Source organism: Cenococcum geophilum (genome assembly GCF_001692895.1).
Source record: "Cenococcum geophilum 1.58 unplaced genomic scaffold K441scaffold_4, whole genome shotgun sequence".
Lineage (NCBI taxonomy): Eukaryota > Fungi > Ascomycota > Dothideomycetes > Gloniales > Gloniaceae > Cenococcum > Cenococcum geophilum.
The window spans coordinates 3,172,155-3,242,542 of NW_027137562.1; the positions used below are offsets into that span (position 1 = coordinate 3,172,155).

At 42.5% G+C, this 70,388-nt stretch overlaps 10 protein-coding genes across 10 annotated transcripts; 5 read left to right on the forward strand and 5 right to left on the reverse strand.

Annotated features, from left to right (window-relative positions):
* Positions 1-20,514: 20,514 nt before the first annotated feature.
* On the reverse strand, positions 20,515-23,363 carry K441DRAFT_652868 (putative triacylglycerol lipase). The gene is made up of 4 exons (XM_067647434.1): positions 22,798-23,363; positions 22,397-22,744; positions 21,613-22,016; positions 20,515-21,307 (listed from the first exon to the last, which is right to left on the reverse strand). Exons 1-4 carry the CDS (start codon positions 23,017-23,019, stop codon positions 20,683-20,685), a joined length of 1,599 nt encoding a protein of 532 aa, XP_067508884.1. The 5' UTR covers positions 23,020-23,363; the 3' UTR covers positions 20,515-20,682.
* Positions 23,364-25,153: 1,790 nt separating this feature from the next.
* On the forward strand, positions 25,154-28,116 carry K441DRAFT_538451 (uncharacterized protein; the record flags this gene model as incomplete). The annotated part of the gene is made up of 4 exons (XM_067642525.1): positions 25,154-25,548; positions 25,591-26,087; positions 26,291-27,424; positions 27,605-28,116. 4 exons carry the CDS (start codon positions 25,154-25,156, stop codon positions 28,114-28,116), a joined length of 2,538 nt encoding a protein of 845 aa, XP_067508885.1.
* A 768-nt stretch (positions 28,117-28,884) lies between these two features.
* K441DRAFT_652872 (putative chaperone/heat shock protein Hsp12) lies at positions 28,885-29,680 on the forward strand. Its single transcript, XM_067647435.1, has 3 exons — positions 28,885-28,973; positions 29,026-29,116; positions 29,171-29,680. The coding sequence occupies exons 1-3, from the start codon at positions 28,940-28,942 to the stop codon at positions 29,316-29,318; spliced, it is 273 nt and encodes a 90-aa protein (XP_067508886.1). The 5' UTR covers positions 28,885-28,939; the 3' UTR covers positions 29,319-29,680.
* An 835-nt stretch (positions 29,681-30,515) lies between these two features.
* On the forward strand, positions 30,516-31,834 carry K441DRAFT_214021 (membrane fusion mating protein FIG1). Its single transcript, XM_067640553.1, has 4 exons — positions 30,516-30,692; positions 30,756-30,824; positions 30,880-31,207; positions 31,290-31,834. Exons 1-4 carry the CDS (start codon positions 30,659-30,661, stop codon positions 31,666-31,668), a joined length of 810 nt encoding a protein of 269 aa, XP_067508887.1. The 5' UTR covers positions 30,516-30,658; the 3' UTR covers positions 31,669-31,834.
* A 630-nt stretch (positions 31,835-32,464) lies between these two features.
* On the reverse strand, positions 32,465-34,231 carry K441DRAFT_673705 (RCC1/BLIP-II protein; the record flags this gene model as incomplete). Its single annotated transcript, XM_067650671.1, has 1 exon — positions 32,465-34,231. One exon carries the CDS (start codon positions 34,229-34,231, stop codon positions 32,465-32,467), a length of 1,767 nt encoding a protein of 588 aa, XP_067508888.1.
* A 316-nt stretch (positions 34,232-34,547) lies between these two features.
* Positions 34,548-37,445, forward strand: K441DRAFT_602612 (Sec34-domain-containing protein; the record flags this gene model as incomplete). The annotated part of the gene is made up of 5 exons (XM_067645272.1): positions 34,548-34,696; positions 34,757-35,040; positions 35,128-35,467; positions 35,519-36,547; positions 36,603-37,445. Exons 1-5 carry the CDS (start codon positions 34,595-34,597, stop codon positions 37,443-37,445), a joined length of 2,598 nt encoding a protein of 865 aa, XP_067508889.1. The 5' UTR covers positions 34,548-34,594.
* A 543-nt stretch (positions 37,446-37,988) lies between these two features.
* Positions 37,989-39,574, reverse strand: K441DRAFT_684326 (serine hydroxymethyltransferase; the record flags this gene model as incomplete). Its single annotated transcript, XM_067651767.1, has 4 exons — positions 37,989-38,952; positions 39,010-39,374; positions 39,432-39,482; positions 39,539-39,574. 4 exons carry the CDS (start codon positions 39,572-39,574, stop codon positions 37,989-37,991), a joined length of 1,416 nt encoding a protein of 471 aa, XP_067508890.1.
* Positions 39,575-40,022: 448 nt separating this feature from the next.
* Positions 40,023-40,855, reverse strand: K441DRAFT_652876 (uncharacterized protein). Its single transcript, XM_067647436.1, has 2 exons — positions 40,387-40,855; positions 40,023-40,322 (listed from the first exon to the last, which is right to left on the reverse strand). The coding sequence occupies exons 1-2, from the start codon at positions 40,769-40,771 to the stop codon at positions 40,150-40,152; spliced, it is 558 nt and encodes a 185-aa protein (XP_067508891.1). The 5' UTR covers positions 40,772-40,855; the 3' UTR covers positions 40,023-40,149.
* Positions 40,856-41,922: 1,067 nt separating this feature from the next.
* On the forward strand, positions 41,923-44,580 carry K441DRAFT_627694 (uncharacterized protein). The gene is made up of 2 exons (XM_067646174.1): positions 41,923-43,285; positions 43,354-44,580. The coding sequence occupies exons 1-2, from the start codon at positions 42,345-42,347 to the stop codon at positions 44,381-44,383; spliced, it is 1,971 nt and encodes a 656-aa protein (XP_067508892.1). The 5' UTR covers positions 41,923-42,344; the 3' UTR covers positions 44,384-44,580.
* Positions 44,581-46,099: 1,519 nt separating this feature from the next.
* Positions 46,100-47,355, reverse strand: K441DRAFT_538785 (AAA-domain-containing protein; the record flags this gene model as incomplete). Its single annotated transcript, XM_067642537.1, has 3 exons — positions 46,100-46,321; positions 46,407-46,863; positions 46,982-47,355. 3 exons carry the CDS (start codon positions 47,353-47,355, stop codon positions 46,100-46,102), a joined length of 1,053 nt encoding a protein of 350 aa, XP_067508893.1.
* Between the last annotated feature and the right edge of the window lie 23,033 nt (positions 47,356-70,388).

The following is a 70,388-nucleotide window of genomic DNA, read 5'->3' on the forward strand; positions in this document are numbered from 1 at the left end:
TATTATATATGGGGATTATATATAAAGTCAATTCCTAATAATAGGGCATCCTAGAGGCATCTAAGAGGCACTATATAAAGCTATTCTATAAGAAGGAAAGAGCCAGGTAATAACTTAAATACTAGTAGTAGTAATAGGAGCCTCCTCTTCCATCTTAACGTCATTATTAACGGTATTATTGGCTCCTCTATCCCTAAAAGCATTAGCACTTCTACTAATATTCTTCTTAGAACAACGGGTACTGGAAGGACTAGCATGGGCGGGAGACTGGTGAGGAGAACGTTTATCTTAACCTTTATCGCTATCCTTAGTATCCCTAGGTTCTAAATTGGCGTCTAAGTAGGGATTAGAGAGATGTTAGCTAAAGGAGTTAGTATAGTTCCTAAGTAAGTTACTAGAGAAACTTACCTAGCTAGAATAGCCCGCGTAAGAGTACGAATGTTATTATTAATAAGGACGAGCTGTTCGTATATGCGCTCCTAGACACTATATGTCCGAGAATATTACGTCTCTATAGTAGTGGAAACCCTTATAGAATTAAAGAGTCTACGAGCGAGGGAAGATACCTTCTGTCCCCGCCTATTACTATTAGGATATTAGCGGAAATTTTAGATAGCGTATTAGAGCCTATAAGTCTTATATATATAGATAGCAGGGATTTAGTATAATTAGCAAAATCTAGAATAGGACGGAATAGGAAATACTAGGACGCAGGTCTTTCTCCTACTATAATAATAGGAGTACTTAGATTTGTTTTCGCTAGAGTAAGGCATCTTATAGATATAGGAAGGATCCTGCGTAAGAGCATAAACGTAGTAATAATAGCATTTTAGGGAAACTGCCGTAGGAGTAATAGACGCTGTCTAGGGCGTTACCGGGAGATTAATAATACTGCCGCCGGTCTAGGGACCACGAGCCATTATAAGAGAATACTTTAAGAAGTTAGTATTATTATAAGAAGATAAGGTAGGGATTTTATTACTTATAGACGTGTTACGAGAAGAGAATAAAGCAGCTATAAAAGAATAGCTAGAGATATGGAAGCTGAAAGCGGAGATATAGAGGAAATAGTCTGCTAAAAGATAAGACGAATAGTGTTGTTAATAAAAAGACGCGTAAGAGGCGACAGCTTATAAACTGGAAGAAAATTAAAATAAAGACGTTATTATTAGANTCNATTTNAGGTNAATNGGGATAGTAGCTTATANANGNGTTNTATAGGATAACCTCTAGATTAACTTATAATAAACTCTTATAATAAGAAAGGTGAATCCTATCTAATTTTTTTTATTATTATTTTAGTTCCATTATAAAGGCATTATAGGAAACTATAGTGGGAAAAGAGTAGAGGAACTAAGGATAAAGTAAGGTTCCACGCTAGTAAAGAACTAGCTATAAGCCGCATTATAGAGTACCTTTCTACTAAGAATTTCCCTAGTGGTTTTAGCCGGAACTTTATAAAAGCTTAGTAGAGGCAAAGTCTTGGAGGACTAAGACCCTTAAAGGGGAGGCAATTATAACGGAATTCCCTAGAAGGTACATATTAGATGAGATAGAAGGAGGTCTTATCTATATTCCAGAAGGAGGTCTTACCTATATTCCATTTATGTCCTAGAAGACACGGTTAGACAGATAAGGGGTAAAGGGTTTTACTGGCGTCTTAGAAAGATTATATAGGGAGCTGGTTCTCCTCTAAAGAAGAACCAGCAATTAGTCTTTAAATAGAAGTAGTTAGAAGCATTTGTCCTTTAATACGTGAAACTTATTCTACCTTTAACTTACCTTCTATTTACCTTCGACTTACCTTCTACTTACCGGTGACACTGTTGATTAGATAATCATACGTTCCGGTCAGGCTGGCCTCTTATATAATAGGGGTAGCTACTTTAGCTAATCTAATTAATAAGGTTAATTTAATACCAAATTATACGTTAACTATGCCTTATATAGTTATATCGAGTTATATATTGGTATTAAGTCTTTAAAATGCTAAAAACTAATTATATTCTGCCGTAAAGCGTTTAGAGGCTCCTATATTAATTATAATACCTAGAAAGTGGTCTATAGTATAGCGGGACGTAGTTATATTATAAGTAAATAGGTCTTTATTAGTTACGAGAGGTGTTTATATAAAAGGAGTTACGCTATCTATAGTTGTGACTAAATAACTAAAGGCCTTATTTGCTAGGTTAGTAGCTATAAGGGTTGCTTTCTATTACTTAACTTAACTAAAGGATGTGTAGAAGTGATTAATATGCAACTAATTGTTCTGGTTAACTGTCTTAGTACTTACATTAATAGTTAGTATATAAAAGACTTCTTTAAGCTCTTCTTCTAAGTTAATACTATTATTGTCCTTATAGTCGGCGATGTATTAATTAAGGCGTTAAGTAAAGTAATTATTAAACTTATTAAACTTGTTCTTATTAATACTTCTAAACTAAGCCTTTACCTCTTCTTATTTTTTCTTACTATACTTTTATAAGTAATAGTCCTCCTTATTATATAATAATAATAATAATTTATTGCTTAACGTCCGATTCGGATCCCTACTAGGCCTACGCGGACTACTCCTTATTTACATGTGGGGAGAAAACTCTATTTAAGAAAAATGAGAAAACCCCGTGATCCATCTCCCCGCCTTTTGGGACTCGCCTGCTTAGCGCCTGCGAGTCGCCTGTGGTGCTTTACTACCTTACTGTTTGACCTCCTTGGGAACCACTGCTGCCGTAACAAGCCTACGGACGCGCTCCTCCTTATTATATATAAAGTAATATAGTTTATATTAAGGAGGGAATCAAGGTTAATTATAATTGCGATTTTAGTTATAGTTGTCTCTCCTTCTAAGGTATTAGCGGTCTGTATAATAGGCTTAAACTTATTTTAAGTTCTGCTTTTTATAAGCCGTAATTAAGGATTATAGTTTATTAATGAGGGGGCTTAGTTTATCTAGTAGATCTAATATAGCAATTTAATATGCGGGAATCCCCTAATAAGATATAATAAGCTTGTTATAAAGGAATAGGACTCCTTATAGTTCTAAATTTAGTCTATGCTGTAGTTAAGAGAGTTTAGTAACTAGTATCTGAAGATATTAACTGGTTAATTTGTTCGCATTCTTTTATATAACTATCTATAGTAATATTAAATTCTATTTATTAAGGCTTTTGCGTTTAGAACTAGGTCCTCTAAAGAAGCTATAAAGTAACTTATAAGCGTCCTTAAATATAAATGTGGTAAGTCTAGCATTATAGTAGTAATCTAGAGCTAGGCCTTGTAGTATAAGTGGGAGAGCCTTAAGGTAGGTATTAGGTGGAACGTCTGCTCTATTATAGATATCGTAGAAGATTATTAACTTAAAGTTAAAGTTTTTGCTAGTACTACTGTATTTCTAGTCGTCCGTATATAACTTAGCTATATTTACTAGTTCCTTTCTATACCCTAGTATAGAAGTAGGTGCTGTGGTAACGGGTATAGTAGTAGTAGGTGTTATGGCCTACGGAGGTAGGAGTAGTGGACTTAGAGGCGGAGTTGTTTAAGATATTAGTAGAGTTGTTATAGGTATGCTTTTGGGTATTAATTAAGGTATAAGGGTTTATACAGTCTTATATTTTAAGCCGCATATAAATACGTTAGTGAGTATATTAGACTTAAAGGTGCTATTAGATTGCTCCTTATAGGCTTTATTAAATTCTTCTTAGCTCTATTTATATTAAGTTTCTTTAAGTAGTATATTAGCCAAAACTTNTNNAAGCTTAGTACGTTTATNNTTCTTATATANNTATACTCCTCCTTTATAAANAAGGANGAAAAGATTCTTAAGGGTTTTGGTGCTAGCTTAAGAGAATATATCTATAATAAACTCTTTAAAGTCTTCTTAAAAGTAGTCCTATAAAGCGCTNTTAANAGAGTTATNNTTATTNTATTCCTATNTCTTAAACTAAANATAGTNTATAATATNATTATTANTCGNAGTTTATATATTAATTCTATTCTTCTATTACTCTACCTCTGCCTTCTAGTTTATAGGTATAGCCATCTTATTTAGTTATAAAGAGGTTATTAATAGAGGGTGTTAGTGTTTATAGAGAGAGAGTATTTATAGTATTCGTAAGGAGGGAGAAAGGGTAGTTAATATAAGTTATTAAAAACTTAACTTTTAATAAGGTAGGAAGTAATATTCTTCTAAATCTAGAGTATATTGTTTGATTTTTAGCAGTAATAAGGGTCTATAGGTAATAGCAAGCTATTAAGCTTCTAGATTATCCTTAGTACTCTCTTTAACTAAAATAAGGCCGTTATAAGGTGGAGTATTAGACGTCTTTTAAACCAATGCGTATTTCCTAATCTATACGCGCTCACTAATTAGTATTAGTATACTTTAACAACGTGCAGAATATATATATTACAATAAGAATTAGGGAGCCTAAAAACTACTAAAGAACTGGAGCTCTTGCTGCACCCGGCCTAAAAAGACCAAAACCAACCAAAAGAACCCTGAAAAACACCCAGAGAATCCCCCTAAGATGCATGCATTGCAGGGGAGGCACACGTCAAACAACGGTGGCTCGCACTCGCGCGCGACCGCTAGAACTACGCCTAGCAATGGCCCTCCACAATAAAGACGGGCGAATACTACACCATAAAGCGGAAATACCTCTATTAAGAAGGCATCGGATAAAATATAAAGCCTATTAGATGTGTTTAGTATCTAGAATTATAGGGGAGTAACCGTTAGCTATAACGAACTAATATAGCTAGTAGAATAGCTCCGCTAGTTTAGTAAACCTTAGGCGCCCCTCTAGCAAACCCTTAATTAAATTCTCTAACGGCTAAGTAAAATTAAAAATAAGTATAATCCCTTCTTACCGGCGAACCGCACCTAGGCCGCTATAGCTATGCTTTTATAGCACAGGGAACCTACCCCCCTTAAGTTAATAACTAGGTATATAATTATAATATAACCAAATATAGAATAAGTAGAGGGGCTTAGGGGATAATTAGAAATAAAAGTCCTTATAGAGATATATAAAGAGGTTTATAACGCTATTATAGTCCGACACCTTAAGAGCGGAGATATTAGAGTTACCCTAAAGGACTAATAGGCAAAGGAACGAGCTATAAGGGTAGGGGATAGGCTAGGAAAACGTATTAGTATAAAAGTACTCCGTAAGGATTACCTAGTTAAAGTCCTAGCGGTTCCTATAAGCCTTAGGGTAGAAAAGGGACGCTAGGCGGATAATATAGCAATTATATAGGAGATAGTAAGATAAACGGAACGCCTTATACTAGGACTCGAAATTACCTAAATCTAATGGCTTTAATAGGAAAATGTAAACTAAGTATATAATAAGAATAATAAGAGGACATAAGGGTTGTTAAAGACTCGCTAAGGAGACGCCGGATAAACGCATGGCTCCCTTATTATCAGTATATATATACTAGAAATGTAAAAACTCCTTATCTAAAAAGGAATAATTATAAATAGCCTTATATACAATATAAGGCTCTATAACCACAGACTATGCCTAGAATAATGCTATTGCTATATATAATGGGGACACACCTAATCTATATGTGCAGTATAGGTGTGCTACGGCTACTGTGCAGGCCCCTATAATATAAGATATTACTTAAATTAAAACTAAATAAAATATGCGAACTGCCACTGAAGCACATATAAGGCGTAGGAGAGAAAAGACTGCATTAAATATAGGAGACGGAAGGTAAGGGCTTAATAGCTGCGGGAATAACTGTACGCTAGGTTATATAAATGGAAATAATAGGTAATAAGCTAGGGGGACGCAGGTGCCTTCCTAGCGTTTCCTACCTTTAATACTAGAGGGCTAGGCTAGCTATCCTAAGCCTTAACGGGCCAGAAGCGACGCCGTGCGATATCACTAGACTAATTAGGGACATAAGGGTCACAGGGGATATAAGGGAGAGGACGCCCCGTAGGAAGACCCCTATAGATAGTAATAGTAGGCTTAAGACCAGGATAATTAAGAATTAGACTTAATGCGGCAAATATAATATTCGCAGCCGACCTATAAAGGGTATATAGCTAACTAGTAAGAACAGGGGAAAAACCGGTAATAATAATAGATTTAGATATAGAAGCGCTAATAGGAATATAAGACACAGGAATGGAAAGCTCTATATAAAATAAGTAGTAACTAGGGTATAGATATAAGAGATAAAAGCTCTAAATATCCTAGAGAAAGTGGAAATAGAAGAAGCGAGGAATAAAGGAAAGTTAAAGGACCCTCACTAGGGGTCCGCCACCTATCTATTATATAGTATAACTGCGGCAATATAAACCACCGCCTTACAAGGCCCCTACTAGATAGTCTAGACCTAGAGAAATACTATATTCTTGCTATATAAGAGCCGTATTATAATACCTTTATATAATTAATATACTGCCCCTAAGGATTCTAGCTCCTATATAAACCAAAAGTAGCCATATATATGTGCTTTATAATTAGCAAGGCTATTAGCCTGTTCTTATAGTTATAATAGGCAGTTAACCTAAATATTATAGTTATAATAATCCAAATATATAGGGGACCGGTATAAATTATTAATGTATATAACCCTAGGGTTAAAGGGGTCCTATAAATAGAGAATATTATATTGGTAATAAGCTTACTGGAAACCGAAGGTATAGAGTCTATCCTATTAGGAGATATAAACCTCTACTACCCGTAGTAGGGGGGTATCTATATTGCTGCAGACTAACAGTTAGAGTGCCTACTAAGAGCTATGGATATCTAGGGCCTTAAGCTAGCTACCCCCCTAAGAGCAATTATATAGCAATAAGGCACCGCCAGAAGTATAATTAACCTTATATTTATAGACGAAGGCCTATACCAGAGACTTAAAAGGTATAACCCCAAAGAAGAATGGGCACTTACCTTAGACTATATCCCTATTTAGATACAGCTAGACCTAGATACTAAAGCGCAACTAAATAGAAAAAGATACGCAATAAGGAAGCTTAAGATAGATAGTTTCCTTAATGTAGTTAAATAATAACTCCAAGACCTAGAAGAAATCTACCTAATACTAAACGAGCGAGGCCTATTAACTACCCCTAAGGAAATTAACCAAAGACTAGAAAGGATCCAGGCAGCAATTAAAAATAGGCTAAAAGAGCACTGCCCGATCTTAAAACCGGGCCCCTACGCGCGACATATATAGTCTATATAATACGCAGTTCTAGTTACTAGCTAACAATAAGCAAAAAGGAAATATATAAGCAGCCACGACCCTAAAGACAAGAGACGATATAAAGATATAAGAAACTAGCTAAAGAATACCCTAAAAAAAGAAGCAAGGAATAACTGGAGACGGTTTATAAACGAGCATACTTCTAACCCGAGCCTCCCCTATAATAAGGGCCTTTAGGATATAGCGAAATGGGCAAAGAAAAAGGCAGGGCGCCTAGTAGAAGACCTATACCTACTACCCCTACAAAGAGCAGGAGAATTATAGGCTATAAATAACAACAATAAGAAGGCAAAGATCCTTATAGAAAGGTTCTTCCCCTAACCGGCTCTAGTAGACCTTAGTAATATCACAGGCGAAATACCGGTGACTTGCCTGCGGGTTAACAGCGACATAATAATAGAGGAAATGGCTAGAACTATTAGCCGCCTTTTAAATAATATAGTATTAGGACCAGATAGGATTCTAAATAAGGCCCTAAAAACCTGTGGGCCACTTATAGCACCTTAGCTTATAGATGTAGCTAGAGCATGCTTTACTATAGGCTACTATCCGTGACTTAGAAGATTTATAACGACGGTTGTCCTATAAAAAGAAGGTAAAGTAGATTACTTAATCCCAGGAAGCTACCGCCCTATTGCCTTAGAAAACACCTTTAGTAAGATCTTAGAAAGGGTAATAGCGGAACGCATAGCAGATACGGTAGAGGAATACGCCCTACTACTATAAAGCTAAATAGGGGCAAGAAAGAACCGCTTAACACTATTAGTACTTACGCTACTTACTGCCACCATTAAATCTGTATAGGCGATGCGAAAGGACTTTATAGTATTAATGCTTAGCCTAGACATTAGTAGTGCCTACGATAATATACCCCACGAGCGTCTCCTGTATATCCTTAGGGTAAAGGGCTTCCTAGAATAGATTATATAATTTGTCTAAGGGTTTATAGGCTAGAAAGAAATATTACTGGTTTTTAGCGGATACTAAAGCCCCCCTATCGCAGTTATAACAGGAATACTATAAGGATCACCCCTCTCGCCTATACTCTTTCTTTTCTTTATAAGCAACCTACTTGACTTCTTTAAGGAAGGGGCGACCTAGGGGATAGGCTTTGTTAACGATATAAACCTAATTATATACGGGCCAATAGCCGTAGAGAACTGTAGAACACTAGAGAAAGCCTATAATACTTATATAGAGTAGGCAAAACGTTATAGAGTCTAATTCTTACTAGAGAAATACCAGCTAATCTATTTTATAAGAAAACGTAACTAATCTNNAGATCTNTAGNATATAATTCGCATNTAAGGCTTTAGGGGTTAACTAGTTTAGGGCCTAAGGGTATTANGAGTATNGGTAGANAGTAAGCTNNNGTNGAGCGTATATNCGGNNNAAGNGGCCNNTAAAGGCNAAGNATAGTTTATNNCTTTATCTAGGATTGTTAATTCTATATGGGGTCTATGCTTCTAGAGGTCACGCCTACTATATATAGTAGTCGTCTAGCTAACTATAATATATAGATCTAGTATCTGGGCCATTAGAGAAACTAAGAAGGGCCCCCTAAAATTACTCCTTAAACCACTTTAAAAGGTCTAAATAGCCTACCTCTGGAGTATTATAGGCGGGTACAAGCAAACGGCCACAGTACTGCTTAAGAAGGAATCCAATATTCCCCCCCTATAGTTATATATTAAAGCCGCTATAATATAAAGAACGCAAAATAAACGTAACTCTAATGTTATAAAGTATATTAAGACACGCCTAAGTAAACTATAGAGGGACCCTAGGGTGCCCTATAGGAGAACAAACCAATAACCCTAAAGTAGGGAAGAGATATTAGAGAAATAGGTAAAGAAAGTAGAAGAAGAATAGTGCTGCTTTAGGGCCTAGGCCTATATAGAGGAGGAAGGAAGACGCGTAAGAGGTTAGTAAAGATAATAGCAAGATAAAGAAAGGAGCCAGAGTAGAATATATAAGAACGCTGGGAAACCATCTACCGCAATGTAATACTGGTTGGACTAATATTAGAGAGGTAAATAGGAGTTAAAGGTATAGAGGCTGACTTAGGCAAGATAAACCTAAGCTATAGCATAGTTAACGCCATAGGGGGTAAATACTTAAGGGCTCTAAGAAGGCCTAATAAAGGCAGAAAACACAATAGTAACACTCTTAAGAATAGGAATAATAGGACTAAAAAATTGGCTTTACTGGGTGGGTGTCCTAGTAGGTAGCCTAAGATGCGAATATGGCTAGCTAAGACAGACACCAAAACACGTAATACTGCTATGCCCCCTATACACCAATTAAGAAATAATACTTTTAGTAGCTAGTATAGAGAACTATAATACACTGCTCTTAATATAAAAAGGCCTTAAGGCGGTTACCTAGTGGCTTATTAGTTAAAATGTGCTAAATTAGTTCCGGGTTGTAAGGGAAATAGTAATAAAAGGTAAGGGGGCGAGCAGTAGGTGCCCCCTAGTAACTCTACAGTAGTAGAGTAAAAGTTTGTAATACTAGCGCGTCTATAGGCTTATTACGGCAGTAGTGGTTCCTAAAGAGGTTAAATAGTAAGGTAGTAGAGCACCATAGGCGACTTACAGGCGCTAAATAGGCGAGTCCTAAAAGGCGGGGAGATGGATCACGGGGTTTTCTTATTTTTCTTAAATAGAGTTTTCTCCCTATATATAAATAAGGAGTAGTCCGCGTGGGCCTAGTAGGGATCCAAATCGGACGTTAAGTAATGAATTATTATTATTATTATATATTACAATAATATATACTATGCGGTGTTGTTAGTGGATTATTGTTTTTCTACTTATAACGCGCGTTACACATATATATTAGGCGCGTTCTACTATATTCTGCCATATTCTACCACCTCGCCATTGGCTCGCTTACCACTAGCGTATTAGCCGTGTCCTGCCATATTCTGCCATATTCTGCCATCGCACTATTAGTTCGCTTACCACTAGCGCGTTAGCCGTCCTCGCGATATATCCAACGCTTCTAGCTACACTTAACATAGCCATTACGTCTCAATGTATATTCTAATTGATTATTCAAACCGCGGCATCGACCTCCGTCGCACCCCCTTCCTCCTGTACGGCATACCTTTATACTACACGGCACTTATACACGGTATAGTAACTAGACCGAACCGTATACGCCCCGGGAGATCTATAATAAGCCTCTTATTCCCTATCCTACCCAATAGCCTAGACTTACCCACACGGTTTTTTGTCTTCCTCTATATCTTTGGCTGGGGATATATATAGGGGACCTAGGTTAGGGCCCTAGGACAAGACACCTAGTTCTATAATAGTTTAAATTCGTCCCGCTGTTCCTTTAGGGTGGAAATTATACTATAAGTATAAGGACCGCAGGCGTATATATATACACATATAGGGCATTTAAATGGGAGCAATGGCAGGTGCATAAGACCTTACGGCAATCTTACGGCAATCTACAATCGAGTGGAAGTATGGTATAAATGGTAGATAGGGCAAGATAGGCAATCAGGACACTCCCTTATAAGAGTCTCGGAACAGCGACCTAACGGTATTTTTCCTCCCGTTAATGTAGTATAGGTGTTACCTAGGGGGGTATATGCTGTATTATCCCTTACGTCTCCCTTAGAGGTTTTTTATACCTAACTTAACGGTATTTATTTGCATGGACCTAGATAGGGACCGTATTAGACATTAATTAAAAATGAATAATAGTTATAATACATTTTATTAAATAAATTATAAAAATTATAAAGATTATTAAAATATATAAAATAATTCTATATATATTAGTTGTATAAGTATAGAAGCTATAAGTTATATAATACTATAACTCTTATAGCTTTTACAGCTCCTTAAATTATACGTCTAAAAAAACCTAATATAAATATAATACGGAGGTGCGTTTCAAAAGTCTTCGCCGCCCCTTATTGGGCGGTCTTATGGGCGGTGTATAAGAGTACATATATTAGATCCCGCCGCGCTTGCGAACAAGTTCGCAAGCACTCCGTGTCTTTTTGGCCGAATGGCGACGTTGGGGCGGGAAACGTTACACGGTGACTCCCTGAGGTTGGTAGGGCAACGGGCTAGAAGCCGCCCAATGGCGCCTTTAAGGTCCCCCAGAACCGGCTTAAAATGCGCCCAATTTTCGGCTACATGCGGGCTCTTTAGGCTCAACCTAGGCAGGGCCGGCAAAGACTTTTGAAACGCACCTCCGTAAGTTAATTTAAAATATATCTTTATAATTGACTACTTGCATTTGACTTTTTATATAATATAAATATTTAAAAAGCAGATGGAAAAGCTAAAAGGCTTTTATTTTATAATATTTTAAAGAGTATTAAACCTAAAGTATATAAGATTTAGTAGCAATTTGGGATTTTAAAACTTTTAATTACTACTAAAGCTAGGACTATAAGCTCTTAGACCCTTTGTAGAAGATTCGTTAGTTAATAAGGAGCAGTACGCCCGCGCATCAACGATCTATAAAGGGTTTGATTTATAAGATAAGGTGCAAATTCAATGTCACGTGTAGGTGGGATATGGAGCGGCTTGGCATGTCAAGGTTTTGGCCAAACTACAGAGAACCTAAAGCTATTACCATCCGGCTCACTAGAGTATCTAGATTCTACTCTAAGCGAGGAATATCTCTTCTATAAGTTTACTAATAAATTTAATAGTTACTCTAGTGGTAAACCTTCGACCACTGAGTTGCGTCTAACGTTGTCAATAAGGATCTAGCCAATTATATGTACTTCTATGTAGCTGCCATCACGGTATAGCTGTCCATGCGGCCTTGGCGTTAGACGCGGTCGAAGGGATACACCTCCCCCTAACACTTTCTACCTACCTCCCTCTCTCCCTACCTCTCTGTCTGCCTCCTTATCTACCTCCCACCCTACCTCTATATCTCTCTTTTAGGTTAATTATCTTTTACTTTTATTGACCCGAGGTACGAGTGGTCTATTATATTCGGGTCCTAGAATTCAAACTCTCGCCAAGCCGGCTTCTAATTAGTTAGATGAAAAAGCGCGCGCGGTAAGTTATGGCAGAATCCACGTGACGAACATCAAAATATTATAAACATCAAAATATCCTAGTATTGCGCCTTCCTTTTTGTTAACACCTCTATTAATACTGCTATATACATTGTAAATATAGCAGATCCTACTGTAATTTAGTGTAGCAAGTGCCATATTCATAAGCCCCGCCTTAGCTTTGTCAAAGACGGCCCTTTAAAAAAGCTTTTAAAGCTATACCAGTTATATCGGTTAAAGGCGCGTCTTCCCTATATATTACTTCTACCTCTGCTTACTTTTCTAGATCTCTAAATATAATTCAAATAAGCGGAGAGCTCTTGTAAAGTTAGGTTCTACTACTAAGACTCGTCCTACAAGGCGCCAGTAAACTGCTCTACCTAAAAACGATACCAAGAACGCCTTCCTGCCTCACGGCCAGAATAGCCAAGATACCCCTAAGATAGCTCAACGGCGGAAGACAATTAGGGCAATACAACGGGAGCACCGCATTCTTAATCGGCGGGGTAAAGCTTACTCGCCTACCCCTCCGCTATATACTATAGATAAAGCTCCGTGCAGCAGAGGCACTCCAAATGGCCCAAATACGTCCTTGCCGGAACTAGCTCCTATGCCTACTCTACCGCTAATACCTACCCTTCCGCCAATACCTACCCTTCCGCTAATACCTACCCTACCGCCAATACCACCTTTCTCGCGGCAAGCTCCGACTACGGCCATACTACTACCCATTTCGGCTGTCGATTGGGAGCGAATTAAGAAGTTTAGGAGTATACTATAGGCTAAATATATAGAGACGTGCAGTCGTTATAAGGAGTAGTAGTTCCAAATGGGCCTAGCTACGGAGGGTAATAATATAGGTGTATGTAAAGCCTGCATTAAGGACGCCAATAGCCTTAAAAATCCAACCCTTTTACCCCTGTTTGGTGAAAGCAACGGGCTCGATCCGGGGCCTATTCCTGGCTTCCTACCTATACTTACCGCGGTGGAGGAGCTTCTGATTGCGCGCGTATACGTTCATCTGTAAGTCGTGCGTGTACGCGGCCAGCAATATCGCTATACTGGCTACGTCTGCTGCTTTGGCCAGAACACACTAAAGACTTAGAGGCAGCTACCACGGCTACCTACTAAACTCGATATACTGGTCGTAAGGCCTACGGCAGTAGAGGGTGGCAAATACCTAAGTCGGCGGTTCACTAAGCGGTATGCTATAAGGCGCTCTGCTATAGCACAGTGGCTTTACTTTCTAAAGGTTAATCATCCTAATTATCGCGACGTTGAAATATGTAGCACCCGGCTTATAAGCTTACCCAAAAATAGCTCTATATTAGATTAGCTACCTTATATTAACAAGTTAGAGTCTAATTCTAGTAGCCCGACGGCTTACCCTACTACTCCTATATAACATCCTCATGCTATTAATCCTCTGCCTGCCGAGCTTGGCAGTAATATACTAGACGGCGAATTTAATGACGACGTACTAGATACTTTGGTTCCTAATCTAGTGCCTAACCTTAATGAATTAGAGCTTTTAGGTCGCGAGGTTTAACACTAATAAGACCTACAAGCGGGCCTAGAGGTTCCTACTATGCGACAAACACCTCTCTCTAAGCGATTAGCTAGTTTTATTATGCGCGGCGCCTTTCCTACTCTATTTCCTTATAGTAAAGCCGATTTTAACATACTACAAAGCCGTACAGTTACCCTAGCTGCATACGCTAAGCATATGCTCAAGTATTAGGACGGTCGGTTTAGCCGCCACCCCTTATTTCGCTATTACGTGTTTAATCGGATTATAAGAGAGCAAGCCCTTAGCACCACCCGCTTCCTTTACGGCCGATTAGATAAAAATGGTCTATCTTTAGATAAGCTCAGTAATCTTATAAATGGCAATAGGGGTGGCTAGTTACTAAATAAGATTATACGGCATGCATAAAACCTTAAGGGCACTAGACCTTACTAGAGGCAGAAGAGAAATAAGCTTATAGCTTATACTAAGAATATTAAGAGCGGGTCTCTATTCTTTACACTTAGCGCTACTAATCTATATTNGNATAATCTACACTCTTATATNCCTCTATTTAACNAATATAAGGCTGCTAATAAGGCTNAGCGCTACCGGATTGCTTCTTAAAATCTTAACAATAATCCGCATATTNCTGCTTACTAGCTNNATTGCCGCTTTAATCTATTTAGGAAGCACGTGCTTATGGGCCTATTTAATAGCATAGACTTTTAGTCCCAATATAAGTGGCAGGTATAAGGTAGTGGCCATATATATAGCTTCTTATGGAGTTTAACAGCCCTAAGGCCAGATCCGTTAGCTAGTAAGTTAAGGGCGGCTTTTGCTAAGTACTGGACTACTTTTATATCCGTAGTTAATCCTAATCAATCTAGGCCTCCCGATCTCCGATATCCTTCTACTCTTAGCTATAAAGAATAGCTTAATACTAGTGAGCTTCTTACTGCCTGCCTTAATCGATTTCAACAGCACCATAATTACACCGAATCTTACTGCTTAAAATTAAAGAAAGGCTCCACTAAAGCAAAGGAGTGCCGCTTTTATTTTCCACGCTCTCTCTGTAATAAGGCCGCTGTATTAAAGGATTAAAATCTATATCACTAGACGTTCTGTCCGCAGCATAATGATAAGCTTCTTAATGGTTATAATGCAGCTATAATATTAGCGTGGATAGCGAATATTAATATATCACCCGCTATAAGTATATTAGTAATAGTTAACTATATAGGTAAATATTGCAGCAAGGAAAAGAAGAAGTCGACTTCCTACCAGGAGTTACTCTAATTAGTATAGCCGCACGCCAATAGCCTTCATGCCTTTAGTTCGGTCGTGGCTAGGTTTATAAATAAGCTTATTACTAAACGCGATTAGTTAGCGCAGGAGGTATACTATCTACTTCTTAACATTTCCCTTTGTAAAGGCTCTAGGAATATAGTAACTTTAAACTACCGCTAGGAGGACAATTAAAGCGCTACGTATAAGCTTAATAATGGGTAACTAAGAGGGTGCGGACTGTCTAACTATAAGAAATATAAGCGCCGCCCAGATAGGGTAGAGGACGTTACTTTCCTCAATTTTCTACTCTATTTTAATTACTCTACTTATAAGTGTTGGCCAAGAGCAAGGCCTTAAGTTATATCGTACTTTCCGTAATATAACGGTAATCGTTCCTATCCATAGTATCCTAAGTTCTACCGTGTAAAGCTTATTCTTTATCACCCGTAGAGGGAGTATAAGAAAATAGCTACTTATACTAATGGATTTGGGGCCCCTAATTATATGGCTTCCTATTAGGCTTATATTAACTCTTATTAGCACCCACCTAACTACTTCTACAATCAGAAACTAGAGAAAGGTCGCGAAACTGCTAATAATATTAATAAGTTTAAGGACGATTTCGCAGACGACTTAGAGCTATACCAGTCCTTTAAGGCCCTATATACCCGCGTTTAAAATACCAATAGAGTTAAAATTAAGGATCCTAATAGGCTTAGTAATAGGGAGCTTAATTATAACTACGACTGGAGTACGCATTAGGGTATATACCCGCAGCTTAATAAGAGGACTTATTAGTAGGAAGCATAGCTACAGCCTCTACCATAGAGCCGCCTATCCCAAACAGCAACTCCGTCCTCCTTACAACCAGGTCAGCATTATATCTATAATGTTATAGTTAATCACTATAGGCAGATCTAAGTGGGCCTTGGCCCCCCCCCACTACGGATTAATATTAATGGAGAGGCAGGAACCGGCAAATCATATCTTATTGCTGTCCTCTCTACTATACTCTATAATATAGCAAGGGCTAATAGCAAGCCGTCGCCATTAGCTTAAGCGGCCCCTACTAAGGTAGCTACCTTTAATATTAACGGTAGAACTATATACGATCTATTAAGGTTGCCGGTGAACCGTCCATTTAACAAATTGCCTACTACCAGTCTTATGCCTCTACAATAAGCTTTTAAGAATATTCACTATCTTATCCTTAACGAGAAATCTATAATTAGGCAAGTATATCTGGCCTAAATTAATTACCGCCTCCGTTAGATCTACCCTACGCGTAACAACGACTACTTTAGAGGCTTAAACATCTTGCTAGTAGGCGATTTCCATCAGCTTCCCCCTATAGGTCAGGCGGCCTTATATAGCAATTTACCCGCTAGGCCATCAGAGCTCGCCAGCCATGGAAAGGGAGCCTATAAGGCGATTAACCAAACAGCTGTCTTAGATCAAGTTATGCGGCAGGGCGGTAATAACGCTAAGAGCTCTACATTTAGGACCGCCCTTATAGAGCTACGTAGTGATTCTGTAAGTAATTCAACCTAGAAGCTTCTTTTAACTAGGTATAAGCAGGACCTATCCATCAATAAGGTTGCGGGCTTCAACAACGCAATTCGGCTATATAGCACACGCGCTGCTATAGGTAAGTATAACACTATTCAGCTTCGCGACCTTTTACAGCCAGTGGTGGCTATTAAGTTAATTAACACTAGTGTAGGTGCGCGGAAAGTTACTCCTAATTAGTGCGATACTATAGAGAATCTAGCCCTATATATTAGCGCGAAAGTAATACTAATATAGAATATCTGGGTTAAACTAGGCTTAGTAAACGGTACTACTAGTACAGTTAAAGATGTCGTATAGAAGGGACACGCGGATATTAAAAAGGATCAGCCTCAGTTACTACTAATTACAGTAGATGGGTACAACAGACCTACCCTATTTACTCGGCAGGATGGTAAAAAAGTCATCCCTATATTTTCCGTGCTTTATAAGTAGGAGGGTACAAGAGGCTCTTACTTACGGCGTCAATTTCCAATTACTTTAGCTTTTGCTCTTACTATATATAAAAGCTAGGGCCTAACACTTAACCAGGTAGTTCTAAATGTTAAGAAAAAGGATAAGACAGCCGGGCTAACCTATATAGCAATCTCACAAGTTAAGAAGCTTTCAGGGCTTATATTTAAACGTAAATTCAATATAGAACAATTTTAGTCATCTACAAGTAAGACCAAAGAGGCACAATAAGAAGATTTTATACGGAGGTAGTAGCAACTACTTATAAACGACTTTTCCTAAATAGGAAATCATATACTGGCTTAGAGGTAAGCGGAGAATACAGCATTTGTCTCGGTTTCCTAATTTTTAAACAGCTTAACCATAAAATCTAATTTTCTAAATTTCAACCCCCCTATCCGTCCTACCTTCTTACCGCTTCTAAAGCTATTAGATATACATATAATAGTATATAGGGAGAATTGGCAGTATTGCCGGATCAATATTACTGCTGTCTGTAGCGTTAATCGATTTTTAGAATTTTTCAATTTTTTTTTAAAGGGCGGAAATGTTGCTTACATAAGGAGTCACATAACCTCCGAGAATACATGCCACTTAGGACCGCATATTAGCAGCCACGACTTCTCTATACTACAGTTAAGATTTTATATATACCGTACCTAGAGCTACTTGAAATAACTATTACCTATAGATCTGTTGATTTATAAATTAAAAATTAGACGTAGTTAGAGCTATTAGTAGGGGTCATTAATCGCGCTCCCCATGACAAAATCCAACTAACGAACGAACTGACGAATTAAATCAAAAGTTCGGAACGTCCAAATAAGGTTCTGCTAAGACGCTAGCTAGACCCTGACCTGGACCCTTCCTAACCTATCAAATTCTAAAAATAACGACCTCTACCAAATCAAAAATCAACCTCATCCTTAACAAGCCATCCGATTGGATTTAATGGTTCTTTATCATCTAAGACACAGCCAAAACTAACAAGGTATGGCAGTATATCAACCCATCTAAGAAGAAAGACGATCTTCCAAAGCTAGAACTACCAAGTCGGCCCACACCAAGGGACATACTACCCACAGCTACATCAATAGCAAAGCTAGACCCAAATCAGCTCACTACCTACAACCAGCTCTACGCCAAATACAAGGACGATCTACGCGTACACTAGAAGCAAAAACAGGCTATAAACAATATCAACAACTACATCATTCGCACCACATCGGTAGCCTACCTTTCACTCATCAACAGCCTCAGTAGTCGGTTACATCAAATATTTAAGGCGTCTCTACCACTGCAGTAGCCACTACAGTAACAGAGACACCCCGTATTTTAGTAAGCAATCAAGCCCATCTTATACGAGAATCTCGTACTTATTAGTACTTACCAAATCACGTACTCACAGGGCCTCCTCCCGTCTATAAATACTCCCTTCTCTACACCTTCCTCTCTTCTTCTTTCTTCTTCCTCACAAGAGGTGCTCCAATACCCCTCCCTAGTCCCCACTAAGGGATCTATTGGTCGACGTGGCAATATAGACAGCATCTGACGAGGAGACGGGTAAGAGAGGAGACAGGAAGGACGGAGGGGCGTCCGGTAGGTATCAGCCGAGCAACGTCAATATCTATATTATAGCTGCCTAATCTCCCGTTCGCAGGCCTCCTCCCGTCTATAAATACTCCCTTCTCTACACCTTCCTCTCTTCTTCTTTCTTCTTCCTCACAAGAGGTGCTCCAATACCCCTCCCCAGTCCCCCACTAAGGGATCTATTAGTTGACGTGGCGATATAAAACAGCATCTAACAAGGAGACAGGTAAGAGAGGAGACAGGAAGGACAGAGGGCGTCCGGTAGGTGTCAGCCAAGCAACATCAATGTCTATATTATAGCTGCCTAATCTTCCCATTCGGCAGGCCTCCTCCCGTCTATAAATACTCCCTTCTCTACACCTTTCCTCTCTTCTTCTTTCTTCTTCCTTAACAAGAGGTGCTCCAATACCCCTCCCCAGTCCCCACTAAGGGATCTATTGGTCGACGTGGCGATATAACAGCATCTGACAAGGAGACGGGTGAGAGAGGAGACAGGAAGGACGAGGGGCGTCCGGTAGGTGTCAGCCGAGCAACATCAATGTCTATATTATAGCTGCCTAAGTCTCCCATTCACAGGCCTCCTCCCGTCTATAAATACTCCCTTCTCTACACCCTTCCTCTCTTCTTCTTTCTTCTTCCTCACAAGAGGTGCTTCCTCTCTTCTTCTTTCTTCTTCCTCACAAGAGGTGCTCCAATACCCCTCCCCAGTCCCCACTAAGGGATCTATTGGTCGACGTGGCGATATAAACAGCATCTAACAAGGAGACGGGTAAGAGAGGAGACAGAAAGGACGGAGGAACCTCCGGTAGGTGTCAGTCGAGTAACGTTAACGGCGGTTTTCGTTACCCAAAAATTGCGTTACGTGACGATATTTAGGAACGTAAATATATACCCCCGTCCCATACTCATACCACTACTAAATATTCTAGATTTCGCACTCGGAGCTGCTTATAATAGGCATTCCTAGGAGATCTGCCGGTTTAAAGCTCTACAATTAAACGTTGTTGACGTTTTATATAGGGGTCGTCAATCAAGCTCCCGGGATACAATTTTTAAAGTTTAACACCACACCAATATCACAACCTTCTTGCAGTGGCCAAGCCACCCCTAATCTCCTCCCCCTCCTCCCCCCTCCCATTACTCGGCGCTGAGCTATTACGTTATCGCCGAGCCATTGCGTCGTCGTACGTCCGAACTGGGTAGGCAATAACGTAGTTAATAGTTATTAGGCATTAAAAATATTTAGTATATAAAGCTTTAAATTGGAATCACAATCTACTATATCATATCCTACGTAGAGGGCTCTGCATTAAAGCTCTGCAGTCCAAATATGTGCTATATTCGTGACCAATATAATCTTTAAGCCCAGCTTAAGTAGGGTGCCTCGGTTACTGCAGTAGATCCTTACCTAGCGGTAACCAAGGCGCCTTAATCTTACTACTACTTCTAAATTAAGCAAAAGCTCTATATAGGGGGGTCCCAGGGGGTCTCCCCCTAGAAAACCTCATCTCTATATATATTAATTAAAGTCTATATAATAAAGCTCTAAGTTAAAGCTTTGGGTTATAAACTCAGGTCAAAATTTGCGTTGGGGGACCAACGTTCCGCATGTTATACAATTACTAATATAAAGCTTAAGGAAACAAAATATCAAACGGGGAACGAGGAGAGAAAGGTGTAAAGGCACAATGCTAGAGTCAAGCCAGAGCCAGAGACACGGCCAGAGACACAGCCAGAGCCAAAAGAAATGGTGGAGAAGGAACAACGGTAGAAGCAAGAGGATGCGCATAAGGTAGAGTAAGTAGAGCGGGTAGAGCTTATATAGTACGGTAACTTTTATAGTAGAAAGTATATATACATATATAAATATGCATGTAAATGTACATATATATAGATTTAAAATATAACCCAAATTAACACTAAAAATAAACTCAAATTCATTAAATCTACCCACAAAATGCGACTCTTAGATACCGTATGGCAAAACATAGAAGAATTACTGCTTAATAGCAACGCCAATGGATGTCAAATATGCACACCTCTCCTTCTGATCCTCCAGCACCGTCTCCATAGCTGTCGCGTTTGTCTGGAACATAAGCCTCTGATATCCATCTGGCGTCCATGCTCCCCACTCAGGCGTTCCTGGCAGTCTGTAGGTATTTGGGTCAAAGCTGCGGATGAAGCTCGTCCAGTACGCTTGCACCACGGGCACAATCGCCGCGTTCGTGGTGGAATAGCTAGCCGGCGCGTAGCCGTTGGTGTTCTCGGGTCCCCAGATGGCGCCGACTTCAACTGTGTGGGTGACACCGTAGCCGGCTGCTGCGTAGGCCTGATCGATAGCGTTCCAGCGGTAGTTCCAGTTGCGGGAGACGCCGCCGTGCGCGTAGACGTTTGAGATGAAGATACCTGGGCAGATGTACCTTTGCTCCCCATAAGCGTTACTCACTTGACGCCAATATTTGCCCGAATCGGGGTACTGTTCTGCAACGGGGTAAAGCGAGTTGATGGTGCGCAGTTGCTCAAAGGTCAAGGCGGGAAATTGACTCTGGAGGAAGGTGTCAGATTGACCGATTGTGCTGGTGTTTTTCGGGGTGAAAATGGTGCCTTCATTGGTATCGTCGCTAAATCAGTATATTAGCTTTGATCTTATGCAATGTTGATGATGACGGACACGTGAGGGGCCACTCATTTAGTCCTTGCCTCACCGATTGTATTTTAGACAAAAGTTTGGAGGCATCTAAACTGGATATATAGAAGAGTTTATACCCGTCTTGTATCTCAGAGCCCCCTTGCAAGCACACTATTCAGGGAAGCCCTCCTACTTCTCCTGGGGGGGCGGCCCAAAAAGAGAGAAAAAGAGGAACAAAAGCACGCCTTAACGGCGCATGGGATAGTGGGTAGTAGATTATGAGACAGTTTTACATACCCGAAAATTGCAGGAAGATGCACAAACCGTCCTTGTTCAAAGGCTCCATATGTGTAGTTTTGGACGAAGTCGTTATCAATCACAGGGCCGTACATAAATAGAGGGGCTACCTGAGCGCCCGGAGATGGAGTGTTGTAGTTATTTTCCTGGAGAAACGTTGCACTTAAACTTCTTAAGCAGGCAAGAGTATCTTCTTCGTCGACGCAACCTGTCCGGATAACCAAATTGTCGTACTGGTACTGGCTCTCTTCAACGTTCAGTATGGCTCCAAATGACTGTGATTCTGCGGCTGTGGCGTGGAAAAGGCCGTCGTCTCGTCCTCCGTAAGCTGTTAGGTGGAGCGTAACGGATGCAGCACCTGCACTATCGCCGCCTATGGTGACATGATGCGGGTCTCCTCCGAACTATAGACGGTGTTAGCTCGATTTGCATTTATGATGCTATTAGATTCTGATGAAGATACAAACTCGAGTACAGAACCAAGATTAAATATAGAGATTATGGCATTTGCGAGTTGAATGTAGCGCCGGGAAGTGCTCTGAGGCTTCTTGGTAAATACCAATTGGCTTCTGAGTGCATGTTAAGGGGTTCCTCAAAGGTACTTATCAACTCCAGTGCGGTTCCCTCGCCAAAGAGCAGAATTTAGATAGGAACGGATCTTTCTTCAAACCTACCCTGCTCCTGATCCCCCTCTTTACAAAAAACAAGTGTAAAATTCCTATTTTGCAAACCAAAGCATAACGTAATACACTAATGGAACGACAGATCTGCTTTTATGACTTACTCTACTAATGTACTTCTGCAACCACTCCAACGCTTTTCTCTGGTCTTTCAATCCGTTGTTTACACTGCCGCCAGCCAACACTTCCCGGCTTGCCAAAAATCCATATGGACCAACTCGGTAATTGAAATTGACCACAACAATATTCATCCCACTGGCCTTTATCAACCCACTCCCATTATAGTTGGCATTCCCGTTGGCGTTAAATCCGCCACCTTGAATGAAGAAGTATACCGGGAGCTTTGACTTGGAGGTCGCGTTAGTTGGCGCATAGACATCTAGGAATAAGCAATCTTCTGAAGTGGTATTATCCGTGGGGCTTGCACCAGTACCCAAGCATAGCAGGCCATGCTAGAGAGCAGTTTGGTTAGCTATGGAGAATATGGGTGAACTTTACTTAGTACCTCATTGGCTAGCTGAATAAAGCTATCTGAAGGTGGGTCCTGAGGAGCTGCGAACCGCAGACTCCCAATTGGCGGCGCAGCATATCGTATTCCTAGCCACTGGGAGATGCCATTTGGCAATGAAGTCCCTTGATATCGGGTATAAGAGACATCGACGAGAGGATTAACCGCCTGGACCCACCGTAAGGAGATTGCAACGGCGAAGAAAATTCCGCAGAGCATCGGTTGTTGAATAGCAATGTTGATAGATATGTATAGGAATGTGCGAGTCCATTGCACGAAGGCCGGATTTTAAGGTTATTCCTAGATTTACATTTACTGGCTCGGATCATGCGTGAGGGGTTTCCGTTGTTGATTGCCTTTCCCTGCATTCCGTGCGCGATATAATGCGGATAAGACCCATATTCTGAGCTATACTAAAAACAGAATGCAACGAGGGATAGCTAGCGGGGTCATGAGAGCAAGAAAAGGGACCAATGGAAAACAGCCGATACATACTATAAGCTTGGAGGATATTTTGGTACATCGCGGCGAAAGTTTGCCAGAAGGGACGGTGATAGATAGAGAACAAGAACTGGTGGAGGATAGACCAAGAAGACGAGCCAAGCCAGCCACCAGATTTACTAACCGCCCTCTTGAGATGATGTCGTGTAATGCTTTGCTGTCTCTTGTCATACCTTTTTCGCTAAAGACAGAAATCTGGACTAAGCCTGGACTTTATCGAATAATTTCGTGGAAGTCCGTTGGACGCAGTGCGTCTACGAGTGTGTGTTCGTCCAGGAGCCATGCGCTCTCTCCCAGCCACCCACGCCACTCTAGTGCCCTGTATTCTGCCATCTTCAACACGGACCCATGATCTTCCTTTCGCTGCTGCATAAGCCCTGAGAGCTGGGACTACTAATCCCATAAACAGTGACGCCCCACATCCCCATGCTTCGCATCTGCAATCCCTCCATCACACTACCTTCCGCGCTACTGCGGCAGCGAAATTCGCACCGCTGGATATCCCACCTACGATATACCCTTTACTGTGGTGTACACTAGCGGGAAGGGAATGCTTGAGGGCGAAGAGGTACGAGGGACAGACGATCTAACAGTGCGTAGGTGGCGATGAATCCCTGAGGTCAGCCTTGAGATCCAATGTCGTGAAACAGCTCAGTCAACGGTGCCATGCAACCTCTAATTCCATTGACGAATCATCTGCGAAATTTCGCATGCTATGCTGACAATTAGATGACAGGAACCTGAAGAAGCAGCTGAAAGAGATGGAGACTGTCAGATGCTGTCAGATTTGAAAGGGGTATATGGCCCCCAAAATTCGGAGACAGGTCCCGCCGTCATTATCTTCCCAATTTCCTCGTTGTCCACTGTCCACACACCAGAGTGGTTTGCGCAAAGGAGAGCATGCGAGGGGCGAGGGCTCGAGATTAGCGCAGGACATTTCCCAAAATAGGGCTGGTAAGGAGCGGACCATTGGCCGGATTTGGGGCCAAGACGGCAAAATAACGCTTGGTTGCGGGGTTTCCGCAGCAAAACACAATATAATTTGACACCCATGAACCCTTCAAGGTGCGGCTCCTGCCCATCAACGTTGCACAGTAAGCCCGGGAGGGAAGTAGGAAACCAGGAACCAGATCCCTCCGAGAGGCCTAATACTGCTAGCCTGGCCAGCATCTATTGTTTTAATACCCACCATGCCGGCCACTCTTACTCGTGATACCCTGGGGGACTGTCCACCCTCGAGTTCAGTCAACGGATTTCTCAGGATTCTGCCTCGCTATGGAGGATTGAGTTGGATTATAATTCCACAGTACTTTCACTTAAGGTCGCTGTCTTCTTGGGATGGTTAGCACGTTTAGAGAACATGAAGTTTGCTATTTTCTTTGGATGGATCGCGCTCGCGCATGCGGCAGTAGGTGAGTGTTTTCCCCGAATTACCTACATGTAGATAAAATATTGATAATTATTCCAGAGTCGTTTAATTCAACTAGTAATTCTACCAGTCGTTCCTATTCCTCATCTCTATCCTCGTCTACTTCGTCCACTACGTCGACAACAAGTGATATTGGCCATTTCATTCTAAATGGCTTAGGACAAACTGTCACTACTTTGTCTTCATCCTCGAGTCAGCCTGTTGCGTCCTCGAGTGAACCTGCCGCAAGCTCTGACAAATCTCCTTCCACAACCGTAAAAGCAGCCGCATCGTCTACATATACCTCTGCCAGTACGATCATTACCTCTACGAATTATTCCAGTACTCCAGGAGCATTCTCAAATCAATCGACAATTACAAGCCAAGTGCCCTACACCAATCCTTGGGCAGGCAACTTTTCTGGAACTCTGCCTCCAAATGGAAATGGTAAGACCTTTTCTATCTTACTCAATTTCTGCGTGTGCGGTTGATCTAGGTCTATGCATCGTATTAGGAGACTTCTCATTTTCATGTTTCACGCTGGGCTCAAATTCTGATAAGAGAACAGGCAGCCTGTATGCGTGGCAATGCCAAAACCTATGGTATTCATACACGTCTATAAATACGGATTATATTACGGCTACCAATTCATTATACTACATAACGTCGACTATCCGAAGCGTAACAGTGACTATCATTTCAACCTACTACTCCACATCATTTTACACTTTATGCGACGGCCATCCACGAGTCATCGCATCAGAACCAACTGCGACTTCAACCACGATCCTTCTCCCATCAACCACGACCATCCTAGCCGAAGGACTTTCAGTGGCATCGTTTCTAGACCCTTCATGCACCGTCAACTATATGGATTGCAGTGGCCTTTGGACTACATACTGGTCGGCCTCCAGCGTATACGCGGCTTATTCTTTTGAAGCTGCCAACACAGTGGTATCGTTGGGACCAGGTGCCTCGTATCTGGTTGTCAATGGGATTACGACGACATATCCGGCACCCGTGACGGCAATGCCTACGATCTCTATTGGAACTGAGGAAGTACTGCCATACTACGGCGGTGGTTGGACCTGGATCATCGTCACCACTCCGCCTCCAGGAGGTCTATTCCTTGAGGATGGATATACACTCACTCCGGGAGGCGTTGTGACAATTGAGCATAGCGTCTCGACCACGGCCACGCCATATACGCCCCACTGTAACACTGATGCGCCAACCTGCACACCCGGGGCGCGATGTATGATCGACGGTGATAGGGTCCAGCTCTTCTTCTTCCCTCCACAGACGAACGTATCTCGAGATATGTGTGCGACAGCCCCAGTTGGTGGTGGGATTACGAGCCGCCCCCCAACGAACCTAAGTAAGTACACTCAACTTTCTTTCATTATTGCCAACGCATGGGGCATGAAAGGCGTCGAGCCGCGGGCCGTTTAGTGGTGATGCGATTGGTGCATAATTTCTTGGTGAAGATCACCGGGAAACTTTTTCTCGATGACATAAGAGATATTCTACATATTCGCTGTAATATTCATCTAGAGAAATGCTAATCGCTATATCAAATAGCTTGGACTCCAATTACAACAGGGCCATACACGGTTCTACCGGGGGATACAACATGGTACTCCGGAAACGTCTACATCTCTCTGGAACACATTCACGCCTATTGCAACTGGTCAAGCAGAGCAGTAGATGTTGGCGGCGACCATTCTGGCGAGTTTCTGACGCTTGCTCCATCAGAAGTCTACAGCCAGCGAGCCTATCCGATCACGACTGGGCAATACTCAGGAATGATCGGCTTCGACGATTATGCATACTCTTTCAACTGGGCGGACCTGGCGTCTCCTTACCCATGGAGCGCTTGGGATGCTTCATTTGACTGTGTAGAGGAGCATTGCTCCATAGTCAATGGCAGCTACAACCCTTGGCTTGCAGTGCCCGACGCAATACGTAGGTTAGATCCGAGATGGGCAACTTGCGATCTTAGTCTGTATGGATTGTATGATCCGCCAGTAGCGGTATCCTCGGTGGGAGATATATTTGCTACATCGACATTTGTTCCTCAGTCAACACCAGCAACCCCTCCTCAGGGACCGCAGTCGATAGCGTCGCCGACTAACACGCCACCAAAACCGAAAACTACGCCACTTGGTCCTCTAGGAGGCTTTTCAGCGCAGCCTTCTCTTGGAGGTGGTAGCCCTGAAAATACAGCCCAGCCAGCCGACCCTAAGACAAGCGATGCTCAAGGCATTCCGCCGCAAACCGGTGGCGGTAATGGAGGTAATCCTGGCCCAACAACAATCGCAACTGTCGGCAGCCAGCCGGTTGTGGTTGATCCCTCAGATCCAGGCGGTGTGGTTGTTGGTGGTTCCACTCTCAAGCCAGGCTCTCCTGGCACGACAATTGCAAACACGCCTGTATCGGTCGGCACAGGAGGCGTGATAATCGGCGGATCCACTGTCGCTATCCCACCTGCTTCTCCCCCTATTGCCACTGCCGGAGGTTTACCAATTGTTACTGACCCGTCAGCCCCAGGTGCGGTTGTAGTAGGCGGTACAACTCTCTCAGCAGGCGGGCCTGGTACAGTTATCGGTGGTACCAGTGTATCCGTCCTCGATCCTAGCCATGTTATCATCGGAGGGCCTGGTGGTTCCACAGTGTCCATTCCTGGAGCAGCCCCAACACCATTCACAACGGTTGGTGGTCTGCCGGTGGTAACTGACCCCGCGAGCCCCGGCACGGTAGTTGTAGGAGGACACACTCTCTCTGTCGGAGGCCCCGGAACCGTCATCGATGGCACAACTCTCAGTGTCCTGGACCCAAGCCAAATCGTCGTCGGCGGACCTGGAGGGACCTCTACCGTCGCCATTCCCACCCCAGCACCAACGTCAGGTGTTGTCATCACTGCTCCGAACGGCCAAGTCCTCACGGCGACTAATTCCGGCGGAAGCGTCGTGGTCGGCGGAGTAACGCTTTATCCCGGCGGTCCGGCAGCGACGCTGCCAAACGGTCTCGTAGTATCGGACGCAACGAGCGGCCTAGTTATCGGCGGGAGCTCAACGCTCCTCTTCTCCTCGCTGGCACCCGCGCCCACGTCCGGGGCCGTCATCACGCTCGGCGGCCAGGTCTACACAGTCACGAACTCAGGCGGCAGCGTAATCATCGGGTCCCTCACGCTCTCGCCTGGCGGGCCGGCGTACACGATTTCGGGCGTCGTGGTCAGCGATGCTACGACGGGGCTGGTGGTTGGGTCAACGACGGTGCCCTTCTCGACTCTGCCTGGAGCAACGGCAACTGGGCCGCTGCAGTATCAAGGCAGCGCGACTGAGAAGGGAGCAATGAGTTTCACGGCATTGTTCGTGGCGTTTGTGGCGGCGCTGGTGTGTATATAATGGCATGATGTGTACAGATAGCGCCGGGGTGAAATGGTTTAATGTATAGATGAGAATATCCGGACAGGAGCATGAATGCATTGTATAGTTCTATGGTGAGAGAGTACATCTCGATCCAAGGCTTGCCTTAGCTAGTCTTTCATGCAATAGTGTAGACATTGGAAAGGCGTCTCAAGCAACTTCCAGCGCATTCTAGCAAAGCAAAAGTCCGTCAAGGAGCTAAAACCTCTGGAAGCCCGAGGCTAAAGGTGTACGGATTGCAATAGCCCCGCTGACCCTTTGAACTCAATCAATAGTACAACTTCCAAGCCTTTCATCCCACATTGTCCAAGCCCAAACAGTACGATCGCTCGATGGCAATGGGCTGCACATGAAAGGACAGATTTACTTAATATGCACTCTAAAACCTGGCATTCCCACTTTCCCATGAGCTAAAACGCACCGCCCCACGCAACGCAATGGAGCCCTATGACATCATATACGCGCGAGTTCCTGAGTGGCTTTCACCGCCACCCCCGGGACTATCCAGCCAATGGCGATGTCCAATGGCGATGTAGCGATCTAACTTCTAGGAGGCTCTGGAAACGGACTATGACGAAGAAACGACGTCTGCGACCGCAGGCAAGTTTTACCTTGGCGAATTCGTTGAATGTGGAAGGCATGACCTATGACGTACGGCGAAGGAGAGCAATACAAAAAGAGCTGTCCTTCTACCAGCGAGCTTCCCTCTCCATCAACGAACAGCAAGCCTCTTCTACAACACAACCTCAATCAAATATTCAACAACTAAAACTACTTTCCAATTTCAATTCCGTCAATAAACATGTCTGATCCAGGACGCAAGGATTTCTCGACCAGTATGTCTTCATTCCTAGCCAGCTTTGAGTTTCAAGCTAACAGCAGCAACAGAGATGGAGGAGGAGATGACTCCAGACTCATCCAAGTCTACCCAGCAGAAGCTGAAGGAGACTTTTACCAGCACCGGTGATAAGATTGCTCGGTATGCTTCCCCCACTTCTGCTTTTCTTAAACCAGATACCTAACCCTCCTCTAGTGGCATCCAACCCGATGGCCAGAAGTCCACCACCCAGGATGCCAGCGACAAGTTCGGCCGCTCCAAGGACGAGCACGTCCACGGCGGCAGCGGCGAGAGCATCATGGACAAGACGAAGAACGCTCTCGGCCTCGGCGACAAGCACTAGATTCGACGATGAAGTTTCATGAAGTCATGACCAGTGGAGCCTGAGATGGATTGGACGACTTTTTTTTCCTGAATTTGTATTATGATGCCAACCTGACATAATCATCGGCATGGAAGAATGAATTGAGCTCTTATTCATACTCAAACAAGCTTGACTCTGTTGCTGTGATTTGAATGTGATCATAAAAATGACTTACTATCCACGGAGCGTTACCACAAATATCCCAGAGCTTGTGCATTATCGTGGCTTATGCAATCCACTGACGATGGATTATAATGTTGGGTCATTCATCTGTCTCCACATCGCCAGCATCTGTTCGTTCTATCAGCCACTATGTTTGTCGCCCACCAGATAGCTCCTCTATATTATGACAGTTGAATTAAGAATACGATGATGAGTAGAATGGGTACTTGGTGCTTAAGGCACGAGAGACACGTAAAAGTATTTCCGCATTCGTTGGAGAGCTGTTCCTCGCAAGCCTGATGCTGACCATATTCGCGGAGAGCAGTTGCTCGAGAGGATTAGGCTAGAATGCCGCTGATTGGACAATGCGATGCTCACGTGGTTAATTCAACACGAGTTACAACCAGCTCGAAGATCCCAGCAGCAATTGCAAGCTCTGGGCGTCTCAATTTGACACGTCGCCATGGAGCATTCGAGCCCCTTAGCTGTTGTCTGCGGCTGCAGGCGGAAACGCCACCTTTTCGTCCCTCGTGCAGCGGAGAGTAGATCCAAAGATCCAAAAATCGTGACTGGTAGGCAATGAGCGGAATGATTGGCATATGCTGGAGCTTGGGCCGGATGACGTTGCAGATTGTCGCGATGCGAGCGTTGCCGGGTTAGCGGACGTGTTTGTATGGTCCGAGAGACACCCAACCTCCAGATTTCCAGCCACCAGTACCACCAGCCTCACCAATTTTTCCACCAACAATTACTACCACCACCACCCGTTACTGTTGAAGGGAAGCATTCCATAAGCCAAACACTCTCTCCTCTACCCATTACTTTTTGCAGAAGATTTGTAGTTCTGACCAGCAAAAGTTCCAGTTGTTGATTCCGACCGAAGCTCTGCGAGTACATCGACCTCGATCTCAACCAAACCACCTCCAATCTCAATTGGGTACCGTCGAGCCTCGAAACAGATACACTAGCCTTCCGATCAATCGCTCGAAGCTTACAATCTTTCGTCCGACACATTCTTTACTTCTCCATCGAGTTCGGGCCGCCGAACAAAGCGACTGCATTCCTCTCCCTAGCATCCTCCCGGCCCTTCGGGAGCCGTTGGAGAAACACCACTGGACCAGTGGAGCCCGTAGCGGCAGGAGAGTAGCACAGCACACATGGCGAATCTAAGGTTCGCAGTTAGCATGCAACGTTGGTTTCCCATGCCCCATTTCCTGGAAAGGTCGGGAATGGAAGACTAACAAATTGACACAGGACTAATACCGTTTCTGGGATATCACCATGTTCTCATGATACTCATCGCAGTAGCCATAATCCTACTATGTAAGATTTACCCGAATTTTCACGCAGAAAAGCCCCCTTGCTAATCATCCCCCAGCACTCCTCCTAGCAGGTTGCTCATCAACCTCGCCCTTAATCCCCGGCATCTTCCTCATTTCCATGTTTTACCAGCACTATACACCCACGTACGACACCTCGCAAGTCGACCCGGGCGTCACAGTCGCCATTGCCAACATTGTGGGCCAAGCCCAACTAGCAGTCCGAGTAGGCTACTTCGGCATCTGCGTCAGCCCAGACGGCGGCGGGTGGCTTTGCAGCAACAACGCAACGGCGCTGGCGGAGCAAGTCAGTGTGGATCAGGATCCGCTGAATCTGATCTGGGTCGCGAGCACGTTCAAGGACAGCATTATCTTCCCCTACCTGCTGTAAGTATACCCCCGATCCCCCACCCAACCCCGCCCAACCAGGCCTACCCAAGAAAACGCGCTAATCGAGTGTGACGAACAGGATCGTTGCGATCATCCTCGCCTTCATAACCTTCATCCTACTCGCGACCTTCCCGGGCTGGCACGAAGAGCACGACCTGCACGGGTCCGAGGTCGACGTCAAGCCGTTCCCCTCGCGGCCCGTGTCGCAGGTGGCGCTGGCGCTCATCTTCATCGCGTCCATCTTCGTGCTCGTCAGCGTGCTCTGGCAGCACACGGCGTCGGTCGCCGCGGCCACGATCGCGCAGGACCTGGGCAACGGGTCCGTCAAGAGCGGCGTCGGCACCAGCGCCATGGTGCTCGGCTGGTTCGGCTTCGTGCTGCTGATCATCGTGACCATTGGCCTGCTCGTCATGATCCTGAGCATTATCGTGCTGGATCGGTTGACGGATAACGATTGAGCGTGTCGGCGTGGCGGGTTGATGAATCGTGCTTCGATTTGGATGTTCTCGTCCGAAATTGGCAGGGGATGCGCAGTTTTCTTTTTGTGCTTGGTTTTCAGCGACTTGCATCGGGTGGCAGGAGGGATACTGCCATACATACCCACCCCCCTATTTTACTTCTTCTGCTACGATCACTCTTCTTGATAGGAGAGCGGCCGGGCTTTTTGTACAGCGACGACGGCTGAGCGGCCTGCGAATGGGGCTTAGTGATGGCATTGTGGGCGTTCTTTTGGCTTTGGGATTTGGGCGCGTGTGATGAGCGCGGTACAACGAGCCGCGGATGAAAAGATCAGATGTCGATTGGATGATCAGACGCGATAGGATTGGATTGGATTGAATTCATGGATGGGATGGCAGGGACGTAAATGTATCTAGATGAAGCCGAGCAAACGAACAAACACGGCTCAAATGCACGACTGAGAAAGGTCATGTTGAATCGAATTCTCAACTTGTAATCTTGCATGAGCGGACCGGTGCTTAAACGTACTTTTTAACATTTTCTTGGATCTTGTGAGATGGCGTTGAGTGAGCTCCCGAATAGCGCTTTTTTACAATACAAGTTAGGGGGACGGGAAACAGGGAGGCGTGCTATTCATACAATCCAACGGCGCAAAATTCACTCGTTCGAGTAACATTAACTCGTTCGAGTACCGCTAACTCGTTCAAGTACCGTCGAACCGGGCATCTTTCTCCAATCTCTGCCCCAGTCCAAGCTTTTTTCTTCTTCTTCTTCTTCTTCCTCCTTTACCACACCTCACACCCCCGAATACACAGCCGTGACCGCCCTCCCGCACTCAACCCTCTGCTCCATCTCCACGCTCCTCCCAGCCACCTTGACCTTCTTCCGCGGCGTAATCTGGAACCTGTTCCCCTCTCGCCCTTGCTCCCTCTCCGCCCCGGCATCTAGCGGCCGGATATACACCGGCGCAGCCGCATTGCTCCTTTTCCCGGTGCCAAGCTGATAAAACTCGTTGTTGCCAAAGAAGACGACGTCAGCGCCCCAATTGGTGTCGTTCTCCGACGAGCGGGGCGACGCGGCGACGTGGGTGGTGTTGTCCAAGACGGCGGCCGCGTGCGACGACCCGACGCTCAGCCGCGCGAGCCGGATCGGGACCGTGCGCTTCCGCGCCTCGTCGTACTCGGCCAGCCCGCTGAGCGCGGGGATCCTGGTCGGGGTGGCCTGCACGTGCGTCCAGCGGCCCGTGCCGAGCTGGCCCCAGATGCCCTGCCCGCAGCTGAGCGCGTCGGCGCTTACGCGGGGAGTGCTGCCGGGGCTGGCGGCCGAGGCGGGCTCGGTCGCGTCGACGGTGAAGAAGCTGGTGGAGCCGCCGGCGGCGACGGACGTCACGCGCGGGACCTGCGAAGTGCCCGCGTACGGCTTCTGGATGGGGAGGAGGGCTGGGGCGTCGACGAAGGTGCTGTCGGGCGTGCAGTCGAAGCCGAGCTGGCCGAGCGAGTTGTCGCCGAAGGCGAAGGCGCGCCCCTCGCGGTCGGCCACGAGCGAGTGGTAGTCGCCGGCCGCGATGCTGGTGATCTCGAAGCCGCGCAGCGTGATGATTTCGTGGCATTGGTCGTAGCTGCCTGGTGGTCGCGTCTGCCATGTTAGCCCCGGGATTCCCATCTGGCCCTTCGAGGGGAAGTCTTGCGAGCCGGCGGCGGCGGAGAAGACGCGGCCTTTGGAGGTGAGGAGAAGGACGTGTTCGAGCCCGCCGGCGATGGTGGTGATGCGCTCGTTCCACGCGAGGTTGTGTGGTGTGAGCGTGCGGTAGGATATGCTGCTGGAGGCGTCCCAGAAGGGGAACCAGGAGTTAGAGGGTTTAGGGCCCGTTTTCTGCTCGGCTCGCGAGACGGGGATGGAGTAGACAGTGCCCGCGGCGGAGAGGGCGATGATGCGGTCGCGGGAGATGGTGAGAGAGGTGAGGTTCTTGCCGCGGAGGGTGTGGGTGGGTGGCCGGTTCTCCTTGGAGTAGCCTGTGCCCCATTGCAGAAGATCTCCCTTGTCGTTAATAGCCGCAGCGAAGTTCCTGTCGAGCTTGAGGTCGCGGAGGAGCACGCCGTCGAAGAATGGTATCCGTCGTGGAGTTTTGATGAATTCCTCGTCTGAGTCTGGGGCTGCTACTCGGCCCGAGTTAGAACCCCATGCGTAAACCCCAGGATTCTCCCAGCTCTTCTTGACCTGCAGATGCTGCGAGCTGATCAGGTCCCGATTATCCTCCTTCGACACTGCCTTCCTCCTCGGCTTCTCGAACTTCAGTTCAGGTTCTGGAGGCGGTTCCTCGGCGTGAGCTTCACGAAAGATGCGATTGCCAGAGTACCATTGCCATGCTGATGCAATGACTCCAAGGGTGGTGACGGTAGCGATGGAGCGGATGAAATGCTGTTGGCGGCGGTATGCGTAGGGTGAAACTGCAACTCTTGTATTATTGTTGTTGTTGTGGGCTCTGTTTCTGAAGTTCCTCCATGCCCGCGGTGTCTTTTGGATGCGTGGTACAGTCCGTGGAAGGCATCTGGCGTTGAGCATGGTAGCGAAGGCGTCGTGTGGGGATCAGGATGGCTATTAGTTGAGGTGGAAGATCAGAGAGAAGTCATGATAGAGATTGAATACAGGAGACTAGATACAGGAGACTAGATACAGGAGACTGGATACAAGAGACAATGCCTCCAGCTTTCTCCGATGACTTATCAAATGGTAAGAGGCATCTGTCAATGGCACGAGTCTAGAACGTCACGATCTGGGGTAAAAGGGTTGCGCCTTTGTCACTTCCCGCCCACCGTGCTTTTTGAGAACCCCACAATTCCGATGAACGCGACCCTTCGGCGCTGAGTTGACATCTAAGCAAGGGACTACGACTAAACCCCCCGTATCCCCCTCAACTACTCCAACATGTATGAAGATTCGTGGTACAATGCCTTCGTCCCGAGGCCGCACCATCAGCCCGACAGGTCCAAACACCGCCGACGGGAATCGCTGCTCAAACAACCCAACGTAAGCCATATCTAAGCTCTCATGGGTACGTCTGATGATATTGATACATTTTCTCTGTAGGAGGGAAGTCAGGCTGACGTCGAGCGCGTAGGAGGCATTGCAGGCATTGCAGAAAATATAGAAGATGTTGACAAGAGCAATGGCCCTCCGAAAGCTACCGTTGCTCGCAGGGCTAAGTCCTATGGTGATTTCTACGATGTCGTGAGGGCACATTTGAGGAAGGAGAGAGGTTTGGAAAAGGAGAGGAGGAGATCCAGAGAGAACATCAAGACCGAGTTGGACTTCGGCGAGTGGTATAGTGGAGTGAGTGAGGAGCTGTTGGATGCTAGCCATGAGGAATACCAGTACGTGTCGCTCGGTTGATGGGGGAGTATCGAGGATGGTTATAATTTCGAGAATTATTTTCCATACTTATTGATTCTTTTCTATAGGCTCTACCGCGACCAGCTGCATTTGACCCGAACTCATCTAGACTCACTAGTTTCTGATACAACTTCCACCCTAGATATCCTTTCCTCACTCTCCGAGGCATTCAAAGCAGTCGAGGCTCAAACTACAGCTTTCCGGACACAGTGCGAGGCATTAGTAGCAGACCAGAAGCGCATCACGAAAGTTGCAGACGATATGGAAGAGAATCTGCGCTATTATCTTTACCTCGAACCAATTACGAAGAGATTAAATGCTCCTGGAGCCGGCAATATTGTCCGTGGAAAGGAGTTTACAGAGATGCTCTCGAACTTGGATAACTGTCTGGACTACATGCAAGGCCATGTATGCCATCCCCTCCAATCTGTGCTTTGCGTAGCTCACATTTATATATAGCCAAACCACCGCGAATCAGCTACCTATCGGTCCCGCTATCGCCTCCTTCTCACTCGGGCTCTAACTCTAATTCGCGTACATTTCACCAATTCCCTGCGCGAAATCGCCGCAGACGTCTCTAAACGCATTGCTGACCGCCAGCTCAACGACACCACCATGTCTGCGTTGCTCTATGCCAAATTCCGCGTCGGTGCTCCAGAGCTCAAACGCATTGGCCTAGAAATACAGAAAAGAGCTGTGTTGCCCGCAGGTGCTGAGCCTGGAGCAGAAGCCGAATACCAAAGTCTGATGAACGAGCTCTATCAGAGCTACTCCACCACGCGCGGGCGACTCATTCTACCCATTGTGACGAAGAAAATTGGTGAGATTGCCCAGGCTCCCAGTAGTTCTAAGGATCTTGTAGCATTTGCACGGAGCAGCATCAGCTACATCCGTGGCATTTGCTTCGACGAATATGACCTCTGGGCGGAGTGGTTTGATGGCGAAGGTGGCCTTTATGACTTCCTAGAAGCCATATGTGAACCCCTGTATGATCACCTTCGGCCGCGGACGATTCATGAGACGCAAATTCTGAAGCTTTGCGAGCTTTGCACGTTGATTCAGACGCGGTATATGGAGGAAGAGGAAGAGGAAGAAGATGCTGAGCCCATCGAAACGAACAGGCTTGATTTTACTGCACTCATCCATCCCGCACTGGAGGATGCCCAAACGAGACTTGTTTTCTTAGCACTAGCGGTCCTCAGAGATGATATCGAGCATTACAAACCGAAGCCCGAGGATCTGGATTATCCTGCTAAGGGTAAGCAGGCCTCATTGTCTGGAACGAAAAGCAACCAGCCTGCTCTTTCAGGAAGGAAAGCATCTAGTAATGTACCCCAAACTCCTATGCCAAAGACACCGACGGTTGTGGAAGAGGAAGATGGACCGGACTCGAGGTGGAACTTTAGCGCAGAGGCTGCATTCAAAGACTGGTATCCCACCCTCCGCAAAGCCATCTGGCTCCTCAGCAAGATCTACCGCCTAGTCCACGTACAGACTTACCCCAAACCCCCTTTTTCAAACCACCTTACTAACCACACCCCAGTCCTCCGTCTTCGACGACCTCGCCCACCGCATCGTGCACAGCACCACCGTCTCCCTCGTCTCCGCCTCCACCCTCATCTCCACGCGCGCCTCGCCCACCGACGCCGCCCTCTTCCTGATCAAGCACCTGCTCCTCCTGAAGCAGCAAATCGTCGCCTTCGACATCGAATTCGTCACCCCGGAAACCGACATCAGCTTCGACCTCTCCGCCGTCACCAACACGTTCTGGGAGCTGCGCGCGCGCGGCGGCCTCTTCAACCCACGCAACCTCGTCCGCCTCGTCGGCGGCGGCCTCGTGCCCCGCGTCGTAGAGAACATGCTCGACGCAAAGGCCGAGCTCGACGCCCGCCTGCGCGCCGCCATCACCGACTACACGCACGCCGCCGCGGCCCGCATGACGGCGCCGCTGGCAGCCCCCGCGGGAAAGAGCGCCAAGGACGCTGATGCGGCGGCGGCGGAGGCGGTGCGCGCGAATGTGGAGCGCGACGTCCCGCTCGTGCGGCAGAAGCTGGAGGGGTATCTCGACGATGCGCGCACGCGGGAGACGCTGGTGGCGGCGGTGATGGAGCAGGTGGGCGCGGTGTATGAGGAGTGGTGGGAGGCCCGGGGCGCGGGGGCCGGGGCGAATGGCGCGAGGTCCGGGAAGGGGAAGGGGCGTGAGGACGCGACGTGGGATCCAGAGGCTTTTGTGGAGTGGTGCACGGTGGTGTTTAAGGTTGGCAGGATGGGGTTGGGCATCATGACGGGCGAGCCGGATGAGATAGGGGAGGAGGGGGAGGAGGGGAGTGGGAGTGAGAGTGGGAGTGAGGAAGGGACCAGGTATGGGAGGAGTGGGAGCACTTGAGTTGAGGATAGGATAGGGTTGGGGATAGGGGATTGAGCTGGGAGGTGGTATTGATAGGGGAAGTGGTTGGCTGTGGATTAATTGGTCGCTGATTCATGGATAAGGAGGGCAGTGGGCATAGCGAGATAGGCGTCCTATTTCACTCCAAAATGTTTCGGCACAACATGGTCCGACTCGCATCGCGGAAACCTGTTCTAGATTTTCCTGTAGTAATACTACTTGATACTGTTCCACATAAGGTGGGGCTCGCCTGGTCGCTGGTTAAGCAGCAACATATACAAAATCTAGCTGTGACACATGACACATGCTAGTAAACAAATTCAGAATGCAGTGTGCGTTGAGCAGCGTGGCCAGCTGCTTCTGGAGTCCCCTCTTTTTTGACTCCAATGACCAACATAAAGAAACAAGCTTGTTGAGAATGCCGACTTTTGTTGAACCGTCGCTACCCCCCCGGGTTGAAGAATCCAAGACGCCATGTGCAAGCCCGTGTTGAAATTAGCACGCTAATTAAAGGAAATTGGTATATGAGAAGGAGGAAACGGTCTAGACGGGAAGAGGGAAGGTGCTCGCCCACTCCGCGATCTCCTTCTTTAGGCTGTTGATCTCGTCGATCTCGCCGGAGGCCACTTTCGCCTTGAAGTCCTTCAGCTTGTTCGCTTCCTTGGGCAGCTTGCTCTGCACATCCTTGCACAGCTTAATGCAGGTGTCGATGTATTTGGCTATCCTCTTGAAATCCTCCTCGCCGAGTCCTCGGCTAGTCATGGCAGGCGCGCCGATGCGGATGCCCATGGGTGTTAGGGCGGACTTGTCGCCTGGGGTGGTGTTCTTGTTGCATGCAATGTTTACTCGTTCGAGGACGGCTTCAACACGGGCGCCGTCGAGGCTCTGTGGCTTTAGATCTAGGAGAACCATGTGGTTGTCTGTGCCGTCCGTCACAAGCTTGTATCCGAGCTCCTTGAAGCTCACTTCGAGCGCCTTAGCGTTCTTGATGACTTGCTCCTGGTATTGTTTGAACTCAGGAGTCTGGGCCTGCTTTAGCGCAACGGCTAATGCAGTGATCGTGTGGTTGTGGGGACCTCCCTGGTGGCCGGGGAAGACGGAGAAATTGATGGGGCCTTCGAGATCGTAGAGGGTCTCCTTGCCAGTCTTGGGGTCGGTCTTCCTGACGCCCTTGCGGAAGAATATCATTGCGCCTCTTGGGCCACGGAGAGATTTGTGGGTAGTGGTAGTGACGATGTCGCAGTAAGGGAAAGGAGAGTTGTTGACGCCAGTAGCGACGAGACCGGAGATGTGTGCCATGTCCATCATGAGGTAGCAGCCAACTTTGTCTGCAATCTCGCGCATACGCTTGTAGTCAATTTCACGGCAGTAAGCGGATGTGCCGGCGACGAGAACTTTAGGACGGTACATGAGGGCATTTTGCTCGAGTTGGTTGTAGTCAATGAGGCCGGTCTCAAGATTGCAGCGATATGGGAATGTTTCGAAGTAGGTAGATACTGCAGAGATCCTGGTTTCCATGGTTAGCATGTCGAATAATTCATCTTATTATGAAGAAAATTCTTACTTCTTTCCTGGGACTTGGTACCCGTGGCTCAAATGGCCACCATGCGGTAGGTCCAAGCCCATCAACCTATCGTGAGGCCTCATGATGGCTTGGTAGGTCTGGAGGTTGGCAGGGCTGCCGCTCAAGGTCTGTACGTTAACCCCCCACTCCTCCGGGTCCAGACCAAAGGTCTTAAGAGCACGCGCTTGGCAGAGGAGTTCAACTGCGTCGATGTTCTCGTTTCCACCATAGTAACGTGCTCCAGGGTAGCCCTCAGAGTACTTATTGGACATGGGTGAACCAAGGGCATCGAACACGGCACGCGAGGTCACATTTTCGGAGGCGATAAGAAGGATGGATTCCCGCTGGCGCTTGATTTCTTTTGCCTATCGAGAGTTAGAATGAAAGGAAATCAAGCGAATGGAACAGGGATGTTTTCATACCATGATCTCAGAAATCTCAGGATCCGTCTCAACTAGAGACTTCTCCATAAGCTGTGGGATGAGTTAGTAAAGGCAGGATCAATTGCGGACACGCTGAATCGACTTACATCCTGGTGGGACTTGGGCAATGCATAGGTAGACATGGTGAGGAGAGTATGCAACAGTGTTTGTAGGGGATTAAGGGGATTTTTAGAAGAGGGAAAGCTCAATAGCAATGGGAAGCTTATATTGGGGGGTGAAAGTCCGAAGGGATTGTCCGAATTTTCTCAGAAGTTTTCAACCCCCCAGATCGTCCAGAATGCCCCGCGCTAGGCTTTTTGCAGGCGGCGAAACGAATTCTTGGCACCGGTGACCACGCTCGGCTTTCGGAGACCCCCATCGGAGACTTTTCCTGGATTCTGCCCCGCCCATAGATATATCTCTTGGCAGTCGCCTTAGCGAACCACATCTCGACAAGGGTATGGTCGACCGCCCTCCTTGCTTGTGGTGGCGACATGCAGCACAGAAACTACTTTTATTACCGTTATGTATCTAATTTGAGTGCTACCATAATCCCGTTCACTCTTCGGTATAATTGGCAGGAATCGCGTAAGGCTATTCATTTGTGTAATTTGATCATATTTGACGAACGAGGCTGGATGCCACAAGGCTGCGGACGGGCACGAGCGAGTGCTAGGCTGAGATGACATGAAGCGGTTACTCCTACATATATACCGTCTCAAAAATGATGCTCTGCATCCTCAACGTCCAAATTCTCTCTAATCCACTGATCAAGATTAATATCGCCCTGCATATTTTGCAACTCTGCCGACTCGAGACCTTCTTGCATCTCTATCGTCTGAACAGAATCCCCTGCTCTATTAACAGCTTCACCACTTCCATGCTCAGCAACTGCCAAAGCAACACCGTTAGCTCTTGCTGTCAGTTCTCCTAGATTGATCATGATCGCACTCACCAGGTGGCTTTAGGCCAATGCCTCCAAAAATGCGAACTTGTCCGTCATTGCGTTGCGCTTCAGCATACATCTCTCTCATCTGTTGGCGCAAAAACGGCGCAGCGCCCTCTCCTCTCGAGGGACGCCTCCACAACTCTACTCCCCCAAAGTCCCCAGGCAATGCGAACATCGCCCCAACGCTGGAAGCTGATATGCGCCTCGAGAGATCAACGATAACGTCGTAACAAACTCGACCAGGTGGCAGGATAAAGCGACGACCACAGAACCACGCCCCTCTCGGTAATTGCTGTGCCAAATTTCGCTCGAAATCCCTCGCGTCATGGATGCGGCAACCTTGATATATTAGCCGACAAACTTGGTAACGAACCAAACCAGTCTGAGACATTTTAAAGCCAAGGGACAAAATTGTGGTGCAAAGTGATACCCACCAGGAGAAAGCGGCTATCCTTATATGCTTATTAGATCCCTCAACAGAAGATGGATGCCATTGTACCAGCTCTCGCGAGGTGGACATGGCCGGAGAGTTGACGTTCAAAGCCTGACTTGTGCATGTGACAGTGCGACAGAGCGACAGTGCGACAGTGCGACAGCGCGACAGTGCGTGGTGGAGGCTGGTTGCAACAAGTGCGCTATCCCTTTGTGACAACGAATTCTTGCACTTTCCGTATATGCACGTCTCATAAGCCTATCTAGAGGCTCTATACCGTATATCTCTAATCAGTGCGGTTGAGCTCCATATAAAAATGAATGCGGAGCGCTAACAAAAATCCGAACCTTGTACCAGACCTTACGAAGGTTCCGCCTACTATGGTATCAGGGGAAAATATTGTTAGTGCGGCGTTAAGTGGGGTCACGGGGGCTAGCTAGTTCTGGGAGTTAAAAACGTAGACCTACACGCAACTCTTGCAGTCCGCTCCTAAATAAACTCCGCTCGCCACCTAGTTTGGTTTTTTACTATGTTATAGAGTTAGCGTAGTTAACCCCGGATTAGCCGGACTAACAATATTTTCCCCTGATACATAATAATTGGTAATGCGGGAAAATTTTCGGAGGTCTGGCCCGAGATAGAACTTGCGCCGGCACAAGCGTCGGCCTGTCGCACCGTCGCACTGTCGCACTGTCGCACTGTCGGGCACTTAGTCGAAGAAAAACACCGCTTAGATGATATACAAGTGAGATGGCAGAATCCAACAGATGGGGATTAAATTGTTAGGGAGGCACACTATGCTTGGTCACTTAACTACCCGATGATCGATTAAGGCTATGAGAAATATTTTTAGCAGACCTACAAAGATTAGCAATCGATTCTCTGCAACCTACAATCAAGGCAAGAGTCTAAAACCACCGCTTATCAGCTTCTTCAAACCAGCAGCATATTCCCTCGTCTTAAATCTTCGTCTTAAACCCTCCCCTATGTCTGAGCCATTACAGAAAAGGCGTCGACTTCAGTACGAAAAATGCAAATATTGCCGCCGGGATAAAAAGAAGGTTATTATAGTCTCAAATGTTTAAGAAATGGTTCCTAATCTTTTACAGTGCCAGCCATTTCCCCGAGAATGGCCAGGTCAGAAGTGCAAAAGATGTGATGAGGGAGGCCTGCTTTGCTCGGCAAACGAGACCTCAAAGAGCTATGCGCAAATGACAAGCAGAACAAACATGGCAGTCCAAACTCAAGAAATGCATAATAATGCAATGCTTAGCAGCATTACAGACCGGTAAGATTTCCTTAACCACGTTCAGTCGGAAAATCAGTTAAATTCTCTAGTACATATAAAGTTAACTGTGCTCATAGGCTTCAAGGCCATGTTGAATATGCTCCATCTGTTGCATCTCACCCGACACCAAACTCTCCTCTATACGAGCAGATAGGGCTGTCCTTCGGACCCTCCATTCACCCTGCTGGGCATGAAGTTTCCCAGCAATCCAGGCCGGTCCGGACCCCAATCCAGACACCTAGGATGGATGAGTCATGCTCAGATCTTCAGATTGGCAACTCTGCTTCTATGTTTTATCCCCCAGACAGGCAATCTTCGATCTCTGATTCTGGCATCCCTGATCTCGGTGCTATTATCGCTGCTCGGGACGGCTGGACAGTATTCCGATGCACGCCTGCCATTCCATCAAGCTCCTGCCCTCTCACCGCAAGATTGAATATAGAGCGTCTGGAGCTAAGTCTCAGAAATCACGAGGGCTGGAGTAACTGGAGACCATCATGGGACGAATCTGACTTCCAACAAGGAGAGCAAGTAACCGTGATGCAACTCCGCGAAGCCACTCGCGACAAGCTCCTCGCCATCACACAGAGTATCCTCCACAAAGCTCTCGATATCCACAAAGCTCTCGATATCTATAAAGACGGCACGAGCGGAAGCTCCAGCGTATCAAACTTCATCCTTCTTCCACCCGCGCGCGTCCTCGAATATTTCCTTCGCACATATGCTAACTCTTTTGAACGGTACTATCCCATGACTGACCGTGGGATCCTTGATCCAAACGAGTTAATGCAATCTTTTAATGACGAAGCCTCTAGCTTATTAATTTTAATGATGATTGCCCAAGGTGCTACGGTCATCCCATCGGTCGAAGCCCGATGGTTGACAGGAGGGTTGACCGAGGTGTGCCGAATCTCGCTTTCCCACTTCATCGAGAGGAACATTACTATGGCTGGTGATCCGATAGTCCTTCGCGCAGCACTGCTCTTAACCGTTCAGATGGCCTGGAGTGGCGAAAAATGGCAGATGGACTTCGCGATGGGCCAGCAGGGTATGTATTTTGTCATGTTGAGGCACTCGGGGGTACTTGAGCCACGGCAAGTAACTACGCCTCACGTGAATGGGAATGTGACGCCAGAGACGATGTGGAGTAACTGGATAGAGAGCAAAAGAGTCGAAGTCGGTAGGTCCCGAAGATCCCGATGTTCGGGCGGTCATTGTGTCACGTGAGCCATGCTTACTAACATGATTCCAGGCTGATTTATGCGTGGGTGATGATTGATCAGGATCTGTCCTTATTCCACGATACAGCGCCCCTATTCTCTGTGACAGAATTTGGGGCTCCCATGCCAGACGCGGATCGATTGTGGCAGGCAAAAATGGCTTCGGAACGGTCAGAGACTCGGCTCTCCGATGGCTATCCTTCAGTTGGATCTGGTGCACAGCTTTTGTCTTTAAGAGAACTTTTCCGCCATTTCCTTGATAATGAGATTATCGCTCAGGATATTCATCTTACGCCAATGCGTCTGCGGCTCCTACTTCATCCTCTGCAGGCTTTGGTATGCCGGTACTGCCGACTCTTAAGCTGCTTCTCAGATAACATGGCCTCAAGACAGAGATCAAGACACGTCAACGCGGCACCGACCCGTTTTCGCCTTGAGGAGGTACAGGGGTTGTTGCAGCGGTGGTATGATCTGGCCGAAGGGTACAAGTCAAGTCCTATGTGCCCAATGATGCAGGCCAATCTTGTCATGTTCCATCTCATCAGTCTGAACGTCGTGACCAACTTCCCTGATATTGAGCGACTTGCTCGACGAGAGGGTTTTGATGGCAGGTATAAGCAGTCGTTATGGATACACGAGAGGTTCATCTTGGACGTCGAGAAGGCTATCTTCCACGCTGGACAGATCCTCAGACTCGTTAGGACCATGCGCAGGGGGGTTCGCCCACCTTGGTGGCCGGGTGCGATTTATCGGGTTGCTCTCATCCTCTGGACGGATTCGTTGACGCACAATGAGGAACTGAGTCCGAATCAGCAGAACGCAAACCCGGCCTCGAATGTTACCTTTGCGGTGGATGGCTTGCCTGCGGACCACCCCTTAATCATAAGGTATCTGACGGAGCGGGAAGGCATTCCGACGTTGACGAGGAGGGACAGATCGTCCTTCACCTTGGATCATGCCTTCACTGTTCTTTCGCATTGTATCGACGTGATCGATGAGGGTGTTGCGACAAGGTTCTCTGACGGGATCCGCGGTAAACTTGAGAAGCTGGCAAGGGGCTGAACGCCGGTATCCGTCTAATTCCCTCATGTAACCGAACAGCACCGCCGCTATGCTGCCTCATGCACAGTCTCTACCTGATTTCCACTAGATTCCTACCAGCTACGTTCGTTCTGCACAGCGTATCTATTCGTAAGCTCACTTCCTCACTTCTTGTTGTACTTAAAAACCTAGATAGTTCTCAATTTGGTCCTAAAGGGATTACGTGATCTAATTTACTTGCAACTGCGCTGTTATCTCAGTGAGCGACTCAGACGGCAACCAAGACGTAAATCTCGCTAGTACTTAACCCCTGCTAGCGTTCTACAACCCCTGTATTTAGGATTACTATCTCGGTTGCCGTCTAAGGGTCTTGGGTGCAAAAATATAAGAGGATCGACTCGTTAATAGAACACGACACTACTAAAGAGCAATATATCTCTTTTAGCTAACTGATTAGCCGCTTTAAAAGGTAATCGATTATATTTTAAGGGTCGCTTTATTTATCTATACTTATTTATGTATTTTAGCTAACATAAAGTTCTAAAATTACAAGTCGAAATTTCTTAACGCGTCTTGCTGGGTCGACTCCGCGAATCCCCCCACCCTCTTTAAACTCCCCCCTCCCCCAAGACCCAGTTATGTATTGTCCGAATAAAACGCATACCGACCCTAACTACCCCACAGTTCCGGAGCCACGTTGGATGGTCCCGAACCCCAAAATGTCAAGCACTAGATGGTTTGATAGAGCTTTGAGCAAAGCTTCGATAGAGCTTCAAGCAGATTATAAGACTTCCTAGTATATTAGTGCTGCGTTAGCTGGGGACGCGTAACTCGTAAGGAAGTAGTATTCCCATTAAAAAAGTAATCGATTATAGAGGAAACTGGTCTAACTCGACTTATTAGCTTATTAGGTTAAATAGGTATTATTAGGGGAGAGTGTCTCTTATATAAAGTTGCGAAAATTAAAGTTAAGCGTTCCGCACTAAAGGCCCTTAGATGGCAGGGTAGACCTAAGGTCGGTAAATAGCTGGCGTTTTCTTAGACGGAGACTAGTCGGCTCAGAAATCTTTCGGTGACAGCAGCAATCGCACTGCACTAGCAGGGAGGATGGCCGACCAGCACTGGCCACACCCTTGCGTGAGAGGCGTCAAAATCGGGTTGGGGCGTGTGTGGTTGCCACTAATAGCATGATATCAGGCGGTGCGGTGGGCGCCAAAGAGGTTCGAGCACAGCCTCTCGCCACGATTAGACAGAAGCGAGGTTTTGTCCTTATTTGACCATTGAATTCAAGGACGAAGAGACCCTCGCCACGACCCGCCACCAGGCCGCGGTCGCCTCAGCCATGGCTCTGTACAATCGTTATCGTTTGAAAAGCTCCAAATGAGTGGGGGAAAATGTTTAGAAAAGGATATGAACTAGATGCGCCACTACGGCATCACATTCACTAGGTCGACTCGGGACTTGTTGTGCACCGTGCCGAAGACTTTGAAACTTGGACCGGCTGCAGTTACTTATCTCGAGGAATTGTGCATGGCACTTTGGATTTCTTGACATTGTAGAAGGGTGAATGCTTCGGCGTGAAAGGTGCCTTGCCAAAGACCTTAACGCCTCCTTATGAACACACATCATTACGACTACATACATATCGGTCCCTCATTCTCTCCATGTTCACCCCTCCTGTCCTTCCAACCCCTGACACCATCGCTTTAACAAATAGCCCTTCTCCCATCTCTCCGCCTACGCCCCCTCACTCCCAAACTTCTCCGTCCACTCAACACACTTATCAACATCCTCCTGTGCGACCGACGGTTTCGCCTTCTCCAACACAGCATACAAGTCTTCAACCAACACATCCGGTTCCTTGAGCATGCGTCTTGGTACATCGCGCCAGGACATTGCTGTTGCGCCTTCGTTGTCTGGGGAGCATGGAGTGAGGTATTTTTTGCCGTCGACTTCGATCTGTGAGGTGGGTTTTGTTAGTTTAGTCGGTTGGGGTGGTAGGGCGAGAGGAGAGGGGAGAGGGGAATGCTGCTGTCAGACTCACCTGTTTATAATGCGTAGCAGCCTTAATCTTCCTAACAGGCACCATCAACGCCTCCTGCACAACGCCCGCCAAATCACTCCCTGAAAACCCTTCTGTCTTCCGTCCCAAAACCTCTAGGTCCTTCTTTCCCAGTCCCTTCAAACCCGCTTTCCCCGCCGCCCGCTTGAACAACTGTCTCCTAGCCTTGTCATCCGGCAACGGAATATGTATCTTGCTCTGAAAGCGCCTTCGGATAGCGGGATCGAGCGTCCAGGGGAGATTCGTAGCGCCGAGGACGAGGACACCGGTGTTGTTGTTACCAACGCCGTCCATTTGGACGAGCAGCTCGGTTTTGAGGCCGGAGAGGTGCGGGGTGGATGTGTCGGAAGAGCGCGAACTGCAGAGGGAGTCGATCTCGTCGATAAAGATTATGGAGGGTTTTTTCTCGCGGGCGAGTTGGAAGAGGAGTTTGATTAAGCTTGGAGATTTCTCAGTCAGCTAGTCGTTACGAGAATTGAAGAATATGTTCCGGTGAGGGGTTGGTGGATTGGTAGGGAGGGGATGATGAAAAGGGGGAGATGGAGGAGACGACTCACCGCTCACTATCCCCCGTCCACTTGGACGTAACGTCACTACTCGAAATACTGAACAGCGTCGAATCCACTTCGGTCGCAATCGCCTTCGCCAGAAAACTCTTCCCCGTCCCAGGCGGTCCATACAACAACATCCCGCTTTTCGCCTTCCTCTCCCCAGTAAACAGCTGCGGAAACTTAATCGGCAAGATAACGGCTTCTTGTAGATCTTCCTTGGCTGCTTCAAGGCCCGCGACGTCTTCCCATTTTACATTTGGTTTTTCGGTGACGATGGCGGCTATTAGCGAATCTTTGAGTTGCTTGTCATCGCCTTGGCGCCCGCTTTCGGTGTTTGTGACTGAGTTGTCTGGGTTAGGTTTTCGGTTGTTCAGGCTCATGCTGTTCATTTGGTCTGTTAGATCGTCGTCAAGCTCGATCTTGACGAATTGAAGTTCGTGACGCCCAGGACAAGATCGTCCCCGAAGTTGGCAGGATTTACACATGTCGAATTCGCCATTTTCGCATGTGGAGCAGGAATGTGCGACGTCGATGATTGTACTGCAACATAGGCTGCATATGAGTGGTGTATTGATCCTCCGAGACGTAGCACGTGGTGTTCGCTCAGATGTAGTCTGTGGTTGTGCAGCAGCCGAGAGTGCGTACGCCGGAGGTGGATCACTCGGAAGTCCTTCGTCGGGCTCCAGATCAATCAGATTGTCAACTATCTTGCTCTCACTTCTTGTCATTTGCTTCTCCTTCTGTTCGTCAAAGTCCATCAGCATTTTGTAGGCACACACAAATTCAGATAGGTTAAGCCGACCATCCTCGTTACTGTCAGCTTGGTCCCAGATCTTGGCTAACCGATCCAAGGTCAGGCCTTCTCCGAGGATTTCGAAAATTTTCACGGCTGTTTCTCCAGCTATGTAGCCTGCGCCTTCAAAAGGCTCTGAGTCGTGAAAGGTCTTTTCTAGGAGGGCTCTGTGTTCCGGTTCGACGTTGGACCAGTCGGGTTCGTCGGCTTTCTCTGTGGAGGGGTTTTTAGGTTTCTTAAAGGGATTCCCGGGTTTGGATGTACTGGCAGCAGAAGTGGGTCTGGATGCTGGGGAACTTGGTCGAATTGAGGGAGACGCTGGTTTCAGGGATGACGCAGGCTTTTGCTGCCGAGGCGGAGGCGGTGTTGGAGGCTTCAGCCCTGGCTTCTTGCTCGATGCTGCCGAAGGAGGAGGCGTATCAACCGGAACAGCTGCCTTATGAGACGCAGGCATCATCCCCTCCAGAACCTCTCGCACAACTAGATCCGTCAAATGCCCATTTGGCCAGATATTCCACGAATAACTCAACTTCGTACTCAGCCAATGTTCACTCTCGAATTCTGCGAAAAAGAACCGCGAATCCCAAGGACAGAGTACGGTAGCTTTCCCCAAAACCAGGCCCTGCGAGCTGTAGGAGTTAATGCTATCGACTAGTATCTCAGGTATGTCATACCACGTCATCGAGCCGTCCCAGCACTGGATCAGGAACGTGTCTCCAGCGCCGAAGAAGACGTATTTGATATCTGATTGTTGGGGTGACGACCAGTTTTGCGTTTGCATGTACGGCCGAGCAGTTTCATGGAACTTTTCGGGAAAAGTGCCTATCATAGACAATCGAACTGTACGATCGCTGTATCGGATGAACCAGCCTCCGCCGCTAGAGAAGCTGATATGGTCAACGGTTCGCGCACCGAAGCCATAGCCATAGGGGCCAACGGTACTCGTGTTGAGGTCCGCGAGCAAATTGGGGTTTTCTGAGCGGTATGCTGCGTTCATTAAGTACTAGGATCTAGATCTGAAGGAAGGGCATAGTACATAATTTGGCACCATATTCTGAGATATATGGGCCAGCCCCGACTTCGTGAACCGAGATATAACAAAGGTTATTGGGGCTGATAGCAGCAAAATCAATATTCGCTCCATTCACTGTCTCCTCGTCGAAAAGCTCTTGAAACGAATCAGGCAGGTTTTTACTGCATTGGATTAGTTCTTAGTTTTAACGTTGAAGTTTCTGACGTACTGGCACGTCCACGCATGATTCCCTATAGCCCAAGACTCGTATGTGGGACCGAATATAAAGAACACCATCACGAAGCGAGCATTTGATCGATGAGGAGCGAGAAAATGAAGCTTCACGCGGCCATCTCTCTTAAGACCTACTGTGTAGTTACCCCTGGGGCAGTCCCTGCCAAGATGCGGCTGAAGTGCCTCAATATTGCTGGTTTCTCGAAGGAGCTGTGCGGCTGGTGTTTGTGTCGCTCGGCGCTTTAGATATTCTTTTTCCTGGAAGCCTGTGGACTTTCATTGGTAGACAACGCGAACCTCCGGACTTTAGATTTGCAGTGTAAACAAGCTGCATTATTGCCATGGCGCCATACTAGACTCCGTAGGAATGTGTCGACCTGAATCGAAATCCCTTACCACCATCGTACCAGTGATGGCAATAACTATATAACCATAATCAGCCCCATGATTTCGATTATTATATAATCAAAGAAAGTGATTCTGATTTGGTTATGTAGTTATATTGATTACGTCTTTTAGGCACGGGCCTCCACGTGATGTTATCTACACGTGAGTTATCACGTGTAGATAACACACCCGCCCCAGAGCTTTGCCAGAGCTCCCCTTAANGCTCTACCTCTCCCTCTTTTTATTTCCGCTATTTCCGCAGTTGATTATATAGTTATATCTACGTAACATAATCAGCAGGTGCGATTATGATTAGGTTGGTTATGTTCCTATATAATACAACATAATCGTAACTAACTAACTGATTATTGCCATCACTGCATCGTACTACTGCCTGAAGACCTAGATCGTCTATACGAACTATGTCTTAGTTGTCTCTCAACTTATAACTAAATGTCTCATCGAATGTCTCATTACTTATTTCTATTACCTATTTTGACTCAGTTGTCTAGACCTACCTAATGTATATAAAGAGCTTCTAGAGCCCTCTTTAATAGACAGAGTTCTCATTCCTGATCGTCCGTTCAACAGAATGGAACGGTTTTAGGACCCTCACCAGGTGGATCATAACCTGCCTAATGTCCTCCAGCACTGATACTCCGAATAGTACCACGTCTAATAGAGGTTTAGGAAAGTAGTCTACAAAGACGCTTGCATTAGCGATGTTCCTTAATTAATATTAGGTGTTTATTTTCCTATTTAGGCTCTAAGACTGCTATCACTAGTAACTTAGCTTTAATGCTCTTGTTGGAACATGAGGTCATAGAGCTAAAACTCTGTGTATTGCTTATTTTCTATATAGGTGGTTGAAGAGATTTTAAGGGACTTCGACCGGCGGTCGAAGTTGTCTGATTGGTCAGATTCCTGCCAAGAGATTCCTCCACAAGTCTCATTACGTGATATCGTTGCAGGCTTATTTTCCAACACCCTCCCCTAAGCTTAGTTAACGATATCGCTATATACACTATATATAGGGGTATAGGGTTGCTTAATAAGGGTTACTAAAGCTCCTTTAAGGTAGAATAAGTGTCTAATAATGTTACGGCTTATATAAATGCCTCTAAACCAAAGCTTATAGAATACTATATTACAAATATACTAAGCTAAAGAGAAGGGAAAAAGGGGTCGCTAGGACCGATATAAATAAATATATAAGGCAAGCCGCTAAGGCGCTAGCTCCAGGCGAGCTAATTATAGGTCAGCAGAATATGGCAGAATTTGGCAGGTAATATGCAATAGCGCCATTACATTAACCCCCTCTTTAAAAGAAAGCCTACCCTTAGGCTTAGTTAGAAATAGGGTAGTACTAGGCTTATAAATGTAAGATTATAAAATATAAGATAAGGAGAAGAAAAGGGGATATAAGTGCGTCTAGACTAAGTATAAAAAGGTAATTATAGGTTAAGTAGAAGTATTAGGCTAGGAAGAGTAGCCGCTAAAAGTTTTAGTAAGGATCTAACTAATTAGGTAACTTTAACCGCCGGTTAAAGTTCCTAGATATCTAAAGTTTTACAGTACTGGCAGAAAATGGTAGAATTTGGTAGAATTTAGTAGGTAGCTATATTAGGGCTTTAGGGCGTTTTTATCCCTATATTCTTCCGTTAACTTATTATCTTTATTATATTAGTATTTTATCTATTTGTCTAGGTACTTTAGGGGTCTAGGTATATTAGGGTATTAGTTATAAAACTCTTTAAGCTTCTAGGGGTAGCTTATAAAGTTTTATATAGGGTATTAGGTTAGGTCTAAATTATAGCCCTTCTATTAGATATAGTATTTTAGCGTTCCCCATACTATTTTATAGGCTAGTATTTTATTAACTTCCTATTTATTATTACCGTTTACTTAAACTAATAGGGGAGGCTCGTTCTTTTATCTAGGTAATAGGTTATTTATAGCTTTCCGTAACTTATCTAGTAAAAAAATAGGGTAAACCCTAATTAAATCTAGGAGCTTTACCTTATATAAGTTACCTATCTTTTTAAAAACCTTATATAGTCCTGCTATTTAGTAGTCTAGCTTATAGCTAGGCCGTTTGGTTTTCTAATTCCTTATTATAACCTAGACTATATTACTACATCAGGAATTTTTTTTTTGGCCACGTTGTTGCAAGCAAAAATCGGGGTCTGCAAAACCTGCGTAAGTCACAATTTTGGCAATTTGCGGGCAATTTACAGCAATTTGCTACAAATACACAACCCTAATTTTCGGCCGCAACAACGTGGCTAAAAAAAATTTCCTGATGCATAGAAAGTGTAACCGTAGGGGTAGGCCGGTAGACCTCTCTTATTAAATACAAAATTGCCGTATATTAATAGGCACACTCCTAGTTCTTTAAGCGGCAAGTTAGCAGACTTCTATCATTAAGCATAAAATTGCCGCATATTGCCTGGTATATTGCCCAGTTCCTTAAGCGGTAAATTAGCACACTCTAGTTATTAGGCATAAAACTGCCGCATATTACCTAGCACATCGCCTAGTTCCTTAAGCCGTAAGCTAGTAGACTTCTATTACTAAACGCGAAACTGCTGCATATTACCTAGTATATTACCCAGTTCTTTAAGCGGCAAGCTAGTAAACTTCCACTACTAAGCACGAAGTTGCTATATATTGCTAGGCATATTACCTAATTCTTTAAATTATAAGCTAGCAGGCGTTGCCTATTAGTAAAGTATTCTAATATATTAGCTCGTATATTACCCGGTTCCTGCGTTATAAGCTAGTAGACTTATTATATTAACAGAGCACCATAATATATAGCCTAGCGCATTACTTAGGTCCTTAAATAGCAAGCTAGCAGTTATCGCTTATTACTAGAGCACTATAATATATCCGGTCGCTTATTACCCAGTTCCTTAAATAGTAAGATAGTAAACTTCTCTTATTAATACAAGAATTGCGGCATATTGCCGATATATCGCCTTATTCCACAAAAAATAACCTAATATACCTTTTATTAACCGTAAGAATATAATATATTGCTAAGAAACATTGCTTACTCTATTAAAAAAAACCCCTAGTATATGCCTTTTATTAGCTATAAGACTGCAGTATATTGCCTACTATATTACCCAATTCTTAAAATAATAGCCTAATATACTTCTTTTACTAGACAAGACTTTACGGTAAATTACCTAGTATATTGCTTAATTCTGCGCTAAAATATTAAAAACACCTTACTAGAGTACTTCTACTAGCTGCTCCTTTGAACTTCCCGGCTTATTTATATCTATATTTAATATCTTATCTACAGCGGTCTTTTTAAACTTATACTTATTTAGAATTCTAACCTTAATACGGGAAGCCGTATTATACAAAATATATACTATTATAAGAGGGTTTTCTTGGCTAATTCAGTAGATGCGGTATATAAACTATTCCTATTTACTAAAGGACGGATTAAGCTCTATAAGCATAATAAAGTATACCTTATTAAGGGTAATACCCTCTATAATAGCCTTTAGAGATAATAAAAGAATCTATGGTCCGCTTAGCTACTTCCACAAGTTATAGATAATGTGGTTTTTTTACTTTAGTAATATTCCTCTAGGGAGATATACAACAGCATTCTCGCTATATTTAGCAACTAAGGCCTAAAACAAGTATTAACTTAGAGTTCTGGTTAAGCAAGCTGCTATTAAGGGGTAAAAAGATAAAGTGTTTTATTACTTACTGCTATATATACCGCCCTAATAGTTAAGAAATCAGTGCCAATAATAACCTTACTATAATACCCCCTAACGTTTTTTAATTGTATAACTTCTTTATAGATAGCTAAAAGCGCCTTAAACTTTATATTACTGTAAAGAATTTCCTTCTTATTCTTATCCAAGATGCTTCTAATAGGAGATTTAATTAATTTTGCGTGAAATTTCGCTTATATATTAATTTTATCATTGTCTAGCAGATCCTTATTATATCTATCCTTCTATAAAAGTAACCTAGGCGTTATCGCTGCAATATAGTACGTAAAGTAGGTGCTTAAGGAGGTACCGGCTATTTATACTAGTTAGTTCCCCTTAAAAGAACTATCTTCTTTTTATTTAACCATTTTCTACTAAAATGCCTCTTCTATTTTTAACGCTATTACACTTTCTATGCCCTATAGCAATTTAATTTCTATAGTTCTATACTTATAGTTTAGGTAGTAAATTTAAAGCTCGCCTAAAATAACTTTTAATTTTCTTCCGTTAAAGCTAATGGTATTTAAGGTATAGCAAATTTTAAAGTTTATAAGTATTTCTCCGCTAACCTAAACCGATTCTTTATATGCTGTAAACTATAAGACCCCTTTAGGGTTGCTCTTTCCTTATTTTAAAAAAGAACTCTATAGCTTCGCCATTTTTTTTAACTTTAACAGACGTGCATTTTTTAAGAATGCTATTATCTTAGGCGCTTGCCTAATCTAGATCTAAAAGGCCACTTATAATAAACCAACATATATCTATAACACTATTCTCTATTAGAGTCCCCAATATAGCCCAGATAAAGAATTTAAGGCGTTTTAGTATAGTACTTTTATAGAAACAAAGAAATTAGTTAACTATAGTCTCTTTATTCTTCTTGTTATAAAACTTATTCTATAAAACCCTACTAAAAAACGTAGTCTTAACTAACTGCTAACCTTTATCCTTTTGCTTACCGTTAGATAAAAAGCAGTAGACTCTTCTAGTAATTATAAAGTTGTTAATAACACGCTATTTTAGGCATTTGGATATTATAATTATAATAAATCTTATTACTGAGGCAGCCGGGGTACTAACTAAAGGATTTCCCTTTCTAAGTAGTAAAATACTGTTGGAGAACTATAGGTAAGGGGTTTTTACTTTATCTATAAGAGCCTAATAAGTATTTAAAGCATTATAGGCGGTCTAGTTTCCCAACATTTCTATTTCTAGCCACTCGTCTAAAGTCGGCTACTCTATGCCTGGAGAAACATCTACTATTAAATAGTATATTGCAACTCTTAGCAGTACCTACGCTTGCGTTATAAGTAGTAAGTCTTTAAATAATAAGATATAATTATCTCTCTAGGCAGTAATAATATATAGAACTGTAATAATTAGGCTAGCACCATACTATTTACGCATTATAGATATAGCGTTGCGATTTACGTATAAGTATAGTAAAGGCACTCTATCCTAGCTAGGACACTTAACGCTATTAGCCTAGTGGCCCTCCGGTAGATATTAAGTAGTATTTTTAGCCGCTTAATTAGTAGCTACTTCGTCTAGGTTTATAGCATAGTAGTAATTAAGGACAATAGTTAAGTATGCGGTTACTGTTTTGCTAGTCCCTATACTGTCTATAAAAACCCTACTATTTAGCTCTATGCGTTCCTAGTAGAATATCTTAAATATACTATATAGCTAGTATAGGAACGCTCTAAACTCTAGATTTAGACCCTATCTGCGGGGAACGGAGACCATATCATTCCCTAGGAGGGCCCCTTTAGAAACCCCCTATAGCTTAGCTAAGCGTTTATACATCCACTACTCTATTCTCTTAACCTTACTACCTACTTTTGCCGTAGCGGCTTCTTAAAATCTAAAAAAAGCTAACGTTAGTCTAATTTAAGATATACTCTATATGCTTATATACCCATACCTTTACTTAATATAATTAGCAGCCTCTGCCTCCCTATTAGCTTCGTTTATTATATCTTTAAGGGCCTCTTCTTTTAGGTTATCGTCTTCTGCAGAAACCTATATGGTGTTACTAGCTAGATCGTCTACGGTTATAACCTACAGTTAAGCTGGTTTAGGATCTAGAGCGGTTGCGCTTTAGAAAGTATTATAATTGTTTTTATTCTCCTCTATACTGTTAGAACCCCCTATAGGCTAAATAGCTAGACCGCCGCGGCCGTCCTCGGTAGCTTGCCGCAATTTACCTTTAGATACTCTAGCAGGTTACTCCCTTTTATAACTACGTTTCTTCCGACCTAATAAACTTAGAATGCTGCTGTATGCTAATAAGGTTAATAAAGCATCGCTCTTACTTTTGGTGTTTTTATTAATAAACTTATTATCTAAGTACTCTAAGTACTTGCGGGTCTACTTAGACGCAGTCTTTTATCGTTTCTTATATATAGGCTTACCGCGTAAAGACTAGCGAATTGGGGTATTAGCGATACTAGGAGGGTTTATGCTCTACTTACGTAGTATTTAATGCGGTATTTCTATAATTAAATGCTTAGCTGTAATTGTTAGTATATAGATAGCTAGATGTTGTTAAAAGAACTTATAATCGGTACTCTTAAGTATAAATTCTACTTTACTTCTATAGTATAGCATACATCGCTAGAATACGGCTTATAATGCCCCTTGCTGGGCAATATAAGCCTCCTTATAGGATTTAATGTTAACCTATATAATTTAATCCTTATCCGAGTTAAACCCTACTAATACTATAACCTCTTAAAATAGCGAAAAACTAATTTCTTTAATTATTAGAGTTTCTGTGTTGGCTTCTACAATATTATAAATTGTATAAAGCTCTATAGTGTTTTAGGTAGTTAAGTTTATTCTTTAAAATTAGAAGGTTATATTTTTAAGTAAAAGCGGCTTACCTAATAATGTAGGGCCTAATAATTCTAAGATTTACTTAGGAGCAAATATAGGCGCTAGCGTTATTATAGGTTTGAATTTAGTTTAAGTCTAACTTCTAGGTTCTAACTTGTTTTGCTATTTTATAGCATTAGTTCTCTAAGATGTTATTAAAGCAATAATAGTATCTTTAGACTAGCTCTCTAAAATACCTTCCCTCTTAAGCAAGTTACTAAGAACCTTCTAAGTAAAGTTATCGCGTAGTACTTTATCTTTAGCAGTACGAAACACAACTTTATTAAGCCCGGCCTCTACTATGCTATCTAAGATTATCTTCTTAATTTCCTTAAGGCGACGAGCATTAATTTCCCATCTATTTATAATATCTAAGTCCTTTATAGTAATGCGTAAAGATACTAAGATAGGATAAAGGAGAAGTAGAGCGTTGCTATATAAGAGCGGAAGAATCTAGTTAGTGTTTAGTAAAGGTATAAGTCTAAAGTAGGTGGGTAAGACGAACTAATTATAAGAATTAATTAACTGGGTAGATTGCCGCAGTTCTAGGGTGTAAGTTACAGCTTAAAGCAGTAATTAGCGGTTAAACTAATTAATTAACTAATTAATGTCGCGTAGAGGTGCCGTATGAGAGTTAGTTAAGGTAGTAGAGGTAAAGAGTTAGGCGAAGTAGATATTAAAGTTAAGTGCTCCCGCAGTAATACTAGTAGGCAAATTGCTGTTATCTAATGCTTATTAATAGCAAGGTAAATTAAGAAGTTCTAGTAAATACGCAGAATGCCGAGTCTAGCGGCATTTTGCGGTAGATTGCCTTAGGTAGTATAAGTCTTATATAGTTATAATCTTTAGGATTTAAGAACTAAACTAACTTATTAGTTTATTAAACCTTATAAATCCTGCTAAACTACTAATATAAAAAGGTAATAACTTAGCTAAGTATAGAATTTACGTATTATTTTTAATTATTTTTTAATAGGAGACTAGGTAAAGCTAATTAAGCCTTTACTATAGCCTCCTTTAAGCCCTCCTATACCGCCCTTAATCGATCCTCTATATTAAACAGCCGCTAGTTAAACCGTTTAACTACTTATAGCACTTAATATACCTTATTTAGCGTATACAGTACGTCCTCCCTTATAACTTTAAGCTGGTCCTTTACCAAAAGCTCTTAAAACACTACCTTTCTTTAATTTATATTATGCGCTTCGGTTAGTTATAAATATAGTTTTATAACCTTAGAGATAATCCTGCTTTATTACTTAGGCGTCCTAGATTAAATTAATAATAGATATATTTTAAGCCTTCTTAGCTTTTTAAAGTTCCTTAATTTCCGTCTTTAAACTCTCTATTCTAGTAATTAGCGGGTAACGCAGTCTGTAAAGCATCCTATCCCTCCTTTATACAACTGATTATCTAACTTATAATATTAAAGAGGTCCCTCTTTATAGTTTTCTAGTTTCCATAACAGCTATCTCCGCGGCACTGTTTTTATTTAACTTGGTTCTCTCTAAACTACGTATAGTAGCATTTCTAGCGGCCGACAGGACAGAATGGGTTAGCGAAGGCTTCTTAATAGGTAGCTAAGCTGTCTTCGTAGCTTTAGCTACCTTACTATTCTTCTTTTACTTAATTAGAAACCCTTTAATCTCCTTCTAGCAACTATCCGCCGCTTTCTTCTTTCGCGGCTTTAGAGCTAGCTTAGTAGTCCCATCTCTGTTCTTTAGTAACGCCTTTTTAACATAGAGACGCTTAGTGCGCTTAGCTAGGGTGGTTATATACCTAGGGTTTTTATTTATCTATAATAACCGATCAGCGTAAGATATCTATAACTCCTCATTGGCATATATACTATTACAACATTTACTTTAAAAATAGGTTAAGGGCTAGTATGTGGTTAAGTTAAGGGGAAATTAGGTTTAATACAGAGAGTAGGTAATAGATAGATAGATAGTGTTTAGCAGTAAGATCTAAGAGGGAAGCTTATTTTTATCGATGTTAGAGATGCGTATAAAGCGGATAGGTAGTAGTAATTTAGGGGAAGACTTTAATAGAGGATTATCCTATATAATCAGCAGCTGGTTAATAGAGGAAGGGCAAAAACCTATAGTTATAATATTATATATTATAACATTTTACCTAACTTCCTTAAATATATATATAGGTAGTAGCCTTCTATAGCATTTTATCGGCATCGCAAGTTAACGCGTTTTAGTAAGGCTTACTAATAAAATCACGCTAGCTAAGGTGCCCGCAGCATGCTAACCCAGGTAGGAGCGCCCAAAGCGCCTAATATAAAAAGTTTCTTTTACTAAACAAAGGGATATAGAGCTTAAAGCTCCTTACTGTTTGGTTGCAAATCGCCTTTATATTATAACTGTTCGATCTATACGCCTTTTAGTATTACCCGTTTTATAATTAGTGGCGGCTACTACTATAGCTTATTTAAATTTGTAATTAAGTTAATTATTTAGTAAGGCTCTAGAATAAGGCTCCAGATTTAACTTCGCATATTAATGCGTAATTAACGTTAGTAAGCAATTTAAAAGAGCCCTTTTTGCCACTAGGCCTCTATCGCGACTCCCTACTTTAGTGTAGCAATGGAGCCTCCTCCTTAACCAACGTCCTCTCTACAATTGGCGTTTCCTACATCTTTATCTACCTCCTATACGAACCCCCCAGAAATAAGCTTATCGCGATTAAGAAGGTTAAAATAATAACATTATATAAGGCATATAAACGCGACTATAGTATTATAATTAGGGTATATATCTAGAACAAGCCGTATACTAGTATAAAGAGAACAGTAGTAAAATAAGCGGGTGTTCTAGATTCTATAGCTAATACGCCCCTTAATAGATACTAAGTTAATAGTAGAGCTCTAGGAGTTACTAATTAGCCTTATATTAAATACGGAGTCACTAGTAATCTATTCTTCCTTAGCCGTATTTTAAATTAGGTATAGATCTAGAGCTCTAAAAGCCACATTAACTTTATATTTACTCTACTCTACTAATTAAATGGTTAGATCTAAAGTCTATATTAATTATAACTCTAGCCAGAAGCTCCAATTTAATAAAATTACTGCCTTAAAGAGCAAACCAGTAGACTTCAATCACTAAGCGCGAAATTGCCGCACATTGCCTAGCATACGCCCAGTTTCTTAAGCGGCAAGCCAGCAGACTTCCATTACTGAGTAAGAAATTGCCGTATATTGCCTAGTATATTGCCCAGTTCCTTAAGTGGCAAGCCAGCAGACTTCCATTACTAAGCGCGAAATTGCCGTATATTGCCTAGCATACCGCCTAGTTCCTTAAGCGGCAAGCTAGCAGACTTCCATTACTAAGTGAGAAATTGCTATATATTGCCTAGCATATTACCTAGTTTCTTAAGCGGCAAGCTAGTAAACTTCCATCACTAAGCGAGAAATTGCTATATATTGCCTAGTATATTACCTAGTTCCTTAAGTGGCAAGCTAGTAGACTTCCATTACTAAGCGCGAAATTGCTATATATTGCCTAGCACACCGCCTAGTTCCTTAAGCGGCAAGCTAGTAAACTTCTATTACTAAGTACGAAGTTGCCGTATATTGCTAGGTATATTACCCAATTCTTTAAATTACAAGCTAGTAGGTGTCGCCTATTAGTAGAGTATTCTAATATATTAGCTCGTATATTACCCGGCTTCTATATTATAAGCTAATAGACTTACCACATTAACAGAGCATCACGACACATAGCCTAGCGTATTACTTAGGTCCTTAAATAGCAAACTAGTAGGCGCTGCTTATTAATAGAGCACTATAACATACCTAATCATGTATTGCCCGGTTCCTATATTGCAAGCTAATAAGCTCCTCTTATAAGCAGAGTATTTCGAATATTAGCTTGCATATTACCCGATTCCCACATCGCAAGTTAGCAGCTTCTTTTATTAACGGAGCACTATAATATATCACCCGCGCATTACCCAGTTCCTTAAATAGCAAGATAGTACCTTCTCTTATTAATAAAAGAATTGCGGTATATTGCCGATATATCGCCTAGTTCCACAAAAAACAACTTAGCATATACCTTTTATTAGCCGTAAGACTGCTACATATCGCCAAGTACATTGCTTAATTCTATAAAAAAAAACAATCTAGTATTTGCCTTTTACTAACTATAAAACTACGGAATACTGCCTACTATATTACCTAATTCTAAAAATAATAGTCTATTATACTTCTTCCACTAAAGAAGAATTTACGGCAAACTACCCAGCATATTGCCCAATTCCGCGCTAAAAGGATTAAAAACACATCGCTACTATAATCTATAATATTTATATTAGCTACTTCTTTAAATTTCCAGGCTTATTCATATCTACATTCTTCTTAAACTTAAGCTTATTTAGAATTCCACTTTTAATATAAGAAGCCGTTAATAGTAACACCCTCTATAATAGCCTTTAGAAATAATAAGAGAATTTACGGTCTATTTGGCTGCTTCTATAAGTTATAGATTATATAGTCTTTTTGCTTTGGTAGTATTCCTCTAAGAAGGCATACAACGGCATTCTTGCTATATTTAGCAACTAAGGCCTAAAATAAGTATTAGCTTAGAGTTCTAGTTAAGCGTGCTGCTATTAAGAGGTAAAAAGATAGAGTGTTTTGCCACTTACTAGTATATATACCACCCTAATAAATAAAAAATTAGTACTAATAAAAAATTTGCTACGATAGCCTTTAACATATAGTGCTGCTATAATTTCTTTATAGATAGCTAAAAGCATCTTAAACTTCGCGTTGTTATAAAGAATTTCCTCCTTATTCTAATCCAAGATACTTTTAATATAATTTTTAACTACGTTGGTATAGTATTAGACTAAACGTTTATTTTTTTTATCGTCCGGAAGATCCTTATTAAATCTATCCTTCTATAAAAGTAACCTGGGCGTTATTACTGCATTATAGCACGTAAAGTAGCTGCTTAAGGAGCTGCTGGCCATTTATACTAGTTTTTTCCTAGTAGGAGAACCATCTTCTCTCATTCAACTATTTTCTGCTAGAATGCCTCTTCTATTTCTAACACTATTACACCTTTTATACTATATAGGAATTTAAGTTCTTTAGTTTTATAATTACACTTTACATATTAAATTTAGAGCTAGCCTAAAACAGCTTTCAGTTTTCGGTCATTAAAGTCAATAGTATCCCGGTTACGGCGAATAAGAAAATTTACAAAAATTAGGCCACTAACCTTAACCGATTCTTTATATATTGCAGACTATAAGGCACTTTTAGGGTTGCTCCTTCCCTGCTTTAAAAATTAGGTCTATAGTTTAGCTATTTTATTAACTTCCGCGGACGTATATTTTCTAAAAATACTAGGTTAGCTTAAGCGGTTGCCTAATCTGTATCTTTAAGGGCGCTTATAATAAACTAGCATATATCCATAACACCATTCTCTATTACTATACTGGAAATGGCCTAGGCAAAGAATCTTAGGTATCCCATGCAACGTTGGTGTCCTACCGCAGGTGGTCCGTGCGGAACACCAAAATCAGAACTGCGCAGAAACTTCGTAGAAACTTCGCAGAATTCCGTTCTGTAAAGGGGGGCTGCTGGAACGCCTATTCCAAACAAATCTCCACCAAGAATTGAGTGCAGATATCAAAATATACAATGTGTTGAGCTTTATATTCCTTATTACGACTCTAAGATCCTAACGATCTAATTGGCTAGAGCTTATCGATAAGAATAGGACACGAATCAACGTTGCAAGGGATAGCGGTACTACTTTTTTTTTTAAGAATAAAGGAATTAGTTAATATAAGTTTTTTAATTTTTTTCATTATAAAACTCATCCATAAGATTCTGCTAAAGAGCGTAGTTATAACAGTCTATATACTTCTATAGAGGGCCGTTAAAGAACTATAAATAGGGCATTTTCTTTTTACCCACAAGAGTCTAACTATTATTTATCGCATTGTGATCTGACTAGTCCCCTAAAGTCCCCATTTAAAGCCATTCCTAAGGGTTTAGTCGCGCCATTCCTTTAGACACACCTATCTTATAGTATATTATAAACCATAGTAGCGTCTGCTCTTTTATTACAAGCGTAGAGTCCTTAAATAATAAGATATAATTATCTCTCTAGCTAGTAGTTACACTTAGAATTACAATAACTAGATTTATACTATACTGTCTTTATATTATAGATATAGCGTTTCGATTTATATATAAGTATAAAAAAGGCATCTTATCCTAGCTAGGACACTCAGCGTCTTTAGCCTAGTTGTCCTTCTATAGATACTAATTCGCATTCCTAGCCGCTTAATTAGCAGCCACTTTGTCTAGGTTTATGGCATAGTAGTAACTAAGGACAATAGTTAAGTACGCGGTTATAATTTTTCCGGTTCCTATATATTAGCAAAAACCCCACCATTTAGTTACGTACGCTCTTAGTAGAACATCTTAAATACGCTATACAGCTAGTATAGGAATAATTTAAACTTTGGATTTAAACCCCATTTACTAGAAACGGGGACCGGGTTCTTCGCTAAGACGGCCTTTTTAGGAACTCTACATAGCTTAGCCGAACGTTTATACATCTACTGCTCCATTCGTTAAACCCTACCTCCTACTTTAGCTATAGCGGCCTTTTAAAATCTAAAAAGAGCTAATATTAGTCTAATTTAAGATGACTATATGCTTATACCTTTACGTAATAGGCATTGTAGCCTATATCTTCTTAGCTTAGGTTATATTATCCTTAAGCGCATTTTTACCTAAGGTATCTTAGATTGTATTAGTTTCTATAGTTTTATTAAAAGCTTTTTACAGGTATAGAGTTTAATTATTATATAGAGTCTAAGCTAATTAGGGATATAAAGCAGTTTTGCTTTAGAGAGTATCGCGATTATCCTTACCGTGTTCTATATTATCGGGATTATCCGTAGGCTAGATACTAGATTATTGCGGCAGCTTACGGCAGTTTACCGTAGTTTGCCCATAGATGCCTCTAATAGGTTACTCCCTTTTATAACTACGTTTCTTCAGACTTAGTAGACTTAGAATACCGCTACGTATTAATAAAATAGATAAAGCATTGCTTTTATTCTCGCTATCTTTATTAGTAAACTTAACGTCTAAGTGCTTATAGATCGGCTTAAGCGTAATCTTCTACCGTTTCTTAGGTGCGGCCTTAGCGCGCAAATACTAGTAGGTTAGAGTATCGGCAATTCTAGAAGGGTTTATGCCCTACTTATTTGGTAATTAGCACGGTGCTTTTATAATTAAACGCTTAGCTGTAATTATTAGCATATAGACAGCTAGATATTATTAAAGGGACTTATAATCCATACTCTTAAGTAGAAATTCCACTCTGCTTCTATTATATAGCATACACCACTAAAATACAGCTTATAATGGCCCTTACTAGGTAATATAAACCTCCTTATCGGTGACCACATCAAGCTAGGTAATTTTATTCTTATTTAAGATAAAACCTACTAATACTACAACCTCTTAAAATAGCGAGAAGCTAATTTCTTTAACTATTGGAGTTTCTATATTACCTTCTAAAATTTATAAACTATATAAAGCTCTACAGTACCTTTGGTAATTAGGTTTATTCTTTAAAACTAAAAAGTTATATTTTTAAGTAAGAACGGCTTGTTTAGTAATATAAAACCGTATAATTTGGAGATTAGCTTAGAAACAAATGTACGTACCAGCGTTATTATAGGTTTGAATTAGGTTTAACTTCTAGGTTCCGACTTTATAATGTTTTGCTATTTAGTGGCATTGGTTCTTTAGGATAACATAAAAGGAATAATAGCTTATTTAGACTAGCTGTTTAAAGCACGTTCCTTCTTAGGTAAGTTGCTAAGAATCTTCCAAATAAACTAATTACGTGGCACTTTATCTTTAGCAGTATAAAACATGGATTTTTTAAGCCCGGCCTCTTATATGTTATTTAGGATTGTATTTCTTAATTTCCTTAAAGTAATGAGCATTAATATCCCATCCCTTTATAATATCCAAGTCCTTTATTATAATGCGTAAAGATACTAAGATAGAATAAAGAAGAAGTGGAGCGTTGCTATATAAAAGTAGAAGAATCTAGTTAGTATTTGGTAAAGGTATAAGTCTAAAGTAGGTAGGTAAGATAAACTAATTATAAGAGTTAATCTACTAGGCAGATTGCCGTAGTTTTGGGGAATGGGTCGCAGCTTAAAGCAACAATTGGCGGTTAAACTAATTAATTAACTAATTAATGTCGCATAGAGGTGCCGTACGAGAGTTAGTTAAGGTAGTAAAGGTAAAGAGTGTAAAATAAAGTGGATAAGCCTAAGGTAAATACTCTCGCTAACGGAATATAACGCGCGCGCGTTAAAGGGCAATTTACTATAGCAGATTACCGCTAAATACGCTTCCTTTAGTTATAGAAAATATTCTTTATAAATAACCAGCATTAGGCGGAGTTAGAAGTACATTAGAATATATAATCTAAAAATAAGGGTTAATACGCCTAAGACGTTTTACCTACCTACAATTAATATTTTAGCTTAATTAAGATCGCTTTAATACACCCTTTTAAGTAGGGCTCCTAGTAAATAATTAAGACCCTAAATAGTATTAGATTTAAAGCTATAAGGACTACTATTATATACCACGTATATTCGCGACCGTAAAAACAATTATATCCTTAGAGGCTTTAAGCGTTTGTCGTATTACATACTTTAAAAGTCCCACATTCTGAACTAGCATAATTATTAGTATATCTGCCTATAACTCCTCCATCTCTAGGTTAACTCCAGCATCCTAGGCAATATTAAGAAATTTAGGGAAATCTAAAAGACTTATCTACCCTTTTACTAAGTTAGTTTGAAGTAGGCTAGCACCTAAGTCTATATAAATTATAGACCGGGGTATATTCTCTAAATCTTAATATATACAGATTACGAGACCCCAAACATTATATTTGTTAACATATTTAGGTAAAAGAGATTAATATACGTCCTAAGGCTCTATACAAGGGTACCCTATAGCAGAATTTATAGCTCTATACTAAAGTCCCAATTTAGCACTAGCCCAGCCAGCTTTCTTACGTATATTTAACTGTGTGCGAGTAAAGAGATATTAGGCCACTTCCTTAGTCTACTTAACCGGAGCATTACTAGACTCTAGGATTTAATTAACGATTTTGGCTATAATCTTACTTTAAATGGCGTAATTTATACGGTCTCGGAAGCGTATAAATATTATATTACCCTTATTTACAATATCCTTAACTACCCCTTTAATCTCGTATAAATAAGCGCTACTAATACTAAACCTAGATATAATCTGCTTATCCTTTCTAGGAGTTTTACCAGTAGACTTATACTATACCTCCTCTATAGTATACACACTATCTAATTATATTGTTGCTATGCTAGGTACGTATAGTATTAGCAAGGGACAGGGATTAAAGGTTTATAAATATTTAGCGGTTATAAATTAATTATAATAGGTACTATAGGATACAATACTGCTTTATATATCATTAGCGCTTAGAATAATATACTACTTAGTATATTTAACTTACAATTTAAAAGAAGCAAGCCGTTATAGTTAGTTATTAGAATAGCTAGCAGATTGCCGCAGATTGCGGCTATTAGATTAGTTATGCAACTACTACCCTTTTTAGGCACAAACCCACCTATCTAATCTTAATAACAACGTAAGGAGCCGTATTTGTCGCTATTATAATAGGCTTAATAAATCGCCAGTGCCCTAAATATAAGCACATAATTTCTACCGTAGGTGGATTGGTGCGATATAAGCTATACTATAAAGCTACGGGTATAGACTATCTTAATTAACGGGATAATGTCTATTCTATAATCCAGGCTCAAGCGGATATATATAAAGACGACAAATTTACTATAAAACAATAGGTATACGACCTTATAGCAACTAACACCGCTATTAATAATACTTTACTAACCATCGCAGGAAATACCGGTATAATATTAGCAGAGAAGCTAAGCCATATAGCACCGGCAGAATAACCAACCAGTACTAAAACGCATAGTTACGCGGCAATAAGCCTCTCTACCTTAGATATTTATTATACCTAAACTTATTATAAAGTAACTGGCCGCTATATAGGAACCCCGCTTAGCTACCTAAAGGGGAACTCTAATTAGCAGTCTGCCGTAGATCGCGACTACCTACTAAGGCCTAGCCAGCCAGTAGATGGAATAAACGAAGGTAATAATATATTTTATCCTTTTACAAGCTCTATAGAATAGGCGTAAGTTATCTAGTAGGTATATAATAGCACGTTAGTAAAAGAAATAGACGCATAGCTATAAGACCCCCATATTAAAAATATAAGGGACGAATATATATTATACCGAAATGCAAAAAAAGTCAAGACAAAACTACATTTTATTTCTAAAGGTGTAAGTAATAACAGCTAGTAAATTACAGAACTTAATATATACGGCAAAAACCTAAAAATATACCACCGTAATATACTTAGCGTAGTGGCCTTCCTAATTAGTTATTTCCTATTTAAAGGTAATATAGTTTATTCTCCTATTTGTTAATTTAACGTAAAAGGTAATAGAGTATATAACAAGGTATATACGGCCGACCGTTAATAGGAGATCTAAGATCAATTACCTAATAGTGCAATAGCTATTATGGTAATACCTAGTAGCGACTAAACTAAGCTAACTATACTATCCGGAGACAAAAAGGCGCATCCGGTTTACATTATAATACTTAATATTCTATTAAAGACTTAACGTGCAGCTAGCAGGCTAGTAATGCTTCTACTAGGTTACATACCTATAGACTTACTAAGTAACCAGATAAATAAGCTAGATATATACCATTAAATAATAAGCATTATATTTAAACGTAAGTATTTACCTTAGCAGTGTATAGGTACTTAAGTTAATATAAAAACTAGCCCTTAAACGCGCTACTAAGCGCGGCATACTAATATAATACGCGGATAGGTTTATCTGGTAATGCTACCCTATACTTACTAAGTTTATAGCAGACTATAAGGAGTAGGTTATATTAACAGGAGTAAAATCAGGGTAATACTATATAATGTGTTATATACCGCCTTATAAACGAGGTAACCTACTAAGCACTATATCTGGTAAATAGTCGCGAAGGACACATAAATTAACTATTAAACAACTTAAATAATAGTAAAACTTACAGCTGGATTGTAGCGACCCTAAGTATATTAGGCCAATTCGAAATTTTGCTTAGTCCTATTATATAGCGAATATACACGCTATAATAGCCCTTAATTTACTACACTAACTATATAAAGGTATTACGGAGCATTTAATAAGCTAGCTTCGGGCACTACTACTTAATATTAAAAAAGGGAAAGGGAGGGTTCTAATAACTAATCATAGTAGTATAATAACCCTATTATCTGCTAAGGATAGGGTAAAACGTCTTCTAACCGCATAATTTGCCGAAGTTAAACCCTTTAAGGGTATAATTAGGTGGGATAACTTTGTAGAGTTAAGCTAATAGACTAGAAAGATATATAAGTCCCTTCTTTGTTAAATTATACTAGTTATAGCACCGTTACTATATAGGCACGAGGGGGCAATGCTATTTATTCGTGCTATAGTTAACTTTATATTATTAGCCGAATACGAATTATACGATAAAGATATAATTAAATACCTTAAAGCTGCATTATATTAAATAGATAAGACTAAAGAGGCGTTCTTGCCATACTAACCTAACAACAAAAACCTACCCAATTTTAATATACCTAAACTTTATGCAATTTCCCACTATCCGGAGATAATTTGTATATTTGGCGCCCTAATAGGAACTATAACAGAACACGGCAAAAGGGCATATATTCCTTAGAAGAATTTCTATTAAAGATTAAATAAGTATAAAGGGTATAAAAAGCAAATAATTTATCTTAATACGGAATTAACAAACACTATAGTAATATAAGAGATAGAGCTATAGGAAAACATAAGGCTAATACTAGCAGCTAATACTATAGAAGATTTATACATTATATTATTATTAGGCATAGTTAACCTAACAAACGAGCTATATAGATAGGATTGCTGCCAGTTAACTAACTAAATGTTTTTAATATGCGGAATAAATCTAAAGTTATAGCGTAGAGCCTGCGAAATTTAGACTAGGCTAGGTATTAATAAATTTATTATAAAACTAGCTTTATTTATACGGGAATATTATAAGCAAGTTAATAGTATATAAGTAACGGATTTAGACGTTAAGCGCCTTAAAAGAGATATAGCCTAGGCACAAGATTTACCTATTAGTATTTATTACTCTATAATATACTATATTTAACACAGTAAAGACTTCCGTAATCTTAACCAACTATATAAAGTATAGGCACGCTATAACTTAGTCTAGATATGGACTACTACCTTATAGAGGGACTAAGTTCTTATATAAGAATATAAGAACGTACTAGATAGAATAAAGGGAACGCAGGCTACCTATTTAGAATTGCTAGTATTAGTATAGGACTTAAATTAAATAGATAAAAATAGCAGATACTAAGTATACTATAAAGCACTTCTTAAGCTATTCCGTCCATGCAATAGAGGCAAGGTAAATCCTTTTAATAGGATAATTAAAGTAAAACAATTTCCTATAAATATAGCGCAAAATAGATAAAACCTAGACGGCTACTAAATATACAACATTTCCTATATTAAGAGACCTATACAACTAATACTAACTTTACTAGATAAAAAAAGAACGTTCTAGATAAACTTATATACAGATTAGGACATATATAATCGATTTTATAATAATAATTTTCTTTAGATTAACAGTATACGTATAAATAAGTTTATAAAGAAATAAAAATCTAAAACTAAGCTTCTAATTAAATCATGGGAGGCTTTAAAACGAAAACAAAAACGAAAACGGCTAACATAATTAATAGGAAATTCGGTATATCTAATCCCTAAAAATCTGGGCAAATTGGCTATAAAATAAGGCAAGACTAAGAGAAGTTAAGAAAGCCGTTAGTTAGCTTAAATATAGAGGCAGCGTATCTAATATATAGGTAAATTAAGTAGTAGAAGGGCTCATTAGAGTAAGAGGCTGGCTAGCTATACGTGTTTTAGCGGATTTTGTATTAGCAGAGTAGTATAATAACCCCCCCTCTTCTACTTTTCTCTTCTAATTTACCACATGTTTTTCTTTAATAGGCCTTATTTTTATAATAATCTCTACCTTTATAGTCTAAGCTTCTTCCATCTATTTATAACTAAGTATATTAACTCTATTAATACTTAGAGCTAAATTAATAGCTAATCTTTGCGACCGTCGCTTCTTAACATATAGAATAGCCTTATATTACTCCTCTGCGAAGGCTCTCCTTAAGTTTTAAACATAAAACAACTTTATTAGCTTATCGCCTAAGCTAATACGCTTTAAAGAAGATTCTAAGTAAAAAAAGGCGGAAATAGCGCGATTAAACTAACTTAGCGTCTTAGGTATATCTATAGGCTAACTAGGTATAAAGGGAAGCTCCGGAGTATATCTTAATAAAGAAGGAGAATAAGGATAACCGTTAAGCACTTACTGCTTAGGTAGTATTAACCTACCAAACTACTAGAAAAGGTTAGCTATATCTATATAAATTAGTTTAATTCTTATATTTTTATAGGTAGTTATAACGCTCTTACCTATAAAAATTAGCTCTAGTACTTGCTTACTAGTAGGAATTCTTAATATTGCGTAGCTGACGGCAGATAATGCGGCAATCTGCCGTAATTTGCCCTAAATGGGCTGGTAATAGGCCTAAGCTCCCTAGCAGAACATTAAAATCTGCCCCTTTACTCCTCCGTTTCATTAACTATATCTATATTAGTAAATATACAATTTAAAAGTGTTATACTTTATCTTTATATCTTTATTAACTTCTCTAACTTCTCCTACATTAGTTATACCAAAGGTTTATTAACCTCCACTATGCTGAAAAAATACAACTATAGTTTCTAAAAAGAATAAGGTATAGATTACCCTCTATATAGCTGCTCGAAATACTAATATATACCTAGAACTAAGGTAAAGGTAAAAGAAATAACACTACTAGTGCGAGAAGAATCTAGAAACGGATACGCGAACAGCAGTTAGGCTAAAGTACTATAAACAGTATATGCACGGTAGTATACAGCTAACTTTAATAGATAGCTATATAAGGCGATAGAGTATCCAGGGATAGCGTCCTAAAACGTTAGTTAGATATAAACAGCAATTCTAAAAAAGAGGGAGGCTTAATACCCTAGGGAAGAATGTATCGTCAATAACTCTAGCAGAGTTTAGATAAAGAATCTCTAGATTTA

Coding starts and splice junctions, on each gene's coding strand:
- K441DRAFT_627694 (XM_067646174.1), top strand. CDS start 42,345: ATGGATGAGTCATGCTCAGATCTTCAGATTGGCAACTCTGCTTCTATG. Junction 43,286..43,353: donor AAAAGAGTCGAAGTCGGTAG/GTCCCGAAGATC, acceptor ACATGATTCCAG/GCTGATTTATGCGTGGGTGA.
- K441DRAFT_652872 (XM_067647435.1), top strand. CDS start 28,940: ATGTCTGATCCAGGACGCAAGGATTTCTCGACCA. Junction 28,974..29,025: donor ACGCAAGGATTTCTCGACCA/GTATGTCTTCAT, acceptor CAGCAGCAACAG/AGATGGAGGAGGAGATGACT. Junction 29,117..29,170: donor ACCGGTGATAAGATTGCTCG/GTATGCTTCCCC, acceptor ACCCTCCTCTAG/TGGCATCCAACCCGATGGCC.
- K441DRAFT_652876 (XM_067647436.1), bottom strand. CDS start 40,771: ATGTCTCAGACTGGTTTGGTTCGTTACCAAGTTTGTCGGCTAATATAT. Junction 40,323..40,386: donor CATTGGCCTAAAGCCACCTG/GTGAGTGCGATC, acceptor TTGCTTTGGCAG/TTGCTGAGCATGGAAGTGGT.
- K441DRAFT_214021 (XM_067640553.1), top strand. CDS start 30,659: ATGGCGAATCTAAGGTTCGCAGTTAGCATGCAAC. Junction 30,825..30,879: donor AGTAGCCATAATCCTACTAT/GTAAGATTTACC, acceptor ATCATCCCCCAG/CACTCCTCCTAGCAGGTTGC. Junction 31,208..31,289: donor ATTATCTTCCCCTACCTGCT/GTAAGTATACCC, acceptor TGTGACGAACAG/GATCGTTGCGATCATCCTCG.
- K441DRAFT_652868 (XM_067647434.1), bottom strand. CDS start 23,019: ATGCTCTGCGGAATTTTCTTCGCCGTTGCAATCTCCTTACGGTGGGTC. Junction 22,017..22,396: donor TGCAGAAGTACATTAGTAGA/GTAAGTCATAAA, acceptor CACCGTCTATAG/TTCGGAGGAGACCCGCATCA. Junction 21,308..21,612: donor CATCTTCCTGCAATTTTCGG/GTATGTAAAACT, acceptor ATACTGATTTAG/CGACGATACCAATGAAGGCA.